Below are 72,089 nucleotides of genomic sequence, written 5' to 3'. Positions count from 1 at the left end.
CAGTGGCCTTGTTCTATCATATTTTGTGTCAGGGATTGCCAGGTAAGGTACAGAGACACATGAAAAAAACAACTAGGAATGGAAGAGAAGCCGTGGGCTGAGATACAGTTGACTATCGTAAATCATTTCCGATTATTGAAAGAGAGGAATAGAAACAAAGATGAGGATAGAAAGATTGAGGAAGCCAAGTTAGTTCAGCAGAAATTGTCAAATTTTGCTATAGAAGGGGCAGTCTTGACAAGTGGAAAAGGAGGATGATTAAAAGAAATAACGTGCATCGCAGGAGAAGAATGTACACAAAGTGGATCAAACTAGGTATGGGTTTTGGCCAGAGGAAGAGGAGGTGGATTTCAGAACACTCCAGTTGGATTTGAAAATGCCCAGGGTGAAAGGCAGAACATTCAGGGAGAATATAATGGTGGGTTTTCCAGAGGGTCACCCCATTGTGGTGTAATTATGGGATAGCAGGGCATATTGCACGTGGATGTAGAGGGTAAGGAAGCATGCAACAGAATGGGCAAAACTCAAGAGATGGGACAGGTCATCCACCACCATACAGCACACAAACACAAGAAGGCTATGCCCAGGGTCATACATCCTGTCAGAAACAGATGCCACAAGCACAACAGGCACAACAGCTGGGGGCAGCGGAAATGCACCCACCACAAGGGCAGTCACAACAAGGGTCTTTTCAGACACAACAGAATGGACTAATACTAAGACCTAGGATAAGGGGTGTCACTGTGGTAGGAGGGAATCCTTTTACAGGGACAATGGTGAATGTGTACCCTCAATAGGACAGCTCACAGCGTGACTTGACGTATTCAGTATTACAAGTAACAACAAAAACCCAAGAGGAACAAAGGGTTGATGTGAAGATAGGAGGCAAAACATTTTCTTTTCTTGTAGACACTGGGGCGAATAAATTACTTGTCTCTATGGGGGAATGTGACATGTCTGTCCCCTTGTTCTACTCACGACAAACACCAGTTAACATTTTGTGTAGAGATTTGATGACAAAACTTAAGATGACAATTTCATTCACTGATCAAGGAATGCTCTGCTCTACTCAAGAAATACACTATTTAAACGTAGGTGAGTTTATACTCGCCTTTACAGGGAAAGTGGGACTACGAGGAGTCCTGGTAGATCCGGAAGTCTTCCTGTATGGGGTGAGCATTTTATTAACATGGCTACCTGGATTAGTAGAGAAAATTGTGAGGATACCTGATGAATTTTTATTTAGACCAAAAATACATATGGATGAGGAAAAAGGGGCAGAGAATAGAAAGCAGCTATAGTTTTTATTTTATTTTATTTATTTTTTATTTATTTGCATTTGTATAGCACACTTACAGCCCAGAAGCATCATAGTACGAGGGTAAATAGCTATGCTCGAAGGAGTAGATGACAAAGGCATATCCATGGAGAACAGTGATAGCTCTTGAGGAGGAATACAGATTGACTGATATAACAGATGATGATATGTTTAGAGAAGAACCTATAGATGATGAGGTTGTGTTTTTAATAAGCATTACATATTGGATAAAGATTGAAAAAAGAGAAGTCAAACAGTGAATGGCACTGATGCGGCAAACACCAGCATTCTTTCTGGAAGACATATAAAATGTGCCAGGTGCCCTTTGGTCTATGGGCCCATATGATGTAGGCCTATTGAAGGGTATAGGGGAGGTTAACATAAAACTCAAGCCAAGAGCAATTTTACCCCGAGTAAAACAGTACCCCATGTCCCGAGAAACTAATGTAGGCATATTTAAGACTATCTCAGCATTGACGAAACAAGGAATCCTAGTGCCATCAGACTCTTTGTGCAATACTGTGGTGTATCCGATAAAAAAATCAAAAGGGGGTCATGGAGATGCATCCAGGAGTTGCGCCCTTTCAATCAGATTGTAGAAGCAGAGTTTCCTTTAGTTCGGAATCATGCAACAATATTGTGAAGCATTCCAGTTGAGGCTAAGTATTTCATGGTGATCGATTTGAAAAATGCACTTTTCTCGAACACGTTGCACTCATAAAATCTTGCTTTCCTTATGTTCAGACAAAGAAGACTAAAACATACTCATTTGCCTCAAGGGTACTGTGAGTCCCCGTCAATTTTTAATAGGGTCCTACAGATTGATTTAGGTTACATTTAACTCAAGAGCGCAGTAATTCAGTACGTAGATGACATATTAATCTGTAATGAAAGAGAGGATGAATGTAGGCAGGAATCTGTTCAGTTGATGACTGCATTGGCTGATAAGGGAGGCAAAGTAGATAAGGAGAAATTACAGTACTTCCAGAAAAAGGTGTTGCACATAGGCCAGCTAATTTCACATGAAATAAAGAAAGTGGCACCTGAGAGAGCTGAGGCTATCATGAAAACACCAAAGACAAATACAGGGAGGCAAATGTAGCAATTTCTGGGCCTATGCAATTATTGTAGGGCCTGGGTGTTCGACCACAGCACATACACAAAGCCACTTTGCAAGCACTTATAAAAAAGCACAAGTTGGTGAAAAAACGATAGAATGGACTGAAGAAATGGAGGAAGGATTTCAAGAATTGAAAAGAGCAATTTGTGCAGCTCCAGTTTTAGGAATTCCTAAGTATAAAGAGGAATTGTATTTCTTTTCACACACCAATGGATCAGTAATGACAGCAGCACTCACACAAAGGACAACACAAGGGTATATACCTTTGGCGTACTATAGTGGGATTTTAGATCCAGTTATGAGAGAACATTTCTCATGCGAACAATCTTCGGCTGCTACTGAGTTTGCAATTGAGAGGTCCTCAAGTATTACCATGGGCTGTGCAAGGACGCTATATGCGGAGCATGCCTTTTTTGCCATTTTAGAGAAACGCAAAAGCACATTGATGTCACAAAGAGCATCGGTTTACGAAATAATGATTTCTAATCCAGTGATGAAAATTGTGAGATGTAAAATAGAGAATCCAGCCACGTGTATAGCTGAACCTATAGAAGAAGGTGATCATGTACACAATTGTGCTAACTACGTTGAATACTATGATTGATATACCCTGTGGGAAAAAAATGCTTTAGTGGGAAGGGAGATTCTTTTTATTTATGGTTCTTCAAAAACTGATCAAACTAGTGGGGAGAGGCATTTAGGATGCAGAGTTGTAAAACACAGATTAAATGGTGAATTTGAGGTAGTGACGAGTGGAAAACTAACATCCCATTTTTCAGTGCAGGCATCAGAGAATTGGTAGCACTTATTGTTGTGCTCAAGAAACACGAAGATCAGGAAGTGACAGTGTACAATGACTCCACCTATGTGACGTCAACCGTTCACGCAGGGGTGTCACGTTGGAAAAGTACAGAGTTATCTCAGTGTAGACAGCACTCCAGTGCAACATGTGCCTTTATTGGACAGGCTCATTAAGGCACTTAAACTCCCAGTGGCCATAGCAGTCATAAAGTGAGCTGCACATACTAAACAAACAGATATTTCTCGCAGAAGCAAAACCGCAGACTTAGAAGCTAAAAGAGTTGAATATTCCTCCAAAATTTCAAGTTTCTAAACTGAAAATGTAAAAAAAATATCAAATAGAAGCATTTTGGTATGAGAGGGGTTCAACATGCTATCGATCACGCAACTAATAGAGATACTGGGTAGCGCCCAACAAGAAGAGCAGGAGCTATAGCAACATAGGGGGTGTTCTTTATCTTCCACTGAAGCCTTATTGAGACAGGACAGCACTGGAAAGTCAGTGATGCCAGCAGCATTGTTTAAAGTCACACTTGAGCAGCTGTATTACCATGTGCATATAACCCGAGAAAGTCTTGCTGCACTGCTGCAGAGGACTGGTTTGTTCCCAATCTATTGCAACACGTTGCACAGTTAATTGTGAATTGCATTGTGTGTTAGAAGTTTACAGCTGGGCATACACTAAGACCAATCAGAGGAGTAATACTGTGTGCAAATGGCCTGTTTCAGCATTTACATATTGACTATGTCGAAATGCTGAAGACATATAATGGGTATAGGTGTATATTGGTGGTGGTGCATCCCTTTTCTCGGTGGATTGAAACCGGTTCTTGTACACATCCTGATGCCACCTGCGCAGTGAAGTTCCTAGTGCATGAGGTATTTCCGAGATGGTGTGTGTGTGAGGTTTTAAGTTCTGATAATGGGCCACACTTTGTCAATGAGTTATTTGAACAAATAGGGATTTTACTGAGCATAAGGATATGTTTTCTTCTGCTTATCACCCACAACAAACGGGTATGTGAGCGGCTCAATGGCCTCATAAAAGAATAGCAATAATTATATTAACTTTGAAAAAGGGATGGTTATATTGCCTACCCCTAGCTTCATATGCCCTTCGAAATCAGCCAGGTTCAGGCCATCACCTTACACCCCATGAATTTGTAAAAGGGCGCTGCATGAGGACGCCTCTTTTGCCCAGCTAGGGATCGAAGTGATGCCCAGAGTATAGCACAGACTTTAGGTGATGAAATTCATGCTTATTTGGCATCTATTACTACCAGTGTTTCTTTCATTTCAGATCGAGTCAAGCATCAGAGCGAAGGGTTGAGGAACACGGAAGAGGACGGCTCAGTAACTGAACCAGGTGAATTATTGCCACCAACAAAGTTGTATGTTGGAGGTCAAGTGCGTATTAACGTTTCACCCATAGATGGCATGAGCCAAGGTTTAATGAACTGTACCAGATAGAGGAAATTTCTCCTACTGCAGTTAGGGTGTCTGGATGAAGATGATGTAAAAATCTACAAAGGTGAAATCCTCCCTCTAGTACCCGCTGACTTTGAAGCAAGTCAAGAAGAAGAATTGCCGTGTGTGCAGACTAGATCGATGACCCAAAAGGAGGACGATAAAGCAGCATGTGAGTAAAAAAAAAGATCTCTTTTGTACTGGAATTCAATCGATACTCCTTAGAATATTAGCAGGAAGTGCATGGACTATTAGAGAACCTTTGAAAAAATAAAATGATATCTCAGCTATGCCCAAGCGCTAATTCCTTATTAAAAACTGGAAGAGAGATCAATATCCAGATTTGTTTGGAAAAATATGGTAAAAATAACATATGACACCAGCTGATAGTGACACACATAGGTTTGAAGTTGCAGTGTTTGTGTTTATACATCAGTCATGCCCTACCCTCGTTAGGAGAGATGATAATATTCTTACCTTTCTCCGTGATCCAAAGAATGGCTCAGTTATAAGAAGGCTTTTGATTGCAATAATTGAACAGATTGTGCAACTACGAATTTGATTTGAGTATTGGCATTTAAAATGATTCAGGAAGTAGAAAATGCAGTTGTACAAAGGCGAGCAATTCCACAAGAAATGGCATGGCACACAAAATGTTTTTGTAGACTCTTATGTACGATATACATATGCATGTGCTTTCTTTTATTCTTTTTGTATCTCACATTCCAAAGTCTTTATCGTTCTGATGGTCCAATTGAAAATACAACACGTGATTTTTTCGAGTAAAAGTGCAAATGATGATAATTTCTTTGACCTATTTGGGCATGTCAGATGACATAGGAGGGATGCAGAAGAGGATAACCAGCGGATAAATATCTATCTTGATAACTCAGCTCACTTGGGGAATAATATGTGATATCAACACCTAAATAGGGTTAGGAATAGAGCATCTGATGGGTGCTGCTATGTCTGCTCTCTCATCCCCTACGCATGAGTACAGTAAGAACATTCATTTCATAAGAGATGCTGGAACATGAAGCAAAGTGCCCCAGCCATCTAGCAGCAAGTACTACCAGAGGACAGTTACAAGGGAGCTGGGCAACCCTGTGATGACAATCAAGACAGCCATTCCTATACCAGGATGATAAAAGCAAGACAACACAAATGGAAAAAGAGCCTGGATGGACGGACATGATGTTCAAGTATCCTTCTGTGGGACAAGTAATCATTGAAGAAATCAAGAGGATGAATTGCATTGACAAAACTGAAAAGACTGGAATGCCAGGATGCTGGGACTGCTCACAGCTATTAATCTGTGGATGAGTGATTACGACTAAAGGATGGGAAGATCAGATTATGTCCTGTGTAGCTTATCTGCTTAGGAAGAAACAGTGCAAGAGGTGCAGAAAATGAACGATGAGTGCCTAAAGTCATGGGCCAAGAACTCTAAACTGCTGACATGGATGGATGATGAGTCAGGACCAATAACTATAGTCCCATTTACTAATGCAACAATGTGCTTCCGAAGCATGGTAAAATCTGAGTTGGAGAGAATTAAGGGTGCAAGAACATAATCAATGTCCCAGGAATGAGGAGAGGGACTGCTGTCCTAATGCATCCTTAATAGGCCTGTGGATCCAGAGCATCTATGAAGTTGCCCAAGAACTAAGGACACTTACACTCCGGCGCATGAAGAGAGAGAATTATTTCTCATGTAAATCAATTAAAGCTTACGAGGAAATCCCGGATGAGCACAAGTTGTTTAGTAAGACTGCGATGATAATGACATCTATATTTATGCCTATTCTCCAAACAGCAGGGAATGACAAATGCCTACAGATCACCAGATGGGAGCTGCTACAGACAATCAATGGCACTATAAAAGGATTTAACGCCATAAAGGAAGAGTTGAGGGCCATAAAGTTGATGACCCTCCAGAACAGGTATGTTCTCGACCTGATTCGAACAATGTAAGGAGATGATTGCACCAAGGTCATGCCTTCTTGCTGTACTTTCATACTATCTCATGATGGTCAGAACGGGACTCTGATGGATGCCATAACTATGTTGACAGAACTGCATATGAAAATGGGGGAGGAGACAGAGGCTATTGGAGATGAAGATTGGTTCTCGTTTCTGTTTGCATGGATTCCAGACTGGATAGCAAATGTGTTCAAGTGCCTTGGAGCAATATTGGTGATGATGATGTTTGGATTCTGTCTTATAGAGATAATCATTGGACAATGCCAGAAAACAGCAAAGAAAGCAGTGGGAATGAAGATTATGATTGATGTGAAGGATGAAACATAAGACAACGCACAGACTGAGAGTGCCATTATAGACCACATAAAAGCAAGTATTGTTGTACCTGAAGGAACTATCTGGCCTGAAGTCAAAACTGAGAAGTTGAGGTCAGCTATCTAGGCTGAAGAGAAACGGTTTGAAATTGGAGTTCCAGACCCGATAGCGAGTGTTCTCACTCCTGTTGCATTCCTAGGACAACAATACTCTCCCAGGTCAAGAACAAAGAGAATTTCATGGCAGAAGGCATGGGTGATGAGAGATGTTGGGCTAATTGGGTGGTTGTGCAGTTTCTTGTCCTAGCTACTGACACCTGGGTCTTGGCTTACGCGCTGCTAATTGAACTGAATGTTCCAGACATGGCACAAGCAATACAAACCAATTATGTTAGTCCTTATAATACGAAGGACCTTATTGCTTGAGAAACCAATGAAACATTGTGTAACTGATTTTTCTTAAAATGGCACGTATGAAGAGGTGGTCATAAATTGTCCACCTGACATTTGACAACGAATAACAAACCTAGCTCCTATATGATTGTATATCTAGATGTGTCCCTTAACCAATCGTGACCCTTGGTAAGTTTTTCACTATTTCCACTCAGTGTGACATCATTCTGATGCACAATGAAAGTATATCATTGAATTTCATGTAGAAATCACTGAGATAATGAGCGTACGTGCCTTGATATTTGTTATAAACTCCCTGTTTTGGATAATTGCTTATAAAACAGCAACTTGCCATCTTCTTGAGTTTGTCCGATTATTAGGTGTAATCCCATTCAGTAATAGATGCACGTTAGAAGGGCCATATGCTCATATTTCTGTGCAACTTATTAAGAACATTTGACATATAAAGCAATCCAATTTGTCCATGTTAAAGTAGTAGAGTTAAATACTAAGTTTGAAAAGGGACGTTTTCTTGTGAAACTTTAAACATCTTGTAAGTGGACACCCACGTGCTCGATACGCCAGCTGTGAGGAGTCTTTCAGATGGAATTCAGAACCCATCAGTGCCAAATGCTTAAACATGGCCAAGAAGAAGAGAACGCTCATAAGACAAAGGAGTAATTGCATGTTATTAAGGCCATGATTGCAGATCCTTAAAGGGCTGCCTGTAGGCCAGTCAAGGAGTTCTGTTCAGCTGTTAGGTGTAATGGGCTTTGCTGCAAAGTCAACAAGTCCACTTAAAGCATACTTGGCAAGGATCGGGGTTGAAAGCCTGTGACAGAAATGTTCGAGGGAGAAAAGACTGAAGATTATTTTTCCAAAATCACCTTCACTCTTTCTCCCATGAACATTTCTGACTTTGTCCCTGCCCCCAGCCCCATCCGCCCCCCAGCCCCCTACTTACCTTGCAGGGGCACACTTTGCTGTGTGCCGATGACTCGCTGTGTCCCTGTGATGCCTGTTCCCTTTAACTTCCAGGATCGGGAACCGGCGCCGCAGGGTCCATTCCTTTATTTATGTTTTTTTTGGGACCGCCTGTGGGGGACACCCCCACAACCCCCATTCACAATATAGTGAGCAACGGTGCCACCACCGAACGGGGGATTTGGTGAAACTTTTCGACCATTCCGTATTTTCGAACAGCCAAAATTCAGCGACATCTCTCATTCAGTCTTTTATTCTCAGTTTTTTTAATGATTCCCTTTGCAACACTCACAGGGTACCTTCAACTACCTCCCGGGGAATAGGCGTGCAAGGGGGGCCACAACATTTTCAAGGGGAGGCCAGTGCCACCCCCCGGCCCCTCTCTATTGATGTCACTGTAGCAGACTCAGGAGACGTGTCTGGGTTTTGTGTGGTGAAGCCTGATTTGCATATGGTTATTTTCCTTCTATGATGGCATGACAGGCTAAAAAATAAGGGTTTGGGGGGCTACGCAAAGCAATGGCCATTTCTATCATTTATTCCATATTTTCCAAACATCACTCTTCCTCTTGTTCCCCTTTCAGACACATATGAGGGTAATTTTCCAACCCCCTGCATTGGTAATAAGTGGTGGTAAAATGGTTTCCTGCATGTTTCCCAAAACATTTCCTGATCTGGGATAATGTAATGGAGAATTGGCGAGACGCTGCAAACACAGTATGTCAACGAGCTTTTAGGATCCGCCTGGAAAATATGCCAGCATGACGACCTGCTTGTGATGTCCTGTTGGCTGTAATCCAGTAGATCCCTGCGTAATCCACCTGAATGTAGCCACCTGGTAACTGCAGGCAGATTCCGTGAGAGTCCTTTGTAAATGCCTTCCGCAATCAAGAATTTTGGGAGACATTTACACTTTTTTTCAAAGTGTAGTGTAAAAATAAACACCAAAGGCAAATTCACCTTCGCTTTGGAAATGTAGAAAACTGCACGAGAGGACCTGGACTAGAGACCTTCAGCTTCTGGCTTGCTCTCACAGATGTTTTGGACTACATCTCCCATGAATGAGACCTAGCCATAATCCATGGTGAGGCCTCATGGAACTCGCAGTCTAAAACATGTCAAGTGCCACAGCATGCAGAGGCTTCGGCTAGAGTGGAACGGTGTCCGGGGCAGTTGGGTGGGCCTGGGTGTATTTATTGGCAGCCTCGGAGTGCCTTTGAATTATTCATTGCCATTTCTTAGCACTATTTCTTTATTTCATTAGTTATAAATAACGTGCTTAATATCCAGAGGTTTCTACCCGCAGACCAGTGATCGAACCTGGGTTGCTGTATGTCGTCTGGCTTCCAAGGCGAGCATGTTGCCCCTGAGCTGTCCCCTTATGCACTATTTAGTGTTAAGAGACATACACCTGGCATTCAACCATGCAACTAATTGATGGGATGGGCAGAGGAGAACCTGTCCCTCCTCCCCGTGACATGAGGAGGTGAGGGAGGCATAACAGTTAATATTAATTTAAAAACTATTGCATGAAATTACCGAGCACGGATGCTTAATTTGAATTTAAGACTCTGTGACAAATGTCGCCTAGGGGACGATATTCATCACAACGAGGGTGTTGGTGAAGGAGGGGGTGTTGAACAACCACCCCTTAGATCAGTCCTTCTGACTGTGAGTTAATTAGGAAGGTGAATCGAGAGATTGGGGATGTTGATATCCACATCAGGAGGCATTCCTGTACATTCTGAACATTCATGTCCTATGGTGAGAGGGAGCGAGGGGGTTGAGGGCCTGATTACTCATCGGTAATCTTTATTACTCTTCCTCGTCCCAGTCCTGAAATGTGACGTGCCCCTACCTCCGGAGAGACCCATTTAAAGCGTCTAGATTTCAGAATATGCCTTCACGCATTAATTAAAAGGCTCCAATACATCGATCAAGTTCCTAAGCAGACATAAAAGACAGGATGGAGGATGGTAAGATGGCTGTGGTCAGTTTAATAAAGTTGACTGATATGTAGTCTGACTCATTGAGAAGTCCATAGCATAAGTACGACATTTTGCACAAGTTGCATCCTACCCAGCTAAAGCAATAACAGCACAACTGTTAACCTCACTTTCAATCAAATGTACGATCTGTTGAAAAGTAATAGCAGTGGGGAGTACCTGACCCCCAAGTCCAAGAGAATTTCCTTCGGAACAGAAGCTACCAGAGGCAACAGAGAATATGTAGGCACAAAGATGGCAATGTCACTGGAACACATGTACCAGCTCGCTGGGGCTGGCAATGGTGACATGGCTTGGTAGGTACTGGAACTGCCAGTGTTTTTGGAGGGTCTGCAGGCATCGGAATTCAGTGTGGCACTGTGCCTGGCAACCGTGCTTGAGGCGATAGGGATACAGGAACCTGCAATAACACTGGAAGATATATGGTTCTAGGGAAGGCGAGGTAGCCAATGGATTAGCAGTGTCAGGAATCTACTCAAACTCACTTGCAGATTCAAAGTGATCCAAGGTGCAGTCCTACCTGGAGCTCTGCAGGTGTCATGATTCACTGTCCCCTGAAAGTATGGAATCAATGGAGGAAGCATTAACCCGTTTTGGAGAAGTGCATGCAATGGTTTAGTGTTTCTACCTGATCTGACGCATTGAAATACGTGCCGACAGGACTCGCTTGTTGCGTTGCAACCCTGTGTTTTCTCCCTGGGTTTACACGCTTATCGAGTGTACCTGCCATCTGCAGATTACCTGTTTTCTCTTTTCCCCTTTGTTTCCCTCCTTGTTCCCGTCTTGCTGTCTGTTTGTTTCTTCTCCTCTGTGTGCGGATCACCCTTCCATACGTTTCTTTGAATGCCTTTCCTGTATTGGCTCTTCTTTGGTCTGCGCGCTGGAACGAAGGTCCAGCATTGAAATCCTATCCTACCAGGTCCGATGTAACGGCTCTTCGGAGCCTTCTTGGGTTTTCCTGCCTCCACAGAGAGATAATTCCAGAGCCAGTATCACTCTCTCTGACCAAGCGTTACCAAGTGCATGCTGGAAGTTGTATCCCTGCACACCTCATCGGAATGCCAAGCGTCTTTTCTCCAACTTCCACGGATCAACTCATCAAGTTCAGGGTTTATTAACCGAGGCTTTTTCCCTGATTGTGGGGGTTGGTTCACTGGGGGTCCCCGCTGCCGTAGCTAGTAGGCAAGGTGGCCTCCAAAAGAGCTAATTCTAAAATCCACCAAAGAAAGCTGGACACCGCCTGGAGAGAGAGAAGAGAGATACCGACAGAAGGATCCTCCGATGACGTGTCCACAGGTGAGGAGGAGGAGGCGGGTGTTAAGAATACAGTATCAGGGGGGCGTGGCCTGGAGCGCCAGCGATGCGGCTGCTTCCTTGAAGGCCTCCGCCCAAGACCTGCAGCATTTAGCATTTAATCAACCCCTAGCGATCGGATTGAATCGACTGATGGAGCTATGGCGAGCTGATTTGCTGGGGCACCCGCCGATGTGCAGTAAGGCTCCATTATTCCCCGATTAAGCACAGAAATATAACAAATTCTCCAGCACTCACAGTCTGGCAGCGACACTTCCAAGATGGCGGACAACACCTGCTAAGGAGGTGGAGGTGGAGCTGAGGGGAGAGATTTCTCGCCCCGTCGCCTGTGGCTCGCTCCTAGGATTTCCAGGGTGCTGACGCGGACAGCGCCATGAAAACGGAGGGCTTCCCTCTTCGTGGCTGAGCAGCGAGGAGCATCAGAGCTGGACCCAGAGCGAAGACTGGGAGAACTGCGGCACCCGAAAGCGGCAACAAAAGAGAGGTGAGCCCAACCCTCATAAGCATCGGCCCTACGGAGTGAGCGAAGCGCTCGGCCCCCGAGGCACTCACTAATTGAGGGCCCTGGGGCCTCGCTCTGACTCGGCCCTACGTGGGGTGAATCACTTGAGCCCCTGACAAGTGGCGGTTCTCCGGCTCCCCCCCAACACCACCCCAGCTACGGCAGAGGAACCCGGACAAGGGGCCATAGGAGCCTGAACCTGGGTCCTTCACTCGCCCATCGACCTGGCGAATTCCTGGGGCGCCCCTGCCCACCGTCACCCTGATATCCTGGATCCCAGCCCTGGTGTAGAGCCTGAAGCATCAGCTCGCTGGTGGGCGGTCCCCTGCCAATTTGCGACCCAACCAGAAAAGGAACCCCAGGGTCATTGTACTGGCAAGATGTCGGAACCCGCTAAAACAACCAAGTCCTCGGACATTTCCACCATGCTCCTAGCGCCGGATAAGGCAAAGAAACCGGACCTTCCCCCTAGGCTCACCCCACAGAAGGCCCCTGAAGAACAATCTAAGCTGGCCACCAAAGAAGACGAGGACTTAACCCAGAGCCATGACGCAACGCTAATAGAAATGCGACGTGAGATTCAAGCGTTCCAGACTAGAAGCGAAGTGCTTGAATTTAAGCAGGAGTACCTGGAGAATAAGGCACGACGGAACAACCTGCGCATTTGAGGGGTCCCATCGTCTGTCCAAGACAGAGAGCTACCGGAATATATAAGCAATTTTTTCCAGGCCCTTCTCCCACTCACGGACAAAGCCCAACTCGTCCTGGACCGAACCCACAGATTGCGGCCGAGGCAAGGAATAGACTCAGACGGCCCCCCGGATGTAATCACTAGAGTCCATTTCTACTCCACCAAAGAGGCCATCTCAGCGATAAGCCGCACCAAGGACAAGCTCTCATTCATGGGTACCCCACTTCAGATATTCCAGGATCACTCCCTGATGACCCTACAGAAAAGAAGAGCCCTCAAGCCCTTGACCCTATTCATCCAAAGCCAGCAGATCCGCTACCGATGGCTGTTCCCTTCCATTCTCCAATTCACATTCCAGGGAACCCTGCGCAAAATCAGCCATCTTGAGGACGCGAAGTCCATCTTGCACCCAAACTCCCCAGAGGCTTCGCTCTCCTCCAGTCCACATCTCTCGCCAGAAGAACCAGACCAATCACCCCAAAGACAGAAGCAACAATCCTGGTCTAAAGCACAAAGACGCCGGAAGATGCGATGATCCAGTCATACCCCTCTATCGTGAACTAGCCGATCCCGAAACCAAAGAGGTACATAACTTTGCCGCGGGCCCCGAGTGGCCCACACCCCACTCCAAGGAGTATGTCACCAACCCACCCTTGGAGGCGAACCAAGTCCAATGGTTCTACCCCGGCCCTTTTGGCGGGGAAAACTGTTTTGGCCCCGTTGGCCGTGGAGGAGGCCGCACAGAAAACCCTGGCCCCCCACACACATCCATGTTCACCCTCCCGTTCAAGTTTACCCTCCCGTTGGAGAGGCTATAAAACACGACCACAACAGAACCGCATTGTCACCAAGCTCTTGGATGATGCCTGAATCTCATGACTCTCCCCCACAGAGCTCACCTCAGCCGCCGAGGAAAGCCCACGAAGCCCCTCAACCACACCTGAAAGTGAAGTTCCTAACCCTCAACGTCAGGGGGTTAAACGGGCCGCAGAAGAGGAAATCCATGCTACGGCGTCTACAGAATGAGGAGGCCTCAGTCGTATTCCTTCAAGAGACTCACCTGATTCCAGCAGATTTTACTAGGCTCTGCAACAGACAATTCCCGTTACAATTTTTGGCATCAAACGGCACCAAAAAAGGTGGGGCAGTGTTACTCATCGCTAAGACACTTAGACCACAAATCCTAGACACTTTGCTTTGCCCAGACGGCTGCTTCGTAGCAATTAAATGCCGAATCTACGGCCAGCTGTACTCCCTTATTTTGATCTACGCCCCGAATGATAAACAGGAAGAGTTTTACTCAGCTCTGGAAGATGCCCTCCGGCCATTCGTTGAGGGTCAGACAATAATAGGGGGAGACTTCAACGGAGTCCATGACCCAATCAAAGATAAATCTCACCCCCCTGCTCGTAAAGACTACACTGTGGAAACAGCTCTGCTTAAACTTTTCCGAACCTTAGTTGTGGTCGACACATGGAGAGTCTTACATCCAGAGGCCCGCGACTATTAATTCTATTCTTATGTACATAGAACTTACTCCCGCATCGACCTGCTCCTGGCTTCCCCCCAAGTACTGGCTTACACCGATGAGGTAACCATAGGTCCCAGAATCTTATCGGATCATGCCCCGGTCATGCTAACATTGAGATCCCATGACCGGGATCCGCTCCCAAAACGCAAGTGGTCCCTATATGACCCGATCTTGAATGACATATCACTAAGGGATGTGGTAGCGAAAGCCATTAAAGACTACTTCAAGGAAAATAAGAGCGAGGACAGCTCACCGGCCAATACGTGGGACACAATGAAAACGGTTGTGAGAGGGGTCCTAATCTCCCAAGGAGCGGCCTACCACAAAAAGAAGCATCAGTCTCGCCAGATTTTACAGGAGGAAGTAGAGAGAGCGGAAGCTATATGTAAAGCAAAAAACTGGACGCCCAGAACCCACCGGGCCCTACAGATAGCTCGGAAGAAGCTAGAAGCACATTACGACACAGCTCAGATTCTCGCCAGAACTAAGCAGAGTTACTACGCTAGAGGGAACAAGGACAACAAATTTCTGGTGGAAAAGCTGGCGAAGACCAGAAAGAGAAACTCCATTCTAGGCCTCCATGATTCCCAGGTCAGAGTCCAGTTCTCAGAGGGAGACAAGCAACACATCACAGTAGCTCACCTCACAGACACGATGACAGCTTCCCCGAGATCCCCCAAAGAGCAGCTCTCTTACCTGCGAGACGCAGCGCTTCCCCGGATCGCCCCTAGAGTGCGAGAGGAGCTGGAGACCCCGATCACGAGCGAAGAGGTCGACAAGTCATCAAGAGTCTCAAACCAAGGGCCCCGGGTCCAGATGGATTCTTGACCCGCTTTTACAAAGTCTTTCGCTCGCAGCTGGTGACCCCCCTGACATCACTCTTTAACTCTTTTGCTACCTTGGGGTCAATTACCCCATCAATGCAGGAATCGATCACTGTTCTCGGCCTGAAGCCGGGAAAAGACCCCAGAGACATCACAAAGTATAGACCTATCTCCCTACTAAACCTGGACGCTAACATTTACTCAAAGGTCTTGGCTAACTGATTAGCGAGGGTGCTCCCGGACATTATCGACCCAGACCAGACAGGATTCGTTCTGAAAAGATCCGCTGCAGACAACGTCCGCAGGGTCCTAAACCTGGTCGGAGTCACTCAGTGAGATGCGTGTAAATTGGCTGTGCTAGCTTTAGATAGGACTAAAGCCTTTGACAAAGTAGATTGGTCATTCCTCCGACTCACCCTAGAGTCCTTTCACTTTGGACCCGCATTTCAGAAACTCGTCTTGGCGAACTACTAATCACCGAAGACCTTGCTCCGCGTTAACAGCTTCCTATCTAACCCGATCCCTTTATCATGCAGCACCAGACAAGGATGTCCCTTGTGCCCCCTACTCTTCGCCCTGGTCATGGAGCCACTGGCCGAAAGGATCCGACTGAACCCCAGAATCAAAGGCCTCCAAGTAGGCCCCACTCAACATAAAATTGCACTGTATGCGGATGATGTGTTATTAACCATATCGGACACCAACCAATCGCTGAGGTCCTCCCATCGCTTTGGTAAAGTTTCAGGATTTGCGATAAGCTTCGCAAAATCATCGGCTCTGGGGGTGAGACTGGAGCAGGAAGATAAGGATTCTTTCAGAGCCCCCTGCCAATTCAACTCAGCGAAAAGTCCATCCCCTACCTAGGAGTACAGATCACAGCCCGACCGGAGGATACCTACCAAGCGAATTTTCAGCCACTATTCAAGACCTTGGAGGAAGACCTCACTCGCTGGCTCTCACAGGAGATCTCACTATTGGGCCGTATAGCGGCATGTAAAATGAACCTCCTTCCACGGCTGCTTTACACCTGTTCGGCCATTCCAGTTGTGATCCCCTGGTCCCCACTATTGCGCCTCCAGAGGAAGGTACTACGCTTCATCTGGAAAGGTAAAAAGTCAAGGATCCCGCTCAGGACGATGCTGAGCAGTCCGAACTTAGGAGGCCTAGGAGTCCCAGACCTCCAGAAATACCAGATCGCGGCCCAGCTGGCTCACACTGTGGGCTGGACGATAAGTTCGAACAGACCTAGATGGGTCGAGATTGAACAATCCTGCTTACCACTCCCCCTCCGCTTCCTCCTGCATCTTTCCTCCGCCCTCCGAAGAACGTGGCTGACCATCCTCTCTTCCACTAAGCAGACTTTAAAAGCCTGGGAATGGACACGTAAACAGAGGGGAATCCCCAGAGGCCTGGGCCCAGTTTCTCCGGTATTTCATAATCCAGCGTTCTCCCCAGGAACCCACCTAGTGAACTTTAAGAACTGGATCGCCGGCGGCCTCAGCTCCCTAAACCAGCTTTTTGAGGCGAATCGGCCACTCACCTTTGAACAATGCAAAAACACCTTTGGCCTGGCGGAAACAGACAGATTCACATATGTGCAACTACAGCATTGGTGTTCCCATCCAACAACATGCAAGGCAGCGACCCGAGATCTAGACCCTACAGAGCTGACAATCGCAGATCCCCCACACGAGGGCGAATCTCAGCGATGTATAAGCTGTTTCAGACAAATCTTCTCGTCGCTAGGGCAACCTCCATCAACCAATGGGAAACAGACCTAGGACACCCAATAGAAGACCAGGTCTGGTCAGGCATTTGGTCTCGCACGCGGGCCTCCTCCTTCTGCATTACTAATCGTGAGTGTGCCCATAAGCTACTTCTAAGATGGTACTACCCGCCGCTTAGACTACATCATTTCAACCCAGCCTTGGACCCTCGATGTTGGCATCGATGCGGCCTACAGGGATTGTTCATCCATATGTGGTGGTCTTGCCCGGTGGTTGCAAACTTCTGGGCCCAATGCATCGCCACCATAGCAGACAGAACTGGGATAAAGCTGCCCTTGGAGCCAGAATCAATTCTATTAGAAGCCCCAATCCCATGCATATACACAAGATCGGGTAGAAGAGCCACCCTCCTTACTCACCTCCTCCTGGCTTCTAAAATTACGGTGGCACAAACCTGGAAATCGCCGGAGGGACCCCTGATGATCCTATGGTGGCTGAAACTCTGGGACATTTTTGTCGCAGAAAAGATCACAGCGGCAAACAGAAGCCTCCTTCACCGCTTCACAAACATTTGGTCCCCAGTAATAGACTATGACCAGAGCTATCCAGCACTAACTTTTAAGCCACGAGCGGTAGCAAACGCTCTAACAGCTGGGAGCACGGAGATGATACAATGGACAGAAGAACAAGATTTGGACGTTAACTGAGTGGGGACGGGAATGGGGTTGGTAGGGGAGGAAATGATCAATGAGCTGTACAGAATGTCATGAAAGAGAATGTTGTAATTTACTTTTCTCTGGTGTGTCGATCAAAAATAAACATGTTTAAAAAAAAAAAAGAATACGGTATCGGGTAGTTCACTATCATTGCCTGAGAGTTTGCAACGCCAAAGAATGGCCAGCCTGGAACAATACCAGGAATTGGTCAATGCCATACAAAGGATTACGGTAGAAGTACAGACCCTAACGGCTGATAACACTGCTCTGAAAGCCGACAACGCGGCTTTACGTCAGAAGATACTTCAAAGGGAAGAGAACCAAGGAGACTTGCCACCATTGCCTCTGCACTGTGGCAAGTTCGACGGATATCCCAAAAGGCTAAAGGAATTTCTTGATGCCTGCTTGATTTACTACACTTTCTGCCCAAAACCTTCGAACTCGACAAGGCAAAGGTCGGAATCCTCATATCTAATCTCGCAGGAAACACTTTAGCATGGCCACTCCGTTAGTCACCAATTCTGATCCAGTCTTGAATAATTATGGACTATTTGTACATCAGTTCCGTGCCAGGTTTGAAAGACCAGAAGTATTATATACCTGATACGAGAGCCTACTAGAAACCAGACAGGGGTCTTCAGATGTACAAACATATGTTTCCAACTTCCAACGAGTAGCACAAGAAACTGGATGGCTGGATTCAGCTAAGCAGACACTTTTCAGAAGAGGTCTACATGAAGACATAAAAGACGAGTTGGCCAGGATCGCCAGACCCTCGACTTTGCAGGATCTCGTTTCCCTGGCTCTACAGATCGAATATCGTCTTACAGAACGAAGAGCAGAGAGAAGAAAACCCAAATCTTTCACCCCTTTACCTCCAAACCTCCCTATCACCTCAGAGAAAGCTCCACCAGCATCCCTGTCTGATGAACCTATGCAAATCGGATCTGCTAGAGGACCCCTGACCGCTGCAAAAAGAAAATGTCATAAAGAGCTCAGTCTTTGCTTATACTGTGGCTCAGAGAAGCACCTTCTACGTAATTGTCCCGAAGCACCTCCCAGGAGATCGGGAAACGAACAACCCCAACCCTGAACAGGGACAAGGAAGGGGTTTCAGCTGTTACTCCCTGTCTTCCAGTACCCTCAAAACACTTGGAATTCTCGCATCACTTAATGGTGTTTAAGATATCTATAGAATGGACTGAATACCATAAGGCGGAATGCCTAGCTCTGTTAGACTGCGGGGCTGCTGGTAATTTTATGGACGATCAGTGGGCAAAGAACCAATCCATACCAAGAAGAGGAAAGGACCAGCCTATTCCAGTAGATGGAGTTGATGGAACACCTCTGAACTCCGGACCCATCACACAGGAGACCTACGAGGTAACTGTCAAGATGCCTCCCCATCAGGAAAGAATTGTCTTCAATCTAATAAAGTCAGTACATTTCCTAGTTATACTAGGTATCCCTTGGCTCAGAAAACACAATACCCATATCAACTGGGAGACCAATATAGTGGAATTCCAATCAGAGTATTGTTTACGCTCTTGCCTTGGCCTTACCACAAAACAATCACACCAAGAAGAACCTGTGCCCATAAGGAACGTAAACGTAGTTCCTTCTGCATATTAGAACTTTGAAGATGTCTTTTTAGATGTACAACCCAGACCTCTACCACCTCACAGACCAGAAGACTGCAAGATTGAACTCATTCCAGGAGCTGTGTTCCATTTGGGGGGATGTTTCCATTATCTCATGTTTCCATTATCTCTTCCTGAGAAGGAAGCCTTAAGAGAATATTTAAACACCAATCTCCACAATGGACTGATACGAGAATCAACTTCCTCGGCTGGAGCTTCACTATTCTTCATTTCTAAGAAGGGAACCAAAGAACTCAGACCTTGTATCGATTACCGAGGCCGTAACAGCTATACTATACGAGACAGATATACAATGCCTCTAATAAGGGACATAAAGGAAGCTGTGCAAGGTGCGAAATGATTGACTAAACTCGAGCTACGAGGAGCATACCATCTGCTAAGAATCCAGGAAGGGGACGAATGGAAGACAGTCTTTCGAACCCCCTTAGGGGACTATGAATACCGAGTAATGCCTTTCGGCCTGATCAATGCCCCAGCACAATTCCAAAGGTTTATGGGCAAGGTTTTTGCCAATCTACTCTTTTCTTCAGTAATTGTATATCTCGACGATATCTTAATATTTTCCAGAACTCTTGAAACACACTGACAGCATGTAAAAGAAGTCCTTCTGAGACTTCGTCAAAATCATCTATTGGCTAAACCTGAAAAGTGCCTCTTCGAAGTCTCTACTGTGCCATACTTAGGGTTCATTTTGTCTGAGAATCGAATGGATATGGACCCGCTTAATATTGAGGCCATAACTCGGTGGCACACTCCTGGCTCTGTGAAAGAAATCCAGAAGTTTCTGGGTCTCGCAAATTTGTACAGAAAGTTTATTAGCAGGTTCTCTAACAGGATTCTGCCCATCACAGCTCTACTTAAAAAGGGAGTAAGATTCGCCTGGATACCCGAGGCTGATAGGGCCTTCAAACAGCTTAAAAGAAGCATTCATAACAGCTCCCATACTGCGACAACTGGACCAATCTTTACCTTTTATAGTAGAGACTGATGCCTCTCAAGGAGCAATTGGAGCCGTGCTCTTGCAGAAGAAAGAAGACCATCTAGAATATCCCATAGCTTACTATTCAAGGACGTTAACCCCCAGTGAAAAAAATTACTCGGTTCTTGAAAGGGAACTTCTAGGCATCAAATAAGCTTGTGAAGAATAGAGACACCTCTTAAGGGGGCCATGTATCCTTTTCAAGTCTGTACCAACCATAAAAATCTCAGCGTCTTACGACAGATGGAATGTCAGAATGCACGCCATGCTAGGTGGGCATAATTCTTTTCTCAGTTTGATTTCGATCTCACCTATTTTCCTGGAAGGAATAATCAGGTAGCAAATGCCCTCTCTCGGAGCTACGGAGATGAGATAGAAAGTCACACAGTCAAGGAACTTTTGTTGAATGGTAAACGGTTTATTGGAACTATTACAAAGTTTCTTCAACAGGTATTAGAAGCCCAGAGAACAACTCCTATTCCCTTTGATTCTTCTATAAACCAGAAAGGGAAATATTGGTTCAAGGAGGACAAGTTGTTTCTGCCCACTTCTGTGCTTCAAACAAAGGCCCTCTCTTGGTGTCACGATATACCTACTGCTGGACACAAAGGTCAAGCAGCTACACTTGAACTAATTAGATGACATTTTTGGTGGTCGAATATAACCAAGGATACCAAGGACTATGTTTCTTCCTGTCCTAAATGCGCCCAGAGTAAATACAGCATAGCCAAAACCCTGGGACTTTTACAACAAGAAGGGCTTCCCGTAGGACCTTGGCAGCATATCTCAATGGATTTCATAGTTGAGCTCCCAGAATCCCAGGGGCATACAGCAATAATGATAGTTGTCGATTCATTTAGTAAGCTAGCCCATTTCTCAAGGATGTGGTACGTCTTCACGGCGTTCCTCTCACCATTGTATCTGATAGAGGAACACAATTCACCTCAAAGTTTTGGGTCTCTCTCTGTAAACAACTGCAGATCCAAAGAGCCATGTCATCGGGGTTTCATCATGAAAGCAATGGACAGATGGAACATCTAAATGCTACTCTGGAACAGTATTTACGATGCTTCTGTAACCAGCCTCAAGACGACTGGTATCAACTTTTGATGGTAGCGGAGTTCTCCTACAATAACACTGATCATTCTGCTATTGGGAGGAGTCCCTTTAAATGTACCTACGGATATGATCCCAGACATCTACCTTTCTTAGCGTTCCAACCTACTAAGCTACCAACCATAGATCATATGTTGAATACCCTTAAGGAAACCCATAAAAAGGAACAAGAGACCTTGCTATCCAGTTGACAGAGGTACAAGAAATGGGCAGATTTGGGAAGATGAAAGAACCCAGAGTGGCAAGTCGGTACTAAGCTTTGGCTATCCACCAAATATCTACCCCGAAGGGTACATCCAGGAAAATTTGCTCCTAGATATATAGGTCCCTTTCCCATACAAGGACAAGTCAATCCTGTGGTTTTCACGCAATCTCTTCCTGATTCCTTACGCAGGATACATCTCGTGTTCCATACTTCTCTACTAAAGGAATAGCAACCTGATCCCTACAAAAGGCAAATCACGAAGAAGACCAGACCGTCCACAAGAATATGAAGTGTCTGGCATCCTGGACTTCAGATACAGACATGGAACTTTACAATACCTCATGATATGGAAAGGTTTTCCCTGGGCTGAACGGTCTTGGGAACCCGTAAAGAACATAAATGCACCCCGACCGGTATGTCTCTTTCATAGGCTTCATCCTGGGAAAGCAGGAGGGGGCCCTTGAGAGGAGTTCATACTGTCATGATTCACCATCCTCGGAATGTATGGACTCAATGGAGGAAGCATTAACCCATTTTGGAGAAGTGAATGCAACAGTCTAGTGTTTCTGCCTGACCTGACGCATTGAAATACGTGCCGACAGGACTCGCTCGTTGCGTTGCAACCCTGTGTTTTCTCCCCGGGTTTACACGCTTATCGAGTGTACCTAGTACAGAAGACAAAGTGCATTTCATAACAACTTAATGTGCAGATAATTATGTAATCAAGAAGATTCTTAAAAAACATTGGGAATTGTTGAAATTAGATTCTCATGTTGGACCACTCATACAGGACTACCCATCGCTAGTCTACAGAAGAACGAGAACCCTTAAAAGGAGTCTCTGTCCCTAACTTCTACCGGACGATAGTAGTGAGTCACCAGGTACCTGGCTTCAAGAATCTAGACCAGGTTTCAGAAAATGTGGAACATGTTCTATGTGCAAACATGCGATTAATAAGATGGAGACTTTCAAAAACATGAATGGAGTTCAGATGCAAATAAAAGACCAGATTAACTGTCGCTCCAAGTACGTGATATACACTATCATATGTACATGTGGGAAAATGTACATTGGGAGTACCATTAGAGAACTTCGTACCCGGATTCGTGAACACTTAGCAACCATCGGGAGTCAAGAAAAGAACCTACCACTAGCTGAACATTGGCAGAAACATCACCAAATGGATAATAAACCATAATGACCCTGGGACAAAGAGGGGGTAACCAAGAATTGCGATTACGCCAGGAAGAAGCCAAACTTATCAATTACTTCAGATGTATACAAACTGGATTGAACACGGACATTGAAATGTCTAATTTTTTGTGAAACTGGTGAACTAGGAGAATGAAATACAAATGTGACCAAATACAGCAAATGGTTGTAAGGACGAACTTTATCTAATGACCAATAACAGTATAACATGGTAGGGTTGTTTTGTACAGTTTCCCTCGAAATGGGGAGTTTTTGTATTGATACACGATCAAAAACTACATTTCCCAGAAATCACTGGTAAGTTAGGATCCCCAAACGTATGGGACTGTGCCTCTGGATTTGTGCGATACAGAAATTCGAATGACCAACAGTACCGTAAGATGGTAACTTTAATTTACCTAACTTCCATCGAAACGGGGGAATTTGTAATGACACACGATCATATAACTGCATTTCCCATAGATCACTGCGAGCGTGGACTCCCAATATATGGGGCTTTGGACTCTTGCAATCTGTAACTTAGTATTGCAAGCAATAGAATGCATTCATATGCACCCGTTGCTTTAAAATGATAAGGAAAACACACACATGGCTTGTGAATTAGCTTGCATATCCTCACACCCAATATCTAATTGTCAAAGTAACGTACATCAGTAAAAGTAGAATCACTCTTTCCCAAAATATGGCCGACACTAAAGCAGGGGATAGAGACTGAGAAAGGACTCCAGGGTTGCCTTGACAACTTTACATACACATCCACAATCACGCGCTCTGTATTCCCAACCCAACACGTGAAGCAGGAACCTGGATTTTGAAGGTAAGCCCTGGCGGTCTGGCGCAAGCCCACCTGAGTAGCCCACCAATCAGGGAATGGCCCGTATTAAACAGGCAGGCTCTGACATGCCGGCCTGTAAGTCCGTGACACTTCTGTACACGGATTATTAATTTCTATAACGCTTACGAGCGTCACGTCGGCTAACGCTTAGAAGTTTAAATGGACACTTTGCTAAACAATTGACACCTAAAACAGTGAATCTTCCCACAATGGGGGTTTTCTTGCCAATGTTCACTAAATTATAGATATATTTCTAGATTATTAGAACACGAAAAAAGATGAAAATGAAATATAAAAATAAACAAAATTTGTGGGTATAGAAAATATTAATAGCACAGGACTGGAACAAACCCGGGAAACCTGACGGTTTGCTTTGTCTTTCTTTTCTTTATTTTTCTTTTGCAGTGCTATAGGCGCTTGTGTGTCTGATGGGACTTGTTCTATGATCACGACATTTGATAGGAACTTACACTCCGACGATAGGTAAGCATTACTTGGAGGTTGATGCAAAAAAGAAGCATAAAATAAAGTAAAATAAATAAGTGAAATAAGTGAACACAAACCTAACCATAAACCCATATATATTTTTATTTTTCTCTTTCCCATGGTCCATTTCGATGTTTCTCTTCCCTCCGCTCTACACGGGGCCTTTTTCCTTATGTTTGACCACAACAACTGGGCACTGTGATGGTAACGTTTTGCCTTTTAATCTAAATGCATAATGATGTGGTTTGTTTGAATTGCAATGGAAAATGACATGCCAAAAATGCATACTATGTTCTGACGCTGATCGTCATATTTGTTATTATTTGCACCTTTTCTGTTTGATTTCACAAAGGTCATAAAATGCCCAGATTTGATAAAGGCACGCTAAGAGTGCCGAAACACGTGTCATCCTAAAGGGCAAGAAAATAAAATACAGGAAGAAAATTATGAAATTGAGTCTGGTTGATATTGAATACTTTCTAGTGGCGCAGTAATAGATGTGTGCAGACAAATACTTTTTAACCATATTTATACACATCAATGTGTTCCCAAAAATAAAACATTCAATGACAAATGTTACATTATAACAGCTTTGAATTTATCTATGCACTCCAACTCCTGGTTCACCGATGAGCTAGCAGTCTTACGCAACAACACACGCTTGCCCTAGCCAAATGGCAATCCTCGCCCAACCCAGCCACCCTGGCAGAATTTAAAACCAGCTCCTCTACGTACAAAAAGCTATCATTAAAGCTAAATCTTAATCATTCAACTTCAGAATAACCAATGCCAACTCCAAAACTAAGGAAATATTTTCAATCTTCAAAGACCTCATCACCCCACCCACTAAATCTGATGAAATATCTGAGGATGAAGCCTGGTGCTCAAGCATTCAAGCAGCCCTCCTTAACAAAATTAAGCTCCTTCAAGAAAAAATCCTCTCAAGGCAAAGCCTTACCCAAACAGGGAAATGTACCCTCGCACAGCCCGTCCACTCATAATCCTGATACCCCACTCTTCTCATTCAGAGACGTCACAGAAAAGGAAGTCACAGATCTCCTCCAACACATCAAACCCTCCACTTGTAATGGCCCACCTACCGTCATCAAAGAGTGTGCCAGCACACTTACGCCTATTATCAATGCTTTCATCAATGCCTCCTTTTCCTCGGGAATTGTACATCAAAGCCTAAAAGAGGCATGGGTCTGCCCCCTCATAAAGAACCCCTCCCTTGATCCCACTTGCCCCAACAACTACTTCTCCATCACCACAGTCCCATTCTTCCTCAAAATTCTTGATAAATCTGCCCACACACAAATTCAACACTATTTGGAATCCAACGCCATTTTTGGTATTAGACAATCAGGCTTCTGGAAAGGTCACGACACAGAAACTGCCCAACTAGACCTCAAAACCTAAAACACCAACATCATGGATAAGGGCAAACCAGCCCTTCTGCTTCTTCTAGATCTCTCAGCTGCGTTTGATCTGGTAGATCACAACATCCTGACCTCCCACCTCTCCAATGCAACCCACTTTTCTAAAAAAGCAACCTCTTGGATTGCCTCCTTAACAGAAGGTAGAGCCATGAAGGTCTACTCCGACCTGGCCAATGCAGCTCCTGACACCATTCACTGCGGAGTGCCCCACGGATCCTGTACTGCACCCACCCTCTACAACCTATTTACTAAGCCTCTGTTTGACTTACTGGACTCGCTCGGCATAGCATACACAAACTATGCCGATGAGACACAAGTACTACGCCCCCTCTCTGGTGACTATGACCAAGACGCAGCAGCCCTCCACCAAATCTACACCACCATTCAAACCTGGATGGCAATCAATGGTCTCTGCCTTAACAGGGACAAAACCGAGATCATACTCCCTGGCCCCAAAGAAATTTTGCCTAAACTTAACAATAAATATGATAACATCACTATGGACATTACCAACATTCCCGTCTCCACCTCCGTAAAAACCCTAGGAGTCTACCTTGAGTCGACCCTCTCCATGACGTGACAGGTTAGCGCCATTGCTTCAGCCTCGGCCCACACCACCAAACTCATAAATGCCATTAAACCTTTCTGAACCCCCTATTCAGAAAGGTTTAATGGCATCTATTGCCCGCGCCACGAGCGGACCCGAGCTAGACTATTGCAATGCCATCCTTGCAGGCACCTCAGCCAAAAATATCAACGGGCTCCAAATCGTGCAGAACAAACCGCTCCATTCCCAAAAGTGTACACATCACTCAAGCCAGGCGAGCTGATCACGGGCTACCCATCAAGGAACGTGTCAACTTCCAAATCCTAACCATCACGCACAAATGCCTCAGTCACACAGCACCACCCTATCTAACTGAAACCATCAACATAGTCATCTCTACCCGTCCTAAAAGAAGTCACCATGCTAACCAACTGCAAGTCCCATTCATCAAAAGAGTTAATGCCGGCGGTCTAGGTTTCCCCCACATAGCGCCCAAACTTTGGAATGCACTCCCCAGCGCACTCAGAACAGAACCGTTCCTCCTCATCTTTCGCAAAACCCTCAAAACCACTCTGTTCAACTAACTCCTCAGGCTCACCAAGCAGAATCTCTAACTCTCCCCCTCAGCATCCCAGCGCTTAGAAACCTCTGGGTATTAAGCACGTTATAAATAACCAATTACAAAGCAAAGTGTAGGGATCATGTCGGCTGATTGCTCTGTGGAAAATGGGATTGAGGCCTTTTAGAGATGCTGAGTTAGAGTAGGAATGAAGTAACTAGGGAGTCCTGCCCTTGCCCCTACAACCTGATGCCACGCATCGCCCAACGGGTATCGCATACAAGTCCCAGCATGGCCCTCTGAGTGTAGAACATGAGCTAGGTATAGAGCGGTTTGAGATGGAACCCAGCCTGCCACCCAAAATGCTAGGGAAGGAGAAGTGAGGGCCTGGGGTTTCCATAGCTCAGGAAGCCCAGTCTCACAGCCTAATGTGTGTGCATCCCATATCCCTTAGCACTGCCCGCTGCCCTCACCTGCCAATTCCCACAACATTGTTGTACACAGCACACAATGTACCGATTTGAGAGACTAAGAAAGTGGGACAGGAAGAGATAGAGATAGAGAGAGATAAAGAGTGAGAGCAGTAGAGTGTGTGTGAGAGAGAGAGAGAGAGAGAGAGAGAGAAAGAGTGAGAGCGGTAGAGTGTGTGTGAGCGAGAGGGAGAGAGAGCAATAGAGAGTGAGAGTGGTAGAGTGTGTGTGAGAGAGAGAAAGAGGATAAAAGAGAGGGGATTGACAGTGGTAAAGAGCGAAAGTGAAATGGCAGTAATCTGTAGAGGCAAAAGTTAGAAGTGGGGAGGGGAGCAGGTTGCTTTGCCATGTTAGGCCTTTGCATAATTGTCTATGATTTCTAATGGTTTGCTATGCTTAGCACCCCTTGCAAGCCCATGGTATTCCTTTTTATATATAGTTTGGTTATTTGCTCCCCTCGCTAACCTACCCCACATTCTGCTTCTACCTCATACTGTACTTCTCCCAGGTGCTCCACTGGGCTTCTGCCTAATGGGATGAGCTCCAATTTGCATGACTGTAATGCTGTTCTCGTCTATCCCATTGCAATTTATCCCATTCTGAGGTTTTGCTCCCTTTGTGGTTTGGTCTCCTGGTGAACCACCATGTTTTTACTCCCCGGGGGCCATTGCAAATGGCGCAACAGGCTCCTAAATATTGCACCTGTCCCTTGCAGCCTGCTTATTACTCCTAAGGATCCCCGAGGACTCTTCCCCCTCAGGGCTACCTGCTCTGAACTTCACTGTGGAACTATTGACAACCACAGTCTAATAGGTACTCACTGCTGCATGCTGCAATGGGCTCCAGGCCTCCTTGTGCTTCCCCCACTCTCTGTAAGGTTCTGCTACTGCTCACTGTCAACTGCCAGAGACAGACACCAGACCACTCAAGCGTGCCTCAGGACAAAGTTCCTTACTCAAAGAGCCCCCCTACCGAGACCTCGCCCAAGGAGCACCACTTCTAAAACCTCGCCCAACGGGTACCACTACTGAGACCTAACCCAAGGGGCACCACTAACGAGACCTCGTTCAAGGGGCACCACTAACAAGACCTTGCCCAAAGGGCACCACTACTGAGACCAGACCCAAGGGGCACCACTAACGAGACCTCTTCCAAGGGGTACCACTAACAAGACCTGCCCAAGGGGCACCACTACTGAGACCTTGCCCAATGAGCACCACTACTGAGACATGACCCAAGGGGCACCACTATCAAGACCACACCCAAGGGGCACCACTACCAACACCTTGCCCAAGAGGCACCACTACTGAGACTTCACCCAAGGAGCACCACTATCAGGACCTCACCCAAGGGGCACCACTACCAAGCCTGCACCCAAGGGACACCACTTCCGGGGCCTCACCCAAGGAGCACAACTTCTGAGGCCTCGCCCAATGAGTGCCACTATTGAGACCTGACCCAAGGTGCACCACTACCGAGACCTCGTCCAAGGGGCCCACTACAAAGACCTCACCCAAGGGGCACCACTTCAAAGACCTCACCCAACGGGCACCACTTCTCAGACCTCGCCCAACAGGCACCACTACTGACACCTGACCCAAGGGGCACCACTTCCGAGACCTCACCCAAGGGGCACCACTACTGTGACCGCACCCAAGGGGCAACACTACCGAAACCTCACCCGAGGGGCACCACTACCTAGACATCTACCTAGGGCACCACTACCAAGACCTTCACCCAAGGGGCACAACAACTGAGAATTCACCTAAGGGTATCGCTACCGAGACTGCACTCAAGGGGCACCACTACCGAGACTGCACCCAAGCGGCACTGCTACCGAAACCCCACCCAAAGGGCACCACTACTGAGACTGACTGAGAATTCCTTTGAATTATTCAGTGCTGTTTCTTAGCACTATTTCTTTATTTAAATCGTTATATATAACGTGCTTAATATCCAGCGGTTTCTACCCGCAGACCAGTGATCGAACCTGGGTTGCTCTATGTCGTCTGGCTTCCAAGGCGAGCACGTTGCCCCTGAGCTTTCCTCCTATGCACTACTTAGTATTAAGAGGCATACACCTGGCATTCAACCATGCAAATAATTGATGGGTCGGGCAGAGGAGAACCTGTTCCTCCTCCCATTGACATGAGGAGGTGAGGGAGACATAACAGTTAATATTAATTAAAAAACTATTGCATGAAATTACCGAGCACGGATGCTTAATTTGAATTTAAGACTCTGTGACAAATGTCGCCTAGGGGACGTTATTTAACACAACGGGGGTGTTGGTGAAGGAGGGGATGTTGAACAACCACCCTTTAGATTAGTCCTTCTGACTGTGAGTTAATTAGGAAGGTGAATCGAGAGATTGGGGATGTTGATATGCACATCAGGAGGCATTCCTGTACATTCTGAACATTCATGTCCTATTGTGAGAGGGAGCGAGGGGGTTGAGGGCCTGATTACTCATCGGTAATCTTCATTACTCTTCCTCGTCCCAGTCCTGAAATGTGAGCTGCCCCCACCTCCGGAGAGACCTAAGCATTAATTAAAAGGCTCCGATACATCGATCAAGTTCCTAAGCAGACATAAAAGGCAGGATGGAGGATGGTAAGATGGCTCTGGTCAGTTTAATAAAGTTGACTGATATGTTGTCTGACTCATTGAGAAGGCCATAGCATAAGTACGACATTTTGCACAAGTTGCATCCTACCCAGCTAAAGCAATAACAGCACAACTGTTAACCTCACTTTCAATCAAATGTACGATCTGTTGAAAAGTAATAGCAGTGGGGAGTACCTGACCCCCAAGTCCAAGAGAATTTCCTTCGGAACAGAAGCTACCAGAGGCAACAGAGAATATGTAGGCACAAAGATGGCAATGTCACTGGAACACATGTACCAGCTCGCTGGGGCTGGCAATGGTGACATGGCTTGGTAGGTACTGGAACTGCCAGTGTTTTTGGAGGGTCTGCAGGCATCGGAATTCAGTGTGGCACTGTGCCTGGCAACCGTGCTTGAGGCGATAGGGATACAGGAACCTGCAATAACACTGGAAGATATATGGTTCTAGGGAAGGCGAGGTAGCCAATGGATTAGCAGTGGCAGGAATCTACTCAAACTCACTTGCAGATTCAAAGTGATCCAAGGTGTAGTCCTCCCTGGAGCTTTGCAGGTGTCATGATTCACCGTCCCTGGAAAGTATGGACTCAATGGAGGAAGCATTAACCCATTTTGGAGAAGTGCATGCAACAGTCTAGTGTTTCTACCTGACCTGACGCATTGAAATACGTGCCGACAGGACTCGCTTGTTGCGTTGCAACCCTGTGTTTTCTCCCTGGGTTTACACGCTTATCGAGTGTACCTGCCGTCTGCAGATTACCTGTTTTCTCTTTTCCCCTTTGATCCCTCCTTGTTCCCGTCTTCCTGTCTGTTTGTTTCTTCTCCTCTGTGTGCGGATCACCCTTCCATACGTTTCTTTGAATGCCCTTCCTGTATTGGCTCTTCTTTGGTCTGCGCGCTGGAACGAAGGTCCAGCATTGAAATCCTATCCTACCAGGTCCGATGTAACGGCTCTTCGGAGCCTTCTTGGGTTTTCCTGCCTCCACAGAGAGATAATTCCAGAGCCAGTATCACTCTCTCTGAAAAGCGTTACCAAGAGAGAGAAGAGAGATACAGACAGAAGGATCCTCCTCCGACGTGTCTACAGGTGAGGAGGAGGAGGTGGGTGTTACGAATACACTATCGGGTAGTTCACTATCATCGCCTGAGAGCAGGCTTAATTGTCAGTGTTCTTCTTTTGGCAGTGCCCGCTGTATATTTTAACAAACTGCCCGGCTACTGGCCATGTCCACTGTACATGTTCTCCCAATATGTTTCTTTTGAACCCACTAGGTGGCCACGGCCTACCACGGCCTACCACCAAGAGCACTATACATGTGTTTCGGACTACTATCCAGGGCCTTTGTCCCTGGAAACTGCATATTTAAAAACCCTACTGGGCCGATAGCAATGGCCATCAGCCATCAGCCCTGTCCACTGGCCATTATCTCTGAATAAGCCTCTTTTGGATCCGCTAGGTGGCCACAGTCTTTAGCTCACACTGCAGAGCGCCTTATATATTCACGTGGCAGTGCAGCAGTCCCACAGTTCTAGTGCACACCTCAAAAGTACCAACCAGAAACAAAAGGTATTGTGTGTGAGTTCGGGGCGTTTGTGGTCAGAGTAGTGTAAATACAAGATTTCTTGATTTCCTCCACAGGGGGAACTGTGAACTGAAATTAGGCCATTAAGGTCTTGGGTGTCAAAGGGTCTTCCTCATGGGAGAGAGTGGGAATATTGTGATCCGACATGCATGTGATCCACTCTCATAAAAAAGTCCCCAGGGTCAGGATCAAGTAGCTGCTGCCTTCCCCACTCCACTGGAATCATCACACTACTCAGGCACTCACCAGGTCCCCCCTTCTCTCGCCATGCAAACCCCACCCACCTCACGTCAAGGTCCCACTGGCTATGGCCTTCTGTAGTGGCCTCTATTCGCGTTGCACCAATATCTTTCTTTTGGGCCCACTAGCTGTGGCCACTGGCCATGTCAAACGATTCATTTCCTACCAAACACCAATTGCCCCCTGCCCAGTAGATGGAGGCACTGCAGATGTTTAACCTTTTTTTTCCTAGCTCTTTATTCCCCCGATAATTTCACAGTAATCATTTCCAATAACAGAAATTCCTGCAGAAGAGTTGTGGTTCACTGACGCCCACAATAGTGGGAAAGATTTCTCAGAATTATAAAGTCTTTCATGTCCTCACAGACACTCAACATGTGTCCCCCTTCTTTTTTCCAGGTCCCCTCATTTCACTAAATTACTTTTTCCCTTCCTAACCCTCTCCCATTACCCCCATGACTTATCACTTTGTGTGATGCACATTTTTTTTTATCCGAGCATGGCTTGCTGCATTGCCACTGTAATCTCATAAGATATACCCTGTCTTCCACTGATATACCAAACATTTTCTACCAGTAACTGGATCCGCAACCCACCCCAACATCCCAGACTTCACATGGTGGCTTCTTTCACATTCCCAATCTCTAGCCTGATGTGATTGCTGTTGCTATTGGTATTTATATAGTACCTATGGCCAGGCCATCTAAGCACCGTGGCCCAAAACAATCAGTGTTCCCATTGGAGTGACTACATAAACAGAAGAGTTTTGAGTCTACTTCTGAAGTCAAGAACGTTATTATACTCTATAACATAGTGGGGGAGTTCATTGCAAAGTTTGAGGACATCCTTTTTCCTCCTGCAAATAGCATATTGAGTTCTTTCATTTGCGGTTTCTCTCATTAATATAATCGGAATCACTTGCATTATGGAAAGTTGACTTTTAATTTCTGAAAGCCTCTCTGCTGCAAAGCACCAAGACGGATAAAATGGTTTTATGGCTCAGGGGTAAATCCTACTCTGTCGCATATTTTAAACGCTACTTTATGGATTTACCCCAAAACAGTCAAGGGAATGAAGTCAACGCTTTGTACCCAAATTGTACCCAAATTGTTTCTTACTTGGTCCAAATCTTTCCGGTGGTTTTCACGCTACGGCTGTTCAAAAACTGCACTTTTATTTTTTACAGATTTCAAGATGGCAGCTGGTGGAAGAGGACGTTTGTGAGCATCTCCTTCCTCACCGGGCCACAAAAAAAATATTTATGTAGCAACGTGGATTAAATAATATGTATGGCAGTTCTGCAGAAGAAGGAATGAGAAGAGGTAATTGCAGAGCCCTGTGTGAGAAAGTGAGCACATGGAGGCAGGGTTCAGTGAGGGACAGGCCAGCACACCACTTCGGGAGGAAGGAGCTCCAACGGTGGGAGTAAAAGAAGGGACGATGCGGTTCTCCCTGAGTTGAGGCCAGGAGAGGAGTTGTACTAAAAGGGGGGAAAGGAGTAATCAGCTGTGCAGCGAGGTGGGGGTACTGCTAAGGAGGGAGAAAAGTGGAAAAGCGAGCCGGCACTTCAGCAAACAAGTGAAAGAAAGAGGCAATTGGAGCTGATCCAGCCTCCCGAGAACAATCTGAGAAGGATCTGGAGAGGAGCCAATCCAGTGAAGCAGCCACGTGAGTCTGGGAGATCGTAGGAAAGGAGGAGGAGGCTGGGCAGAAAAGAACTCCCTAGGAAACAACAGGGAGCCAGTGGAGGTATGTTTCAGAGGGAAACTATGGTAGGATTGTAATCCCCAAGAGCACATCAGGGGTGCAAGAGGTGTCATAGGGGCTCAAAGACCAGAATAGTCAGAGGGGCAGGTCCGCCCCCTGGAAAATCTCAAAAACACCCCAATAATTAATAGGTCCCCTGGAAGATCAAGGACCAAGGAGGGCGAAGGAGAGGCAACAGTGAGGTAGCCCCCAGAACATTTCACCACGGCGGCAGGAGAAGTAAAGTTGGAATGAACCACTGAGACGACCCCCAGCACCAACAAAGAATAACTGTGACATTTGAATTCCTCTGAAATCAAGGGAGCACATTGATGCATCCTTATGTCCAAAACGAGGGGGAAGATAGTGATAACAGACCAGAAGATTCCCCAGATGAAAAAAGAGGTGAACATAAAACAGCTGTCGAGCACAGAGACATCTTTGTCGTCGAGAAGCAGGGGGACTATTCAAAATCCAGTGACGCCGGGAATCAGGAAAGATTTGGTGATGGCACTACGTAAAGAAGATATGCAGAGCTGGTTCAAGGAATTTCAGGACCAGTTTATGGCCTCCTTTCACACGCAGTTTGAGACCTTGAAAGAGGAACTTAAGCAATCTGTGCAGGAGCTGAAAATTCATTTGGCCAAGCTTGAAGAGAGGATGGATACTTTGAAAAATGTTGTCTAAAACACGGAAGAGGATACACAGAAAACAATACACATTGACCTTTGAAAAAAACTAAGGTTGAACAGGTCAACGTGTATAAATACTTGGGTGTTTTGATAGATGAAAAGCTAAAATGGGATGCACTCTGGAAAGCCACAAACAACAAATTTCAGAAATCCATCAATGCCATCAGCACCTTCATAGGGAAGAATGTGGACTTTTCAACACATGTGATTCTGCTGCTATATAGGGTAAAAATCTTGCCTTTGTTAGTGTACGACATTGAGATTTGGGGGCACAACAACTTTATTGTGCTAAAAAAATGTGAAGCATTTCTCCTCAGGAAATTGTTTAGAATGCCGCCAAACCTCTCGAATGAGTATATATAGTTGCAATTTGAGCTGAAAGGTGCTGTGGTTGAGTCTTTGCATGGAATGGTTATGTGTTTTGCAAACTTAATGTCAATAGATAATGGCACTCTTATAGTACAATATATGCAAGCATAATTGCAGATTGACTGGTGCAATTCAATTGGTGCTATAGGTAGAATTATTAAACTGTACAACAAATGGTCTGCTAACTACGACAGAACACCATTTCATGTATCACAATACACGTTTAAAACCTGGTTGAAAAAGAGAATGCAGGTATATAGTCAGGATTGTCACCATGTAGAATTATCAACTAAGACCGCTAGTGGCCAGTATTGCCATTATTGGCTGACACATACTACACTGCCCTCATACATAAAGGCTTATCCGATTCCTCTCATCTTTAGAAATTATCTAAAGATGAAGTTCAATCATTGCATAACATTGTAAGTCTTATGGGTGCGACTTGGGCGATGCTGCTCAGAAATATTGTGTCACCTGTGCGGGTGTTCTGAGTTGAAAACATTAGAACACCTGCTTACACATCGGGATAGCCTCACTAAGATTCAAGCAAGTTTTCTAAAATCTTTTAATAATACTATCAATATCTGTGATGTGACAATGATGTGGTCAAATTTTATTCAAGTCGACAATATTCATTTTATGTATTTTATGGTCAGATTTTATCAGAAAATAGTCGACATTTTTAACTTTTTATCTTAGATTGCTTGTGTTAGTCTTAATTTTGTGGTAAAATCTTATCAGAAAATAGTATACCTTTTTAGATAGTTTTAATCTTTTAATATGGACATGTGTCTATGTATGTATGTATTTTTTGTTGTATATACAAAGTCATTGGCTAAAGGTATATTACTCACAAAATGAAATGAAAATGATACACAGAAAAATTATGAAACCCTATAACACTCATCACATCTTTAGCATAACTTAGAGATCCAATGTGAGGACCTGGAGAACCGATCATGACGATCAAATATAAGAATAAAGAATCTTTCTGAGAAGGTGGAGGACAAAGACTTGAAGGAAACAATCCAGCAGCACTTTGCAGACATTTTGGCAAATAGTTCTGAAGATCTCATTCAGTTGGACCGCATACATTGTGTAGGCCCAAGTCCTGGTGGCAGTACCATCGTATGGCCAGAACAAACAGTTCATGAATAAGGCTAGGACAGCAGGTCAGGTGGGAATCAACAGAGAGGAAGTCAAGCTATACGAAGACGTTGCACAAACTACACTTTAAAAACAGAGACTGATGGGCCCGGCAGTGAAATTCTTGGCACAAAACCAGATCCGATATAAATGGACATTCCCCATTGGCCTTCTATTTTTGCGGGAGGGCGTTAACACAGGATTATGACATGTGAGGAAAAAGAACAGATTTTGAACATACAAGAAGGTGCTGACCCTTGTGGAGTACAGCCGAGAAGAGAAAGAGGCAATACGAAACTGAGGGAGTGGAAAACAGTTTCGATGAAAGGCAAGGGGGGAAGCAAGTTTTGAAAGGAGAGGCAGACTCATGCAGCTGGACTACAGGGCAGATGGGACTCTGGAAAGAGGAAAGCAGGCATCATGTGAACCCCAGGAGAAGGGGTAAGGTTTAAACACATTAATATGAAGCACGGGCCTGGTGGGTCAGGAAGGGGAGGAGGTGGAATCCTAAGTGGGGTTTAATGTCCCCCACAATGTCTCTTTGGGTAATATTAAGGGTCAGGTGTGGTGGACAATACGTCCTGCCGATCCTAGGAACCTGTGCCTTCTTCAGGGGATGGGATGGAGAGGGGTTAAAGTTGTGGGTGTTATAATTTGTTAGACGGAGTTGGGGGATAGGGAGGGGTTAGGGGAAGAGGTCAGAGAGGAAGATCTGTACAATTAAGAGTCAGAGGGGAAAACCAAGGGATCGAAATGAAGGGGAATTCCTTTAAATTGTACTGTTTAATGTAAAGAGACTCAACACCCCAGTCAAGAGAAAGAAACCAGAAGGGTGGTCGCGAGACGAGAACCCATATATTATTATGTAGCAAGAAATGCATATACATGAAATCGATAAAGGGAAATTGAATATTAGGGGGTTTTCTCAGTTTTACCACGCAAATTCTGGGGAAGAGAAGTCTGGAGTCCTGATAGCATTACACAATAGGTTGGAGGAGCAGGTTTTTGAGACCCTGGGTGGATCAGGAGGGGAGATTTATGTTTATGAATATCATGTTGGAAGCTCATATCATTACGCTGGCCTCGATATATGCCCCAAACTTGTGGTCAGATGTATTCTTAAGGGTGGTGCTACGGAGACTGGTCAAATTTGCTAAAGGGGACATCATCTTGGCAGGGGATTTCAATATGGTGTTGAAACCGCAAATGGATCGGCGCACTAATTCCACACAACATACCACAGCCCCACTCATGGCCCTTAAGAAAAAAAATGACCACTGTGGCCCTTCAAGATGTATGGCATGCTGTAGAGGGTCAGGCACAGGGTTTCACTTACTTCTCACATGTTTACTCATCTCTCTCTAGGATATATTATATGTGGGCCTCCAAAGGCTTGGGGGTAAATGTCAATAAAATTGAGGTAGGTTCTATATCACTGTCGGATCATGCTCCATTGTCAATGATGATAACATTGGGGAATTCCAGGGGGGTTTGTGGAAATGGAAATTCCCATCGGAATTGTTGCATGACCAGGTACAAGTTAAGTTAATCAAGCAAAAGATAGAACAGTATTTTGCGGAAAACGAAAGCCCAGACTCTACACCTGAGATGATATGGGATGCATTTAAGTCAGTACTGAGGGAGGGCAGGTTATAGCAATTAAGGCAGCTATAACACAACAGAGACTAAAATGGGAGAAGGAGTTAGAGGAGAAACTAATGGAGGCCCAAGAAGAAATAACCAAGGGCTCGAATAAACAATTATGGAGAACAATTATGCATATCCTGGGTCAACTAGAGATGCTCTGCACAAAACGGGCAGATAAACCGTTACTGTATGCAAGCAAAGGTACTATATTATGGCAAACAAGGCGGGTACGCTTTTAGTGAGACAGTTGCAGGTAAAGCCCAGTCTAGAATAATTATAAAACTTAGGGACTGGGGGCGGGATAGAAAGAACAACAAATGACGAAATGGGAGAAATATTCTGGGAGTATTACCAAACCCTGTATACATTGGATAACCCAGTAAACTCTAAGCAGGAGGATTATCTCTCGGGGGTCCCACTTCCACAACTCTCGAACATAGAAAAGGAGACATTGGATGAGCACATTAAAGAAGAGGAGGAGATAGAAGCGATCAGATCCCTTCCAAAAAACAAGGCTCCTGGCCCAGATGGGTATACTTAAGGCTTCTATAAAATGTATCAAGATTTACTAGCCCCTAAGCTTACAAGCTTTTTCAACACATTTAAGAAAAAGGGACATATAACACAGACAAAGAACAAAGCCAAGATGATAGTTCTAATTAATCCAGAAAAGGAACCCACATCTCCGGACTCACATAGGCCAATAGCCCTGATTAATTTATATGCCAAATTGTACACAAATATCCTGGTGAACAGACTGATAGATCTGTTGCCGAAGGTTATAGGACAAGATCAATCAGGTTTTATTTCTCACAGGCAAACGCACAACAACACTCAGAGGATTTGTCACTGAATAGAAAAAAATTCTACACTATTGGTGTCATTAGATGCCAAAAAGGCATTTGATAGAGTGGAATGGTCCTTTTTATTCAGCATAATGGAGGCTATGTGGTTCAGGGAGGAGTATGTTCAAATGGTTTAGGGAAATCTATAACTCCCCTTCAATTTGGATAGCTGTTAATGGGATTTTCACAAATAAGGTGAATCTATGGCGGGGCACAAAACAAGGTTGACCATTATCCCCAATGTTGTATGCCATATATTTAGAACCCTTGCTAGCCAAGAACCGGGGAAATGACCAGGTAATAGGGATAGCCATGGCGGGAGAAGACCACAAGGTGATAGCATTCGCCGGCGACATACTGGTAGCACTATCACACCTGGACATTTTATTGCATGCGTTGTTGAAAGAATTGGATCCGTTTCTGGGCTAAAAATAAATAGTTAGAAATTAGAAATGTTGAACCTGTTGGTTAACCTGGTTACAATGACAAAGTTGAGTAGCCAAATGCAAATGAGGAATGCAGACAAGGGAATTTTATTTTTGGGAATAACTCTCACCAAAACGTTTGGGCGGGTATATGGTGTGAACTGCCCTCTGCTATTGGACAAGATTAAAAATGACCTTATGAAATGGAACCCATTAAATATATCTTGGCTGGGAAGAATGACTACAATAAAAATGGTAGTGCTCCTGGGAACCCTGTACTATTTTCAGGTGCTTTTTTTGTTCACTTAATGAAATGGTGGCAACCTTTATATGGCGGAATAAACCACCGCAGGTGGTGATGTCTACCTTGACTGCATTGAGGAATCGTGGAGGTTTGGGTTTTCCTAATTTTTATAGATACTTTGAGACAGCTCAGCTGACGGTGGTGCGAGAGTGTTTCGCGGACAGTCGATTGACAATCTGGGCCAGGTAAGACAGGGCAGTGGCGGGTTCATCTTTATCGGGGCTCTTGTGGCTAAATAAAAAACAAGACACCCTAACGTTTGAAATAGTGAAATAATTGGTACGGAAGTGGAGGTGTGGGACTCGCCAGTAAGGTGGGGGGCATTTACAGTTAACCCTTCTTCCTTTTTCCCAATGTATGAGGGGCGCATAAGAAGTGGAAAGACTCAGGATGTCAGAAAATTTGAGATATGTATCAAGGCCAGACACTTCACACATTTGAGGAGTGCACTCAGGATCTGGGGATAGGGGAAAATGGGGTTTCAATATAATCAATTAAAGCATTGGCTGGCTGATCCACTAATTAGAATGGCTGCCACAAGACAGCTGACTCCTTTCGAGGAATATGTTACAATCCATTCAGGATCAAGGAGTTTGGTGTCCACCCTCTACAGATACCCTGGAATTACGTTAACAAATGGAGGAAAACAAAGGTGGAAACTATAACGGAAGGGCACTGGGGATACATTTGGGGAGTCATTCCGAAGCTAACATGCTCTATTCAGATGAATGAAATGTGGATTAAAGTCATATATCAATGGCACTACACACCGGATAAGTTACATGCTATGTATCCATCAGTATCGGAGAAATGCTGGAGGGGGTGTAGTACAGTGGGGGACTGGGGGCATATTTTGTGGGATTGCCCGGTGTTGCAACATTTTTGGGAAGAGGTGAAAAAGCAGATGCAGGGGATGTTTAAAGGGGTGGAGCAAATGGAAAAGAAAGTATGGATGTGCGGGATGTGGAACCCGAAGTCAAAGGTATATACTAAGCCCCAGAAGTGGGGCATTATGACCCTGAAATTCGCAGCATGGTTTGCAATAGCTCAAAGATGGAAACCGCAAAGGACCCCCACAGGTCAGGAATGCCTTCAAAAGATATGGGGTGTGGTGGCAATGGAATGGGTCACATACAAGCTAAAAGAGGATCATCAAGCCTTTCAACAGGACTGGGGCTTGGTTATGTCATATTTTCTAACTGACTGAATGCTGCAATGGTATCCCCATAAAATCAGAATTTTGGATATTTTGTGAATCTTTGGTGCACATTCAGTACTCAAACATTGTGGAATCTCTCTGACAGCAAGGGGGGTAGAAGGGGGAGAGAATATGTTGAATTGTTTGATGTTGTTTCGAAGAGCAATACAAATATTTTGAAATAAAAAGAACTCCAGTTTTTTTCTATTGGAAAATGAATGTGAGAAGGCTGAAAAAAGCATCTGTATGTTTTCTTAATAACGTTTGTATTTTCTAATGGATCATACCCAAAATGTCCAGGTTAGTGGGACTCTTGACAAACTGTTTGGAAACTGTCATCCAAATTCATCCAGCAAGTCAAAGGTGATTAGCTTTGCTCAACTTCTCTGCTGTAAAACGCACCAAGGCTGATATAAAGGTTTTAAGGAACAGCCCCCCCCCTTCTCTATCAAATATTTAAAAAACTACCAGATGGATTTACTCCAAATCAGTCATGAAATTTAAGTTAACATGTTGGTCCAAATATGCCCAGTGGTTTTCATGATATGGCTGTTCAAAAACTGCCCTTTTCTCTACGGGAAAATGAATGGATTGAAAACTGTGAAACTGTGGTGTTTAATTTTCTTAATACCCTCATTTTATAATGTATTGTTCCCATAATTTGTAGGTAGGGGGGTGGTGGCATGACAACCTTTTTGTTTTGAGAATTCTATCCAAATCCATCCAGCAAGTCAAAAGTTATTGGCAATAGACTTTTGGGAACAATTGGCTGCTTTTTAATTTCTGAAAATCCTTTCAACCTCTCTGCTGCAAAGCACCGTGGGGGATATAGCTATACTTCTGGGAGATGAGGGCACCCACTTCTCCATCTAATTTTTGAAAAACTAATGGACGCAATAACCCACAACCCCTCCTGAAAATCGAGTCAACACTCCTGTGTAGGAGTGTCCTTTTGCATCCCATCAAGCATTCTGGCATCTGTGAATTTCGACTCTGAGACAAGAACAAAGGAACGGATGCCCAGGTGAGTTTCACAGCCATCTTTATTACAGGTTACAAGACACTCTGGAAAGCACACATCAGTTCTGCCATCAACCTGCTTGTAAAGGCTGTTTTGAATGATCCAACACCCTCATGCAAATTACTACCTTGTTGGAGCATATATCTGACAGGTCCTCTTAGCCAGAGAAAGCCCCTCCCTTTCCTCTGATAGGAAGGCTTATCTGTCACTCATCAAGCCAACATTAGTTCATAGTTGGCAAACACTTGCTGACTGACAAATAGACTGATAGGCTATTTTAAACCAGGCTGAACACAATAATATTGTTCTTCATCTTCTGCCAAAAACATTTATAATCACATCACATGTCAGTACTAATCTACTCTTGAGGCCTTGCCAAAGTATAGTCAGTGTCTTACACCATAGAGAAATATATATAAGCTCAATTATGCTGTCAATAAATGCAGCTGTTCTGTTCAAATTAGTAGCTTCCTTTGCCCTTATCTGATTCTTGTCTATTTTCCTTGTCAAATTCCAAATTTAACCTACAGACTCAATTATTTCACAGTGAGATGCTGCCAAAGACTATTCTTCATCAGCATGAGTCAGAACCTTCACAATAGCCACCTAGCTGAGAAGTGGACACCATTTTGTGCCTTGGGCATCCATTTTGAAATATATCCCAGTCTGCCTACAGTGCTACCACACTGGGAGTCATAACTTAATTGTAAGCATTTTCTCACTTTGCACCTCATTTTTATGACATATTTTTATATATTCATGATATACACGTGATACTTGAAGCACCCTTCACTCCCTGAGTCATTTAGCCCAAGTATACACCACACCAAAATAAGGTACTTTATTTATGATTTCTGTAATAATGGAACCATTGATCTACCTATCATTTTATCTGTACTCAGTTGAGGGGGGAGGGGTCTGGCATGCCTATACACAACCCCATCTGGTCGGTATTAAACACTGTTTAACGACCACTACACCCAGTGTCCACCCTCCCCCATATACAGTGGACCTATACATCCATATCTCAGTAACCCCCCTCAGTGTGGTACTTTATTTCAACATGGGAGGTATCGTAAAAGACATTTCTACAGAATCAATAGTGTCTTCAACCATATTGTATTCTCCTTATATAAGACGTATATGTAGCTCCTTTCCACCAAAGAATAATGGCATATGTTTCACCCTCCATTAAGCTTTATATGTACATATCCCCAAAAAAATTACTTTGTTTGCTCCTGTCTGGATCCCACCCCCATTGCCCAATTAGACATAAGCATAACATACACAACAAGTGTTTTTGGCCACCACGAGAATCGGGAGAAATCATTACTTGAGGGAACCCATCAGCCCATTTTCTGCTGTTCCGTCCACGTGCAACATATCATTTATTGAAACTTTTTCCTTTCTCCCACCCCAGAACACTTCCTTGTTTCCTGACCTCTCGCCGTGCACATTTTAATTTATGTCTTCTTTTCATTCGTCTTCCATCGATACATCTTTCACCCGATTCATCTTATTTTGGCTTTTTCAGCATCCAAGGACCTTCTTCATTTTTAGTCCATTTGTTTTGTTTGTCCTTTGGGCTGCTTTGCAGCAAGTTCAAGGGCCACTTAATTCATGTGCCAGTTGTTTTGGATTCACTGTGTCAAACGACCACAGAGGACTTGAACTGTCAATATTTTGATTGAAATAAGATAGTCAGTGGGTGGGGCATTGCATTGTTTCTGGGGAAAACAAGGATGGGGAGTCTCATAGGATCACATTTTTCCAAAGGTGGTTGCAACTAGGCATCTGGCTGGGTTCCACAAAACCTTGTTCATGATGGGGTTTTTCTCCTTGCTCAAAAGATCAGTTGCCGTCAATCACCTGGTGTGCAGGTACCTCTTGCCCATCTGTAATATAAAAGCTGAATGAGATTCTTGAAAAATAAGTGCATTTATATCATCAATACTGCCTCCTCAAACCCATAACCTTAAAATAAATAAATGTGTTTCTTTTAAACACGTCTGCCTCCTAAAACAACTTCTACTGCATTTTCCCATTTTATAATATAATAGGATGATTGCTTCCTTCTTTCTTTTGGGAATATCTTAGTGTCATTTATGCTCCATACCTATTGGCTGATACCGGGGTGTGGCTATGACATGAGATCATAAAACATATACATTTTTTGCTTTTTCTGGCATTGCCCTATTTTTCACGGGATTTATTTCCAACAATGTTAACAGCAAAGGAAACCTTTTCTCTGTGGTTGTCATTCTTCACACCATAGAGGCATACAGTTTTCATTTTTTATGATAAAAATAATAAAAGACAAAACAAACAACGTAACAAATTCAAAACATTTTTTTTGAAAAAAGGATGTGTTTTCTTCAGTCGCTCCCCTTCTTCCTTCTTGGTGAATCCGTAGCTGAAGAATAAGACACTGGTATGAGTTCTTGCTCCCTGTCCAGCCCCGAAATAGTCATGTTTTAAGCTGGCACAGCGATCAGTTATTTCCTCAAGGTAGACCTTTGCTTCTTTCTCTCAATGTGAAAATAATGAAATCATCTCTTTGGTATTCTCAGCCCACTAAAATGTAGGCTGCTTTTCTGGAAAATAAAAATGATTTGGTGCACTTTTAATTTCTTCCAAATGTGCATGAGTGTAGTGACAGGCCTACGCTAATCTTTTCTGCTATGCTGAACATCTTCTCTGTACTTTTGAAGTCCTCCTTCTGACGGCGTGGGACCACAGTCTCTTCTTTCTTTGCTGTGTTTATTCTGTTGAGACATAATTAACATTGTTTGCTGCCCTTCTTACACTAATCTTGTCTACTCAGGTTATTTGGAACCCAGCACCGTTCCTATTAAATGCATGCAGGTGTGGCATATAAAAATACATTGTTTGTCTACTCTTAAAGTTTCATGCATTTGCCAAATGCACATATTTGGCATTTTCTTATTAATAGAATGACAAAAAGGTTACTCCACCTTCTATCTAAAGTCTTCTTCATTCTCATTATTGAATATGGCCATACTTATACATGTGATATTCTATGTTCACATCTGTTTGCACCTTTCTTGGGTCAATGCTACAAATTCAAAAATACTGTATCCCTTACTACCTTTTTGCTGTACTTATCTGGGTCTTCTTACACCTAATAATGATTAATGAGGTTATTCACACACTTGCTGTGTCAACTAGTACTTACCTTTTCATTCTCTAGTTGTTCACTAGTACTCATCTTTGTCATAATATAATGTTTCTTCCCATTATATCACTATACTCTGCTAAGACCATATAGACATTCTTCCCGTGCTCAAAAATGGCAATCATTTTTACATGTAAAACATAAATCAACATCATTATATAAATACAAACAATGCTTTATTACTTACTTTCATGTGTTCTTTTGTGACGTTTTATTAAAAATGCTCTCATACTGCTAGATCAATCTTGGCCACTCATATTCTCTTTTGGCCCTTAATTAATCACATTGCATCTTCATCAAATATATTACACTAATTAATTTACACAAGCACTATACATTGTGCTCATTGTTTGAACATTTGGATATCTTATCCACAGCTTCCCCTATCACCCTTGTCTCACAATATTACTCTTTGTTCCTTTATTTGCACCTTGTATCAACTTGTGTTTTTTTTCCTGCTTTAACATTCATTCATTTGTTTATTCATTATTTTTGTATTTATTTATTTCTCCCCCTGAATTGATGTCAGTCCTTTGGTTTTAAACTTCTTACTTCAATGCTTGTAGCTTTAACTGTTTATTATTATCTTACATTAATTAGTCTAATCACTACCCAGAATCTCATATTTTACATATTATAATCCCTCACATGTGAGCACCTTTATTTTGTTCTCCTATTTGTTTCAATAGATCCGCATCATAAGGGCCTATGGTCCGCAGGACAAATGGCACTCTCTCCAAGTCTTCCTGAAAATATGCTGGGCGCTGCCGTATTTTTATCATTCTATGCAGGATTTCCACTTTTCTCTATTTTTATCCAGTAGATGATGCTCTTAAAAAACACTTCATCATCTATTTAGTCTTCTCTAAACATGTTGTCATCAGTAATGCCAGTCAGCCTAGACCCTTCTCCAATAGCTATCACTATTGTCCATGGTGTACCCTCGTTATACGTTCCTTCGAGCATTGCCATTTCCCTTTGTACTTATGGCTGCATCTAATTCTACAGGGATTGTCTGTCCCCCCTCTTTGTCCATAAGTATCTGTGGCTTTGAACACTAATTTGTCAGGTATTCTCACCATCTTCTCTACTAAGCCGGATAACCATGATAATAAAATGCTCACCTCATAAAGAAAAACCTCTGGCTCCACTGAAACACCTCAAAGAGCCACTTGCCCTGTAAAAGCCAATATAAACTCGCCCGTGTTTAAATAGTGTATTCCTGGAATGGAAAAAACTATCCCTTGGTCAGTGATTGAAATCATGATGTTAAGTGTTGTCATCTAATCTGTTCCCAAAATGTTAGCTGTTGCCTGTCATGAATACAACAATGTAACAGACATGCCACACTTTCCCATAGAGACTGGTAATTCAACAGTAAAAGGAACTCGACCCATAGCTCCAGAGAACCCTTAAGCATGTATGGCAATTCCCAACATTGGATACTTTCCCTCCCGTATACATGAACATGTAGCCCCAGTGTCTATTAAAAGAAAAGGACTTGCCTCCTATTGTCTTGGATAGTACTGAACACATCAAGTTGCCCTGTAGACTGTCCTCTTGTGGGTGTAACATATTCTCATTCCTGTGAAAGGATTTCCTCCTACCACAATGGCACCTCCTATTCTGGGTGTCAATACCTGTCCTGTGTTTGCCTATTGCTGAGTCTACATAGGGCCTTTTCACAATTGCCCTTTGTAGTGGATTCATTTGCACACGCTCTGGCTATTGTACTTGTTGCAATCTCGGAGCTTGCATCTGATACAATGTCTGATCTTGGGCGAACCCTAGTATCTCTATCTCTCTTCCATTTTTAATCTCTAAAAAATCTAGCTTCTTATGTATATCATATTTTAGCAAAACCTAATGTCCCTAACTGGTATTCCTAATGTAAAGTGAAAGCATGCTATATGTATATGTGTGCATATACATTGCAGGATTGAATTCCTTCTCTGACTGCCTGTGTGCGTTTATTTGCATTGCCAGCAATCCATTGATTTCCTGTATTTACACAAGTGCATATGCGTATGTACATGTGTATGTACATTTTTGTGCATGTGTGTGTGTGTGTGCGTGCTCATGTGTGTGTGTGCATGTGTGTGTGTGTGTGTGTGTTCGCGTGAGTTTGTGTGTGTGTATGTGTGTGTGTGAGTGTGTGTATGTGTCACTCCCCCTCTCCATATAAGCATACCATGACAGAGAGTCTAACCTTAATCATCTCTATGTTTCTCCCAAGCTCATCAAAATGTGTTCTTTGTTTGTCTCCAAATTCTACGTTCTCAAAATAAATCAATTCATCACACATAATAATTTTCCATATTGTGCTTAATAATTGTGCCAAACCTTCCTTATTTCTCTTTGTCAGTTCCCAGCCTGCTTGTACTTATTCATAAATATATTTCATGTAAACAAGTCCATCAAAACCCCCTAAATAGTGCACTCCTTATTGTTATCAGTCAGGCCAATCAGGGTGTGTGCTTCTATAAAAAATACTACGTTATATACTCAGACCTTTAATAAATACTAGTTCACTTTCTTGTCTGTGCTTCATAGCTTAATCCCTAAACTAGTGCACATTATCTCCTAGTTATTTACTGAGTTCTCTCCTCAATACAACTATTAAATATATAATGCTTTTCATCTATATTGAGTGTAACCTTAGTTTTGTTGCGTTGGCAAGTACTTCCCCTCATTACTTACTGTTTCCCTATTTTTAAATACACATTTTTGCATCACATGTACCTTTGACATCATTGTCAAAATGGTGTCTTTATCTTATTAATTCTTGCTATTCCCCATAAATACTCACTGTTCTTACTTTAAAGTCATTCATTATTGCATTAATGTACTATTTAATGTAATTTGCACTCATAGTTACATTTTTATTCTCTGCCACATCCTTTCACAATTTGTGTGATCTTAGATATATATATATATATATATATATATATATATATATATATATATATATATATATATATATATATATATAATATATTCCTATATTCAATAGGAATATATTTCCTATTCAAATGCCTTTATATTCAATAGGGTATATTTCCTCTTCAAATGCCTTTATATTGTGTAGGTATGCTTTACAGTGGGGGAAATACTGCCCCCCACCCCTTGAAGTATGTCCAATCTGTTGTGGCCTTGGTGCGCATGCCTGAATCTGTATGTATAACATCCCCATGACTCTACATTAATTATGGTGCATATCCCATGACTTATTTCTGTCCCCAACTACCAATATTCTCACGATTTTAGTCACCCACAACACTCTCCTGTGCTTTCATTTGCAATCTGTCTTTCTTTTAGTAGCCCAGCGAAAACCTCTTAGCGAAATATTTTCACTCTTTTCCTCATCTGCGAAATTGACCCATGCATACCTTATGTTCTATACTCTTTCAAAAATGTCCCATCAATCACCAACAAGAAACGGCCACCTTGCTCAACATAAAATTAACAAATCAGGGGCGACTCAGCGTGTGCCCAACAGAGAAAGCATTCAGCACCAAGCCTAAAAATAACCAACAAACCCCTTAAAAATTGGAATTAACTTGTGTGACCCTAAACAGTGACTCAATGGGGCCTCCCCAGCTCACACATGGACAATATATGGGAGCAGCTTCCCACTACTGAATAAATTCACGTATGGTTTCTTTGGTAAAATCAACCATTAATTTCAATATATATACCTTCACTTAACCTAAACAACCAGGGGTTTAATTTTCCCACAATGTATTAATTCAATCCAGTGCTTCTATAGCATGCATAAATGTCATGCATAAATGTCATGAAAAAATGCTGTTTCTCAGAACCTACTCATTTGTCAATTTCACAGCTGGTATTTGTCATTTCAACCCATAACTGAGCGTCCTTAATCAAAAACACAAATAGCACATATATGCATCATAAAAATGCCAAAAGAACTAAAGTAAATTTAATGAGTTCAGGTTCAACTCTACATTTCCATAAGGCTCAGGGTCAGCCCTGGCTCACTTACAGGCTTACTTAAAAAAAAGATATGTTTTCAAAAACTGCACAATGGATCATTAAATGTATTGTTTGCACACTCCCATAAAAAAGGGTTGTTATGGTTAAGTTGCACTAAGAAAAACCTATGACATTCACTGAAAAAACTTAGTTAAAGGGAAATTATGGTTACAAGTAAAACCGAAAAACCCCAGAACTTTGCCAGTTATGGTAAGCTAAGCAACCATCTCTTGCACGACCACCTGTCACTGCTAAGAATAACACCCAGGACATGAAAGATGACGTCACAAATGTCATTGCTAACATCACCGATGACATCACATAATACACACATTTTAATAAACAGTTCCTACAACGGGTTGAGTTTATAATGTTGGAATCAAGATGTTATGGGTGATTGGAAGAAGTATCATGAACTACTTAATGTATAAATAATATTCTCTTGTAAGCAAATCATGATATTCTAGTGTTGTTGTTAGTAGAGGAACCTAAACATAGTTACATATAGGCAATTGTTGCAGTTTGCACCATAGAAGTACACTATTTTTAATCTGGTAATTTCCGATAGTAAAATAATGAATGCTAGCTACCTTATGAGAGTTTTAAGTAATGTTAAACATGGAATAAATAAGTAACAATTGAAAACTTACCACACAGGTGTTAGTAGAAAAAAATACATATAAAAATGCACAATGCATGCAAATCAGAGGCATATACAGGGCAACTAAAGTAAGGAAGAAAAAAACAACAGCAGCAAAACATGACATTAACATTAGAGTTAATCATCATGTACACAAATTAATTGTGTTTGAGGAATGCTTATTGACACATGTATGTGCACTATGAGCTCAGGTTAGACTCTAATATATAAAAAGATTAATGTGTAGATATATAGCACCTTTTAAATTTTGGAAATGCTCATTGTCAGTAAAAACAAAAAACTAACCTTATCATGTAAGTAAACAAAAATATGTGGACCAGATATGTGATGTCATCAGTGATATCATCAATGACATTTGTGATGGCATCTTTCATGTGCTGGGTGTTAGTCTTAGCCGTACACAGTGGTGGCTCAAGTTATGTATGGTTGCTTAGCTTACCATAACTGGTGAATTATAGAGGGTTTTTTCATTGAATTTTATAGGTTTTTATAAGCATAACTTAACCAAATTTATACACATCAATGTGTTCCCAAAAATAAAACATTCAATGATAAAGGATACATTATAACAGCTTTGAATTTATCTATGCACTCCAAATCCTGGTTCACGGATGAGCTAGCAGTCTTACGCAACAACAAACACCTTGCCCTAGCCAAATAGCAAACCTCCCCCAACCCAGCCACCCTGGCAGAATTTAAAACCAGCTCCTCTACGTACAAAAAAGCTATCTTTAAAGCTAAATCTTAATCATTCAACTTCAAAATAACCAATGCCAACTCCAAAACTAAGGAAATATTTTCAATCTTCAAAGACCTCATCGCCCCACCCACTAAATCGGATGAAATATCGAAGTATGAAGCCTGGTGCTCAAGCATTCAAGCAGCCCTCCTTAACAAAATTAAGCTCCTTCAAGAAATAATCCACTCTCAATGCAAAGCCTTACCCAAACAGGGACACGTACCCTCGCACAGCCTGTCCACTCATAATCCTGATGCCCCACTCTTCTCATTCAGAGACATCACAGAAAAGGAAGTCACAGATCTTCTCCAACACATCAAACCCTCCACTTGTAAAGGCTCACCTACCATCATCAAAGACTGTGCCAGCGCACTTACCCCTATTATCAATTCTTTCATCAACGGCTCCTTTTCTTCAGGAATTGTACCTCTAAGCCTAAAAGAGGCATGGGTCTGCCCCCTCATAAAGAACCCCTCCCTTGATCCAACTTGCCCCAACAACTACTGCTCCATCACCACAGTCCCATTCTTCCTCAAAATTCTTGATAAAGCTGCCCACATGTAAATTCAACACTATCTGGAATCCAACGCCATTTTGTGTATTAGACAATCAGACTTCCGGAAAGGTCACGACACAGAAACTGCCCAACTAGACCTCAAAACCAAAATCGGCAACATCATGGATAAGGGCAAACCAGCCCATCTGCGTCTTCTAGATCTCTCAGCTGCGTTTGATCTGGTAGATCACAACATCCTGACCTCCCACCTCTCCAATGCAACCCACTTTTCTAAAAAAGCAAACTCTTGGATTACCTCCTTAACAGAAGGTAGAGCCATGAAGGTCTACTCCGACCTGGCCAATGCAGCTCCTGACACCATTCCTGTAGTGTGCCCCACGGATCCTGTACTGCACCCACCCTCTACAACCTATTTACTAAGCCTCTGTTTGACTTACTGGACTCGCTCGGCATAGCATAAACAAACTATGCCGAGGACACACAAGTGCTACTCCCCCTCTCTACTGACTACAACCAAGACGCAGCAGCCCTCTACCAAATCGACACCACCATTCAAACCTGGATGGCAATCAATGGTCTCTGCCTTAACGGGGACAAAACCGAGAACATACTCCTTGGCCCCAAAGAAGTTTTGCCTAAACTTAACAATAAATATGACAACTTCACTATCGACATTACCAACATGCCCGTCTCCACCTCCGTAAAAACCCTTGGAGTCTACCTTGAGTCGACCCTCTCCATGACATGACAGGTTAGCGCCATTGCTTCAGCCTCGGCACACACCACCAAACTCATAAATGCCATTAAATCTTTCTTAACCCCCCCTAAACTGCCTCTCTATTGCCCACGCCACGAGCGGACCCAAGCTAGACTATTGAAATGCCATCCTTGCAGGCTTCTAAGCCAAAAATATCAACAGGCTCCAAATCGTGTAGAACAATCCGCTCCACGCAGCACTCAGCATTCCCAAAAGTGTACACATCACTCAAGCCAGGCGAGCTGCTCACAGGCTACCCATCAAGGAACGTGTCAACTTCAAAATCCTAACCATCATGCACAAATACCTTAGTCACACAGCACCACCCTATCTAACTGAAACCATCAACAGAGTCATCTCTACCCGTCCTAAAAGAAGTCACCATGCTAACCAACTGCAAGTCTCATTCATCAAAAGAGTTAATGCCGGGGGTCTAGGCTTCCCCAACATAGCGCCCAAACTTTGGAATGCACTCCCCAGCGAGTACAGAGCAGAACCGTCCCTCCTCATCTTTCGCAAAACCCTCAAAACCACTCTGTTCAACTAACTCCTCATGCTCACCAAGCAGAATCTGTAACTCTCCCCCTCAGCATCCATGCGCTTAGAAACCTCTAGGTATTAAGCACGTTATAAATAACCAATTACAAAGCAAAGTGTAGGGATTCATGTCGGCTAATTGCTCTGTGGAAAATGGGATTGAGGCCTTTTGGAGATGCTGAGTTAGAGTAGGAAGAAGTAACTAGAGAGTCCTGCACTTGCCCCTACAACCTGATTCCGCGCATCACCCAACAGGTATCACATACAAGTCCCAGCATGGCCCTCTGAGTGTAGAACATGAGCTAGGTATAGAGTGGTTTGTGATGGAACCCAGCCTGCCACCCAAAATGCTAGGGAAGGAGAAGTGAGGGCCTGGGGTTTCCATAGCTCAGGCAGCCCAGTCTCATAGCCCAATGTGTGTGCATCCCATACCCCTTAGCACTGCCCGCTGCCCTCACCTGCCAATTACCACAACATTGTTGTACACAGCACACAATGTACCAATTTGAGAGACTGAGAAAGTGGGCCAGGAAGAGATAGAGATAGAGAGATAAAGAGTGAGAGCAGTAGAGTGTGTGTGTGAGAGAGAGAGAGAGAGAGAGAGATAAATAGTGAGAGCGGTAGAGTGTGTGAGAGAGAGGGAGAGAGAGCAATAGAGAGTGAGAGTGGTAGAGTGTGTGTGTGTGAGAGAGAGAAAAAGGATAAAAGAGAGGGGACAGAGAGACAGAGAGTGCCAGAGAAAGAGATTGACAGTGGTAAAGAGAGAATGTGAAATGGCAGTAATCTGTAGAGGCAAAAGTTAGAAGTGGGGAGGGGAGCAGGTTGCTTTGCCATGTTAGTCCTTTGCATAATTGTCTATGATTTCTAATGGTTTGCTATGCTTAGCACCCCTTGCAAGCCCATGGTATTGCTTTTTATATATAGTTTGGTTGTTTGCTCCCCTCGCTAACCTACCCCACATTCTGCTTCTACCTCATACTGTACTTCTCCCAGGTGCTCCACTGGGCTTCTGCCTAATGGGATGAACTCCAATGTGCATGACTGTAATGCTGTTCTCGTCTATCCCATTGCAATTTATCCCATTCTGAGGTTTTGCTCCCTTTGTGGTTTGGTCTCCTGGTGAACCACCATGTTTTTACTCCCCGGGGGCCATTGCAAATGGCGCAACAGGCTCCTAAATATTGCACCTGTCCCTTGCAGCCTGCTTATTACTCCTAAGGATCCCCGAGGACTCTTCCCCCTCAGGACTACCTGCTCTGAACTTCACTGTGGAACTATTGACAACCACAGTCTGATAGGTACTCACTGCTGCATGCTGAAATGGGTTCCAGGCCTCCTTGTGCTTACCCCACTCTCTGTAAGGTTCCGCTACTGTCACTGTCAACTGCCAGAGACAGACACCAGACCACTCAAGCATGCCTCAGGACAAATATTCCAAAGTTCCTTACTCAAAGAGCACCACTACCGAGCCCTTGCCCAAGGAGCACCACTTCTGAGACCTCGCCCAACGGGTACCACTACTGAGACCTAACCCAAGGGGCACCACTAACGAGACCTCGTCCAAGGGGCACCACTAACAAGACCTTGCCCAAGGGGCACCACTACTGAGAACTTGCCCAATGAGCACCACTACCGAGACATGACCCAAGGGGCACCACTACCAAGACTACACCCAAGGGGCACCACTACCAACACCTTGCCCAAGAGGCACCACTACTGAGACTTCACCCAAGGGGCACTAATACTGAGACCTCGCCCAAGAGGCACCACTACTGAGACTTCACCCAAGGAGCACCACTTCTGAGACCTCACCCAAGGAGCACCACTTCCGAGACCTCGCCCAATGGGCACCACTACTGAGACCTAACGCAAGGGGCACCACTACCGAGACCTCGTCCAAGGGGCACCACTACCAAGACCTCACCCAAGGGGCACCACTACCAAGCTTGCACCCAAGGGGCACCACTTCTGAGGCCTCACCCAAGGAGCATGATTTCTGAGGCCTCACCCAATGGGCCCCACTACCAAGACCTTACCCAAGGGGCACCACTTCCAAGACCTCGCCCAACGGGCACCATTTCTGAGACCTCGCCCAAAAGGCACCACTACTGAGACCTGACCCAAGGGGCACCAGTGCCGATACCTCGCCCAAGGGGCACCACTACTGTGACCGCACCCAAGGGCAGCACTACCGAGACCTCACCCAAAGGGCACTGCTACCTAGTCCTCAACCAAGGGGCACCACTACCAAGACCTTCACCCAAGTGGCACAACTACTGAGAATTCACCTAAGGGGCATCGCTACTGAGACCACACTCAAAGGGCACCACTACCGAGGCTGTACCCAAGAGGCACTGCTACCGAGACCCCACCCAAAGGGCACCACTACTGAGACTTCACCCAAGGGGCATCACTACTGAGACCCCACCTAAGGGGCACCACTACCGAGACTGCACCCAAGGGGCACCACTACCAAGACTGCAAACAAGGGGCACCACTACCGAAACTTCACCTAAGGGGCACCACTACTGAGACCTGACCCAAGACACACCACGGCCGAGACCTTGCCCAGGGGCACCACTACTGTGACCGCATCCAAGGACAACACTACCGAAACCTCACCCAAGGGGCACCACTACCTAGACCTCACCCTAGGGGCACCACTACCAAGACCTTCACCCATGTGGCACAACTACCGAGAATTCACCTAAAGGGCATTGCTACCGAGACCACACTCAAGGGGCACCACTACCGAGACTGCACCCAAGAGGCACCGCTACCGAGACCCCACACAAAGGGCGCCACTACCGAGACCGCACCCAAGGGGCACCACTACCAAGATCGCAAACAAGGGGCACCACTACCGAAACTTCACCCACCACTACCGAGACCTCGCCCAAGTAGCACCACTTCCGAGACCTCGCCCAACGGGCAAAACTACTGAGTCCTGACCCAAGGGGCACCACTACCGAGACCTCACCCAAGGGGGACCACTACTGAGACCCCACCCAAGGGGAACCACTACCAAGACTTCGCCCAAGGGACATCACTAACGAGACCCCACCCAAGGGGCACCTCTACCAAGACTGCACCCAAGGGGCATCACTACTGAGGCCCCACCTAAGGGGCACCACACTGAGACCACACCCAAGGGGCACCACTATCAAGACCGCAAGCAAGGGGCACCACTACCAAAACTTCAACCAAGGGGCACCAGTACCGAGAAGTTACCCAAGTAGCAAAACTTCGGAGACCTCGCCCAATGGGCACCACTACAGAGTCCTGACCCAAGGGGCAACCCCACCGAGACCCCACTCAAGGGGCACCACTACCGGGACCTCACCCAAGGAGCGCCACTACCAAGACTTCACCAAAGGTGCACCACTAACGAGACTTCACCCAAGGGGCACCACTACTGAGACCGCAATCAAGGGGCACCACTACCGAGACTGCACCCAAGGGGGACTGCTACTGAGAGCCCACCCAAGGGGAACCACTATCAAGACTGCACCCAAGGGGCGCCACTACTGAGACCGCACTCAAGGGGCACCACTACCGAGACTGCACTCTAGGGGCACCACTACTGAAACCCCTCCCAAGGGGCACCACTAGAGAGACTTCAACCAAGGGGCATCACTACCGTGACCTCACCCAAGGGGCACCCCTACCAAGACTGCACCCAAGAGGCTCCACTACCAAGACCGCACTCAAGGGGCACCACTACTGAAACCCCTCCCAAGGGGCACCACTAGAGAGACTTCACCCAAGGGGCATCACTACTGAGACCCCACCTAAGGGGAACCACTACCGAGACCACACCCAAGAGGCACCGCTACCGAGACCCCACCCAAAGGGCACCACTACTGAGACTTCACCCAAGGAGCATCACTACTGAGACCCCACCTAAGGGGCACCACTACCGAGACCGCACCCAAGGAGCACCACTACCAAGACCGCAAACAAGGGGCACCACTACCAAGACTTCACACAAGGGACATCACTACCGAGACCTCACCCAAGTAGCACCACTTCCGAGACCTTGCCCAACGGGCACCACTACCGAGACCTGACCCAAGGGGCACCACTACCAAGACCTCACCCAAGGGGCACTACTACTGAGATCACACTCAAGGGGCACCACTACCGAGACTGCACCCAGGGGGGCCCACTACTGAGACCCCACCCAAGGGTAACCACTATCAAGACTGCACCCAAAGGGCACCACTACTGAGACCGCACTCCAGGGGCACCACTACTGAGACTGCACTCTAGGGGCACCACTACCAAGACCGCACCCAAGGGACACCACTACCAAGACTTCGCCCAAAGGACATCACTACTGTGACCTCACCCAAGGGGCTGCACTACCAAGACCGCACTCAAGGGGCACCACTAATGAGACCCCACCCAAGGGGCACCACTACTGAGACTGCACTCAAGGGGCACCACTACCAAGATTGCACTCAAGGGGCACCACTCCCAAGACTGCATCCAAGGGGCACCACTACCAAGACTTCACCCAAGAGACATCACTATCGAGACCCCACCCAAGGGGCACCACTACAGAGACTTCACCCAAGGGGCATCACTACCGAGACCCCACCTAAGGGGAACCACTACGGAGACCACACCCAAGGGGCACGACTACCAAGACTGCACCCAAGGGGCACCTATACTGAGACTTCACCCAAGGGTCACCACCACGGAGACCCCACCCAAGAGGCACCACTACCGAGACTTCACCCAAGAGGTATCACTACTGAGACCCCACCTAAGGGGCACCACTACCAAGACCGCACCCAAGGGGCACCACTACTGCACATGCAAGGGGGACCACTACCGAGACTTCACCCAAGGGGCACCACTACGGAGACCCCAGCCAAAGGGCGCCACTACCAAGACTTCACCAAAGGTGCACCACTAACGAGACTTCACCCAAGAGGCACCACTACCGAGACCCTACCCATGAGGCACCACTACTGAGACTTCGCCCAAGGGGCACCACTACCAAGTCACTACTCAAGGGCACCACTACTGAGGCTTCACCCAAGGGGAACCACTACTGAGACCCCACTCAAGGGGCACCATTACCAAGACTGCACCAAAGAGGCACCACTACCAAGACCACACCCAAGGTGCATGACTACTGAGACTTCACCCAAAGGGTACCACTACTGAGACCCCACCCAAGGGGCACCACTACCAATACTTCGCCCAAGGGACAACACTACCAAGACCCCACCCAAGGGGCACCCCAACCAAGACTGCACCCAAGGGGCATCACTACTGAGACCCCACCTAAGGGGCACCACTACCAAGACTGCACCCAAGGGGCACCACTACCAAGACCTCAAGCAAGGGGCACCACTACCGAAACTTCACCCAAGGGTCACCACTACCGAGACCTCACCCAAGTAGCACCACTTCTGAGATATTGCCCAACGGGCACCACTACCGAGACCTGACCCAAGGGGCACCACTACCGAGACCACACTCAAGTGGGACCACTACCGGGACCTCACCCAAGGAGCACCACTACCGAGACCTCACCCAAGTGGCACCACTACCAAGACCTCACCCAAGGAGCACCACTACTGAGACAGCACTCAAGGGGCACCACTACCAAGACTGCACCCAAGGGGGACCGCTAATGAGACCCCACCCAAGGGGAACCACTACCAAGACTGCACCCAAGGGGCACCACTACTGAGACTGCACTCAAGGAGCACCACTACCAAGACTGCACTCTAGGGGCACCACTACCAAGACCGCACCCAAGGGGCACCACTACCAAGACTTTGCCCAAGGGACATTACTACCGAGACCCCATCCAAGGGGCACCCCTACCAAGACCGCACCCAAGGGGCACCACTACCAAGACTTTGCCCATGGGACATCACTACCGAGACCTCAACCAAGGGGCACCCCTACCAAGACTGCACCCAAGGGGCTCCACTACCAAGACCACACTCAGGGGGCACCACTACTGAGACCCCACCCAAGGGGCACCATTACTGAGACTGCACTCAAGGGGCACCACTACCAAGATTGCAACCAACGGGCACCACTACCAAGACCGCATCCAAGGGGCACCACTACCAAGACTTCACCCAAGGGACATCACTACCGCGACCCCTCCCAATGGGCACCACTACAGAGACTTCACCCAAGCTGCATCACTACCGAGACCCCACCTAAGGGGAACCACTACAGAGACCACATCCAAGGGGCATGACTACCAAGACTGCACCCAAGGGGAACCTATACTGAGAATTCACCCAAGGGTCACCACCACTGAGACCCCACCCAAGGGGCACCACTACCAAGACTTCACCCAAGAGGCATCACTACTGAGACCCCACCTAAGGGGCACCACTACCAAGACCGCACCCAAGGGGCACCACTACCGCACATGCAAGGGGGACCACCACCGAGACTTCACCCAAGGGGCACCACTACCGAGATCCCAGCCAAAGGGCACCACTACCAAGACTTCACCAAAGGTGCACCACTACTGAGACTTCACCCAAGAGGCACCACTACCAAGACCTTGCCCAAGAGGCACCACTACCAAGACCGTACTCAAGGGCACCACTGCTGAGGCTTCACCCAAGGGGAACCACTACTGAGACCTCACTCAAGGGGCACCATTACCAGGTCCACACCAAAGAGGCACCACTACCGAGACCACACCCAAGGGGCACGACTACTGAGACTTCACCCAAGTGGCACAACTACCGAGATTCACCTAAGGGGCATCGCTACTGAGACCGCACTCAAGGGGCACCACTACCGAGACTGCACCCAAGAGGCACTGCTACCGAGACCCCAGCCAAAGGGCACCACTACTGAGACTTCACCGAAGGAGCATCACTACTGAGACCCCACCTAAGTGGCAACACTACCGAGACCGCACCCCAGGGGCATCACTACCAAGACTGAAAACAAGTGGCACCACTACCGAAACTTCACCCAAGGGGCACCACTACTGAGTCCCTACCCAAAGGGAACCACTACCAAGACTGCACCCATGGGGCACCACTACCGAGACCACACTCAAGGGGCACCACTACCAGGACCTCACCTAAGGAGCACCACTACCGAGACCTCACCCTAGGGGCACCACTACCAAGACCGCACCCAAGTGGCACCACTACCAAGACTTCACCCAAAGGACATCACTACCGAGACCCCACCCAAGGGGCACCCCTACTAAGACTGCACCCAAGGGGCATCACTACTGAGACCCCACTTAAGGGGCACCACTACCGAGACCACACCCAAGGGCACCACTACCAAGACGGCAAGCAAGGGGCACCACTACCGAATCTTCATCCAAGGGGCACCACTACCTAGACCTCACCCAGGTAGCACCACTTCCGAGACCTCGCCAAACAGGTACCACTACCGAGACCTGACCCAAGGGGCACCACTACCGAGACCACACTCATGTGGCACCACTACCGGGACCTCACACAAGGAGCACCACTACCGAGACCTCACCCAAGGGGCACCACTACCAAGACCTCACCCAAGGGGCACCACTACTGAGACTGCACTCAAGGGGCACTACTACCAAGACTGCACTCTAGGGGCACCACTACCGAGACCCCACCCAAGGGGCACCCCTACCAAGACTGCACCCAAGGGGCGCCACTACCAAGACCGCACTCAAGGGGCACCACTACTGAGACCCCACCCAAGGGGCACCATCACTGAGACTGCACTCAAGGGGCACCACTACCAAGACTGCACCCAAGGGGCACCACTAGCAAGACAGCATCCAACATACCAAGTCTTCACTCAAGGGACATCACTACTGAGACTTCACCCAAGAGGCACCACTACCGAGACCCTGCCCAAGAGACACCACTACTGAGACTTTGCTAAAGGGGCACCATTACCAAGACCGCACCAAAGAGGCACCACTACCGAGACCACACCCAAGGGGCACGACTACTGAGACTTCACCCAAGGGGTACCACTACTGAGACCCCACCCAAGGGGCACCACTACCAAGACTTTGCCAAAGGCACACCACTACCGAGACCTTGCCCAAATGGCACCCCTACCGAGAACTTGCCCAAGAGGCACCAATAAAGAGACCTTGCCCAAGGCGCACCACTAAGGAGATCTCACCCAAGGGGCACCACTACTGAGACTTCATGCAAGGGGCACCACAAACAAGACTTCACCAAAGAGGCACCACTACCGAGACCTTGCCCAAGGGGCACCACTACCAAGACTTCACCCAAGGGGCACCACTACCGAGACCCCACACAACGGGCACCACTACTAAGACTTTATCAAAGGGGCACCACTACCGAGACTTTGCCCAAGGGGCACCACTACCAAGACTTTGTCCAAAGTGCACCACTACTGAGACTTCACCCAAGAGGCACCACTACAAAGACTGAACTCTGGCCACACCGGATGGATGCTAAGAGTTACCTACTGGGCCCTCAACTTATCTATCCTGAGTACCAATTTTGGTTGTGTGATATTGTATGTAAATATGTGATCTGTAAAGCGCTTTGGATTATGGCGCTATATAAATAACACATCATTATCATTATTATTATCCTCCCTACACTAACATTCTCAAACTATTTGCTCAAACAACTAAATGCATAACAACTAAGCCACTCACACAGAACAAATGAATAATATTTATATGTTTTATAGTCGAAATATAAGGTGCCAACTGTGAATCTCAGCCACTTTGAGGAGTTAGGAAAATCCTTCAACCATATATCAAATAACATAATGCTCCTCTGCAATAAACGTACACATCACAGTCCCAGCCAATGCATCCCAGCACCATAGACAGGTAAGGCCCCCTCTGGATACAAATGCATCTGTGCTCTCATTTCATGACATGTGCAAACAGAGATCAATGCAAAGCTCAGGGTGCTTCTGGTCTGCACGACACAACACAACAGCAAAGCTATCGGGCATGTTCTCTCTCTCCCCACTAACTTCACCCACCATCCCCCTTTCAGATCCACTACCGAGACTGCACTCTAGGGGCGGCACTACCAAGACCGCACCCAAGAGGCACCACTACGAAGACTGCACCCAAGGGGCTCCACTAGCAAGACCCCACACAAAGGGCGCCACTACCGAGACCGCACCCAAGGGGCACCACTACCAAGATCGCAAACAAGGGGCACCACTACCGAAACTTCACCCAAGGGGCACCACTACCGAGACCTCGCCCAAGTAGCACCACTTCCGAGACCTCGCCCAACGGGCAAAACTACCGAGACCTGACCCAAGGGGCACCACTACCGAGACCTCACCCAAAGGGGACCACTACTGAGACCCCACCCAAGGGGAACCACTACCAAGACTTCGCCCAAGGGACATCACTAACGAGACCCCACCCAAGGGGCACGTCTACCAAGACTGCACCCAAGGGGCATCACTACTGAGGCCCCACCTAAGGGGCACCACTACTGAGACCACACCCAAGGGGCACCACTATCAAGACCGCAAGCAAGGGGCACCACTACCAAAACTTCAACCAAGGGGCACCAGTACCGAGAAGTTACCCAAGTAGCAAAACTTCGGAGACCTCGCCCAATGGGCACCACTACCGAGTCCTGACCCAAGGGGCACCCCCACCGAGACCCCACTCAAGGGGCACCACTACCGGGACCTCACCCAAGGAGCGCCACTACCAGGACTTCACCAAAGGTGAACCACTAACGAGACTTCACCCAAGGGGCACCACTACTGAGACCGCAATCAAGGGGCACCACTACCGAGACTGCACCCAAGGGGGACTGCTACTGAGAGCCCACCCAAGGGGAACCACTATCAAGACTGCACCCAAGGGGCGCCACTACTGAGACCGCACTCAAGGGGCACCACTACCAAGACTGCACTCTAGGGGCACCACTACTGAAACCCCTCCCAAGGGGCACCACTAGAGATCTTCACCCAAGGGGCATCACTACCGTGACCTCACCCAGGGGCACCCCTACCAAGACTGCACCCAAGAGGCTCCACTACCAAGACCGCACTCAAGGGGCACCACTACTGAAACCCCTCCCAAGGGGCACCACTAGAGAGACTTCACCCAAGGGGCATCACTACTGAGACCCCACCTAAGGGGAACCACTACCGAAACCACACCCAAGAGGCACCGCTACCGAGACCCCACCCAAAGGGCACCACTACTGAGACTTCACCCAAGGAGCATCACTACTGAGACCCCACCTAAGGGGCACCACTACCGAGACCGCACCCAAGGAGCACCACTACCAAGACCGCAAACAAGGGGCACCACTACCAAGACTTCACACAAGGGACATCACTACCGAGACCTCACCCAAGTAGCACCACTTCCGAGACCTTGCCCAACGGGCACCACTACCGAGACCTGACCCAAGGGGCACCACTACCAAGACCTCACCCAAGGGGCACTACTACTGAGATCACACTCAAGGGGCACCACTACCGAGACTGCACCCAGGGGGGCCCACTACTGAGACCCCACCCAAGGGGAACCACTATCAAGACTGCACCCAAAGGGCACCACTACTGAGACCGCACTCCAGGGGCACCACTACTGAGACTGCACTCTAGGGGCACCACTACCAAGACCGCACCCAAGGGACACCACTACCAAGACTTCGCCCAAAGGACATCACTACTGTGACCTCACCCAAGGGGCTGCACTACCAAGACCGCACTCAAGGGGCACCACTAATGAGACCCCACCCAAGGGGCACCACTACTGAGACTGCACTCAAGGGGCACCACTACCAAGATTGCACCCAAGGGGCACCACTCCCAAGACTGCATCCAAGGGGCACCACTACCAAGACTTCACCCAAGAGACATCACTATCGAGACCCCACCCAAGGGGCACCACTACAGAGACTTCACCTAAGGGGCATCACTACCGAGACCCCACCTAAGGGGAACCACTACGGAGACCACACCCAAGGGGCACGACTACCAAGACTGCACCCAAGGGGCACCTATACTGAGACTTCACCCAAGGGTCACCACCACGGAGACCCCACCCAAGAGGCACCACTACCGAGACTTCACCCAAGAGGTATCACTACTGAGACCCCACCTAAGGGGCACCACTACCAAGACCGCACCCAAGGGGCACCACTACTGCACATGCAAGGGGGACCACTACCGAGACTTCACCCAAGGGGCACCACTACGGAGACCCCAGCCAAAGGGCGCCACTACCAAGACTTCACCAAAGGTGCACCACTAACGAGACTTCACCCAAGAGCACCACTACCGAGACCCTACCCATGAGGCACCACTACTGAGACTTCCCCCAATGGGCACCACTACCAAGTCACTACTCAAGGGCACCACTACTGAGGCTTCACCCAAGGGGAACCACTACTGAGACCCCACTCAAGGGGCACCATTACCAAGACTGCACCAAAGAGGCACCACTACCAAGACCACACCCAAGGTGCATGACTACTGAGACTTCACCCAAAGGGTACCACTACTGAGACCCCACCCAAGGGGCACCACTACCAATACTTCGCCCAAGGGACAACACTACCAAGACCCCACCCACGGGGCACCCCAACCAAGACTGCACCCAAGGGGCATCACTACTGAGACCCCACCTAAGGGGCACCACTACCAAGACTGCACCCAAGGGGCACCACTACCAAGACCTCAAGCAAGGGGCACCACTACCGAAACTTCACCCAAGGATCACCACTACCGAGACCTCACCCAAGTAGCACCACTTCTGAGATATTGCCCAACGGGCACCACTACCGAGACCTGACCCAAGGGGCACCACTACCGAGACCACACTCAAGTGGGACCACTACCGGGACCTCACCCAAGGAGCACCACTACCGAGACCTCACCCAAGTGGCACCACTACCAAGACCTCACCCAAGGAGCACCACTACTGAGACCGCACTCAAGGGGCACCACTACCAAGACTGCACCCAAGGGGGACCGCTAATGAGACCCCACCCAAGGGGAACCACTACCAAGACTGCACCCAAGGGGCACCACTACTGAGACTGCACTCAAGGAGCACCACTACCGAGACTGCACTCTAGGGGCACCACTACCAAGACCGCACCCAAGGGGCACCACTACCAAGACTTTGCCCAAGGGACATTACTACCGAGACCCCATCCAAGGGGCACCCCTACCAAGACCGCACCCAAGGGGCACCACTACCAAGACTTCGCCCATGGGACATCACTACCGAGACCTCAACCAAGGGGCACCCCTACCAAGACTGCACCCAAGGGGCTCCACTACCAAGACCACACTCAGGGGGCACCTCTACTGAGACCCCACCCAAGGGGCACCATTACTGAGACTGCACTCAAGGGGCACCACTACCAAGATTGCAACCAACGGGCACCACTACCAAGACCGCATCCAAGGGGCACCACTACCAAGACTTCACCCAAGGGACATCACTACCGCGACCCCTCCCAATGGGCACCACTACAGAGACTTCACCCAAGCTGCATCACTACCGAGACCCCACCTAAGGGGAACCACTACAGAGACCACACCCAAGGGGCATGACTACCAAGACTGCACCCAAGGGGAACCTATACTGAGAATTCACCCAAGGGTCACCACCACTGAGACCCCACCCAAGGGGCACCACTACCGAGACTTCACCCAAGAGGCATCACTACTGAGACCCCACCTAAGGGGCACCACTACCAAGACCGCACCCAAGGGGCACCACTACCGCACATGCAAGGGGGACCACCACCGAGACTTCACCCAAGGGGCACCACTACCGAGATCCCAGCCAAAGGGCACCACTACCAAGACTTCACCAAAGGTGCACCACTACTGAGACTTCACCCAAGAGGCACCACTACCAAGACCTTGCCCAAGAGGCACCACTACCAAGACCCTACTCAAGGGCACCACTGCTGAGGCTTCACCCAAGGGGAACCACTACTGAGACCTCACTCAAGGGGCACCATTACCAGGTCCACACCAAAGAGGCACCACTACAGAGACCACACCCAAGGGGCACGACTACTGAGACTTCACCCAAGTGGCACAACTACCGAGATTCACCTAAGGGGCATCGCTACTGAGACCGCACTCAAGGGGCACCACTACCGAGACTGCACCCAAGAGGCACTGCTACCGAGACCCCAGCCAAAGGGCACCACTACTGAGACTTCACCGAAGGAGCATCACTACTGAGACCCCACCTAAGTGGCAACACTACCGAGACCGCACCCAAGGGGCATCACTACCAAGACTGAAAACAAGGGGCACCACTACCGAAACTTCACCCAAGGGGCACCACTACTGAGTCCCTACCCAAAGGGAACCACTACCAAGACCTCACCCATGGGGCAAAACTACCGAGACCACACTCAAGGGGCACCACTACCGGGACCTCACCCAAGGAGCACCACTACCGAGACCTCACCCTAGGGGCACCACTACCAAGACCGCACCCAAGTGGCACCACTACCAAGACTTCACCCAAAGGACATCACTACCGAGACCCCACCCAAGGGGCACCCCTACTAAGACTGCACCCAAGGGGCATCACTACTGAGACCCCACCTAAGGGGCACCACTACCGAGACCACACCCAAGGGCACCACTACCAAGACGGCAAGCAAGGGGCACCACTACCGAATCTTCATCCAAGGGGCACCACTACCTAGACCTCACCCAGGTAGCACCACTTCCGAGACCTCGCCCAACAGGTACCACTCCCGAGACCTGACCCAAGGGGCACCACTACCGAGACCACACTCATGTGGCACCACTACCGGGACCTCACACAAGGAGCACCACTACCGAGACCTCACCCAAGGGGCACCACTACCAAGACCTTACCCAAGGGGCACCACTACTGAGACTGCACTCAAGGGGCACTACTACCAAGACTGCACTCTAGGGGCACCACTACCGAGACCCCACCCAAGGGGCACCCCTACCAAGACTGCACCCAAGGGGCGCCACTACCAAGACCGCACTCAAGGGGCACCACTACTCAGACCCCACCCAAGGGGCACCATCACTGAGACTGCACTCAAGGGGCACCACTACCAAGACTGCACCCAAGGGGCACCACTAGCAAGACCGCATCCAAGGGGCACCAATACCAAGTCTTCACTCAAGGGACATCACTACTGAGACTTCACCCAAGAGGCACCACTACCGAGACCCTGCCCAAGAGACACCACTACTGAGACTTTGCTAAAGGGGCACCATTACCAAGACCGCACCAAAGAGGCACCACTACCGAGACCACACCCAAGGGGCACGACTACTGAGACTTCACCCAAGGGGTACCACTACTGAGACCCCACCCAAGGGGCACCACTACCAAGACTTTGCCAAAGGCACACCACTACCGAGACCTTGCCCAAATGGCACCCCTACCGAGAACTTGCCCAAGAGGCACCAATAAAGAGACCTTGCCCAAGGCGCACCACTAAGGAGATCTCACCCAAGGGGCACCACTACTGAGACTTCATGCAAGGGGCACCACAAACAAGACTTCACCAAAGAGGCACCACTACCGAGACCTTGCCCAAGGGGCACCACTACCAAGACTTCGCCCAAGGGGCACCACTACCAAGACTTCACCCAAGGGGCACCACTACCGAGACCCCACACAACGGGCACCACTACTAAGACTTTATCAAAGGGGCACCACTACCGAGACTTTTCCCAAGGGGCACCACTACCAAGACTTTGTCCAAAGTGCACCACTACTGAGACTTCACCCAAGAGGCACCACTACAAAGACTGAACTCTGGCCACACCGGATGGATGCTAAGAGTTACCAGTTTACCTACTGGGCCCTCAACTTATCTATCCTGAGTACCAATTTTGGTTGTGTGATATTGTATGTAAATATGTGATCTGTAAAGCGCTTTGGATTATGGCGCTATATAAATAACACATCATTATCATTATTATTATCCTCCCTACACTAACATTCTCAAACTATTTGCTCAAACAACTAAATGCATAACAACTAAGCCACTCACACAGAACAAATGAATAATATTTATATGTTTTATAGTCGAAATATAAGGTGCCAACTGTGAATCTCAGCCACTTTGAGGAGTTAGGAAAATCCTCCAACCATATATCAAATAACATAATGCTCCTCTGCAATAAACGTATACATCACAGTCCCAGCCAATGCATCCCAGCACCATAGACAGGTAAGGCCCCCTCTGGATACAAATGCATCTGTGCTCTCATTTCATGACATGTGCAAACAGAGATCAATGCAAAGCTCAGGGTGCTTCTGGTCTGCACGACACAACACAACATCAAAGCTCTCTCCCCACTAACTTCACCCACCATCCCCCTTTCAGATCCACTACCGACACTGCACTCTAGGGGCGGCACTACCAAGACCGCACCCAAGAGGCACCACTATGAAGACTGCACCCAAGGGGCTCCACTAGCAAGACTGCACTCAAGGGGCACCACTACTGAGACCCCACCCCAGGGGCACCACTACTGAGACTGCACTCAAGGGCCACCACTACCAAGATTGCACCCAGGGGCACCACTACCAAGACCGCATCCAAGGGGCACCACTACCAAGACTTCACCCAAGGGGCATCACTACGGAGACCCCACCTAAGGGGAACCACTACCGAGACCACACCAAAGGGGCACGACTACCAAGACTGCACCCAAGGGGCACCTATACTGAGACTTCACCCAGGGGTCACCGCCACTGAGACACCACCCAAGGGGCACCACTACCAAGACTTCACCCAAGAGGCATCACTACTGAGACCCCACCTAAGGGGCACCACTGCCATTACCGCACCCAACGGGCACCACTATCGCACATGCAAGGGGGACCACTACCGAGACTTCACCCAAGGGGCACCACTACCGAGACCCCAGCCAAAGGGCACCACTACCAAGACTTCACCAAAGGTGCACCACTACCGAGACTTCACCCAAGAGGCACCACTACCGAGACCCTGCCCAAGAGGCACCACTACTGAGACTTCGCCCAAGGGGCACCACTACCAAGACCCTACTCAAGGGCCCCACTACTGAGGCTTCACCCAAGGGGAACAACTACTGAGAACCCAATCAAGGGGCACCATTACCAAGACCACACCAAAGATGCACCACTACCGAGACCACACCCAAGGGGCACAACTACTGAGACTTCACCCAAGGGGTACCATTACTGAAACACCACCCAAGGGGCGCCACTACCAAGACTTTGCCCAAGGGACATCACTACCGAGACCCCACCCAAGGGGCACCCCTACCAAGACTGCACCCAAGGGGCATCACTACTGAGATCCCACCTAAGGGGCACCACTACCGAGACTGCACCCAAGGGGCACCACTACCAAGACCGCAAGCAAGGGGCACGACTACCGAAACTTCACCCAGTGGCACCATTACCGAGACCTCACCCAAGTAGCAGCACTTCCGAGACCTCGACCAACGGGCACCACTACTGAGACTCGATTCAAGGGGCACCACTATCAAGACTGCACTCAAGGGGCACCACTACTGAGACCCCACCCAAGGGGCACCACTACCGAGACTGCATCCAAGGGGCACCACTACCGAGACTGCACCCAAGGGGCACCCCTACCAAGACTGCTCCCAAGGGGCACCACTACCAAGACCACACTCAAGGGGCGCCACTACTGAGACGGCACTCAAGGGGCACCCCTACCAAGACTGCACCCAAGGGGCACCACTACCAAGACCGCACTCAAGGGGCACCACTACTGAGACCACACTCAAGGGGCGCCACTACTGAGACGGCACTCAAGGGGCACCCCTAGCAAGACTGCACCCAAGGGGCACCACTACCAAGACCGCACTCAAGGGGCACCACTACTGAGACCACACTCAAGGGGCACCACTACCGAGACTGCACCCAAGGGGCACCCCTACCAAGACTGCATCCAAGGGACACCACTACTGAGACTGCACCCAAGGGGCACCCCTAACAAGACTGCACCCAAGGAGCACCACTACCAAGACCGCACTCAAGGGGCACCACTACTGAGACCGCACTCAAGGGGTACCCCTACCAAGACTGCACCCAAGGGGCACCACTACCGAGACTGCACCCAAAGGGCACCCCTACCAAGACTGCACCCAAGGGGCACCACTACCAAGACCTCACTCAAGGGGCACCACTACTGAGACCCCAGCCAAGGGGCACCACTACTGAGACTGCACTTAAGGGGCACCACTAACAAGATTGCACCCAAGGGGCACCCCTAACAAGACTGCACCCAAGGAGCACCACTACCAAGACCGCACTCAAGGGGCACCACTACTGAGACCGCACTCAAGGGGTACCCCTACCAAGACTTCATCCAAGGGACATTACTACTGAGACCACACCCAAGGGGCATGACTACCAAGACTGCACCCAAGGGTCACCGCCACTGAGACCCCATCCAAGGGGCACCACTACCGAGATTTCACCCAATAGGCATCACTACAGAGTCCCCACCTAAGGGGCACCACTACCAAGACCGCACCCAAGGGGCACACTACCTCACATGCAAGGGGGACCACTACCGAGACTTCACTCAAGGGGCACCACTACCGAGACCCCAGCCAAAGGTCACCCTACCAAGACTTCACCAAAGGTGCACCACTACTAAGACTTCACCCAAGAGGCACCACTACCGAGGCCCTGCCCAAGAGGCACCACTACTGAGACTTCGCCCAAGGGGCACCACTACCAAGACTCTACTCAAGGGCCACACTACTGAGGCTTCACTCAAGGGGAACCCCTACTGAGACCCCACTCAAGGGGCACCATTACCAAGACCGCACCAAAGAGGCACCACTACCGAGACCACACCCAAGGGGCACGACTACTGAGACTTCACCCAAGGGGTACCACTACTGAGACCCCACCCAAGGGGCACCACTACCAAGACTTCGCCAAAGGCACACCACTACCGAGACCTTGCCCAAGTGGCACCCCTACCGAGAACTTGCCCAAGAGGCACCACTACAGAGACTTCGCCCAAGGGGCACCACTACCGAGATCTCACCCAAGGGGCACCACTACTGAGACTTCACCCAAGGGGCACCACTAACAAGACTTCACCAAAGAGGCACCACTACCGAGACCTTGCCCAAGGGGCACCACTACCAAGACTTCTCCCAAGGGGCACCACTACCAAGACCTCACCCAAGGGGCACCACCACCGAGACCCCACCCAAGGGGCACCACTACTAAGAATTTATCAAAGGGGCACCACTACCGAGACTTTGCCCAAGGGGCACCACTACCAAGACTTTGTCCAAAGTGCACCACTACTGAGTCCTCGACCAAGAGGCACCACTACTGAGACTTCACCCAAGAGGCACTACTACCAAGACTGAACCCTGGCCACATCGGATGGGCGCTAAGAGTTACCTACTGGGCCCTCCACTTATCTATCCTGAGAACCAATTTCAGTTGCACCCAAGGGGCACCACTACCAAGACCACACTCAAGGGGCACCACTACTGAATCCGCACTCAAGGGGCACCACTACCGAGACTGCACCCAAGGGGCACCCCTACCAAGACTGCACCCAAGGGGCACCACTACCAAGACCGCACTCAAGAGGCACCACTACTGAGACCCCACCCAAGGGGCACCACTACTGAGACTGCACTCAAGGGACACCACTAACAAGATTGCACCCAAGGGGCACCACTACCAAGACCGCATCCAAGGGGCACCACTACCAAGATTTCACCCAAGGGACATTACTACTGAGACCCCACCCAAGGGGCGCCACTACCAAGACTTCACCCAAGGGACATTACTACCGAGACCCCACCTAAGGGGAACCACTACTAAGACCACACCCAAGGGGCACGACTACCAAGACTGCACCCAAGGGGCACCTCTACTGAGCCTTCACCCAAGGGTCACCGCCACTGAGACCCCACCCAAGGGGCACCACTACCGAGATTTCACCCAATAGGCATCACTACAGAGACCCCACCTAAGGGGCACCACTACCAAGACCGCACCCAAGGGGCACACTACCTCACATGCAAGGGGGACCACTCCCGAGACTTCACCCAAGGGGCACCACTACCGAGACCCCAGCCAAAGGTCACCACTATCAAGACTTCACCAAAGGTGCACCACTACTAAGACTTCACCCAAGAGGCACCACTACCGAGGCCCTGCCCAAGAGGCACCACTACTGAGACTTCGCCCAAGGGGCACCACTACCAAGACCCTACTCAAGGGCCACACTACTGAGGTTTCACTCAAGGGGAACAACTATTGAGACCCCACTCAAGGGGCACAATTACCAAGACCGCACCAAAGAGGCACCACTAGCGAGACCACACCCAAGGGGCACGACAACTGAGACTTCACCCAAGGGGCACCACTACCAAGACTTCGCCAAAGGCACACCACTACCGAGACCTCGTCCAAGTGGCACCCCTACCGAGAACTTGCCCAAGAGGCTCCACTACAGAGACTTCACCCAAGGGCACCACTACCGAGATCTCACCCAAGGGGCACCACTACTGAGGCTTCACCCAAGGGGCACCACTAACAAGACTTCACCAAAGATTCACCACTACCGAGACCTTGCCCAAGGGGCACCACTACCAAGACTTCGCCCAAGGGGCACCACTACCAAGACCTCACCCAAGGGGCACCACCACCGAGACCCCACCCAAGGGGCACCACTACTAAGAATTTATCAAAGGGGCACCACTTCCGAGACTTTGCCCAAGGGGCACCACCACCAAGACTTTGTCCAAAGTGCACCACTATTGAGACCTCGACCAAGAGGCACCACTACTGAAACTTCACCCAAGAGGCACCACTACCAAGACTGAACCCTGGCCACATCGGATGGATGCTAAGAGTTACCTACTGGACCCTCCACTTATCTATCCTGAGTACCAATTTCAGTTGCGTGATATTGTATGTAAATATGTGCTCTGTAAAGCACTTTGGATTAAGGCACTATATAAATAACACATCATTATCATTATCATTATCCTCCCTACACTAACATTCTCAAACTATTTGCTCAAACAACTGAATGCATAACAACTAAGCCACTCACACACAACAAATGAATAATATTTATATGTTTTATATTTATATGCTTTATAAACTTAAATAGTCGAAATATAAGGTGCCCAGTGTGAATCTCAGCCACTTTGAGGTGCTAGGAAAATCCTCCAACCAGATATCAAACAACATAATGCTCCTCTGCAATAAACGTATACATCACAGTCCCAGCCAATGCATCCCAGCACCATAGACAGGTAAGGCCCCCTCTGGATTCAAATGCATCTGTGCTCTCATTTCATGACATGTGGAAACAGATATCAAAGCAAAGCTCAAGGTGCTTCTGGTCTGCACGACACAACAAAACAGCAAAGCTATCAGGCATGTTCTCTCTCTCCCCACTAACTTCCCCCACCATCCCTCTTTCAAATCCACCAGAGGGCCTGGCAGAGGAGTGCTGTATATATCACAATAACATTATAAATGAATATGCTGAACAATTGGAATGTGTATTATTACGAGCATGCAGTAGCATACGGATATGCAAAGCACTCGTAATGTGTAATGTTGTGTACGAACATACAAAGGTTCCCCTAACACAGCATCTATCCTTC

This window comes from Ambystoma mexicanum, chromosome 10 (genome assembly GCF_040938575.1).
Source record: "Ambystoma mexicanum isolate Mex_15411 chromosome 10, UKY_AmexF1_1, whole genome shotgun sequence".
NCBI classification, from domain to species: domain Eukaryota; kingdom Metazoa; phylum Chordata; class Amphibia; order Caudata; family Ambystomatidae; genus Ambystoma; species Ambystoma mexicanum.
This window is presented reverse-complemented; position numbering follows the sequence as displayed.